The 69356-nt window shown below is 51.0% G+C and overlaps 5 protein-coding genes and 1 long non-coding RNA gene across 11 annotated transcripts in view; 4 read left to right on the forward strand and 2 right to left on the reverse strand.

The window, feature by feature from the left end:
• The first annotated feature begins 405 nt into the window (after positions 1–405).
• LOC103304557 (zinc finger protein OZF-like) lies at positions 406–24729 on the forward strand. Of its 4 annotated transcripts, none has more exons than XM_054710246.1 (4): positions 406–665; positions 3586–3709; positions 20808–20931; positions 22314–24729. In XM_054710246.1, exons 3-4 carry the CDS (start codon positions 20811–20813, stop codon positions 23696–23698), a joined length of 1506 nt encoding a protein of 501 aa, XP_054566221.1. In that variant the 5' UTR covers positions 406–665; positions 3586–3709; positions 20808–20810; the 3' UTR covers positions 23699–24729. The 4 variants fall into 4 exon arrangements, with proteins under 4 accessions (XP_054566221.1, XP_054566222.1, XP_054566223.1 ...); XM_054710247.1 differs by lacking the exons at positions 406–665; positions 3586–3709 and adding an exon at positions 17947–18210 and having other exon boundaries at positions 22314–23264; positions 24264–24729; XM_054710248.1 differs by lacking the exons at positions 406–665; positions 3586–3709 and adding an exon at positions 17947–18210 and having other exon boundaries at positions 22314–23012; positions 24264–24729.
• On the forward strand, positions 5499–8245 carry LOC129147598 (zinc finger protein 239-like). The gene has a single exon (XM_054710277.1). It carries the CDS (start codon positions 5629–5631, stop codon positions 6565–6567), a length of 939 nt encoding a protein of 312 aa, XP_054566252.1. The 5' UTR covers positions 5499–5628; the 3' UTR covers positions 6568–8245.
• A 424-nt stretch (positions 24730–25153) lies between the features above and the next one.
• Positions 25154–26833, reverse strand: LOC129147603 (uncharacterized). The gene is made up of 2 exons (XR_008554904.1): positions 26662–26833; positions 25154–25638 (listed from the first exon to the last, which is right to left on the reverse strand). It is a non-coding gene; the product is annotated as an uncharacterized LOC129147603 (long non-coding RNA).
• LOC103304556 (zinc finger protein 154-like) lies at positions 26111–44018 on the forward strand. Of its 2 annotated transcripts, XM_054710242.1 has the most exons (4): positions 26111–26344; positions 27088–27214; positions 30668–30757; positions 43928–44018. In XM_054710242.1, the coding sequence occupies exons 1-4, from the start codon at positions 26312–26314 to the stop codon at positions 43939–43941; spliced, it is 264 nt and encodes an 87-aa protein (XP_054566217.1). In that variant the 5' UTR covers positions 26111–26311; the 3' UTR covers positions 43942–44018. The 2 variants fall into 2 exon arrangements, with proteins under 2 accessions (XP_054566217.1, XP_054566216.1); XM_054710241.1 differs by lacking the exon at positions 43928–44018 and having other exon boundaries at positions 30668–33061.
• A 16554-nt stretch (positions 44019–60572) lies between these two features.
• Positions 60573–69356, forward strand: part of LOC103304050 (zinc finger protein 134) — a 9954-nt gene continuing 1170 nt past the window's right edge. Inside the window, exons 1-3 of one of the 2 annotated variants that reach the window (XM_008161002.3) lie at positions 60573–60633; positions 68243–68343; positions 69152–69356. The exon at positions 69152–69356 is cut by the window's right edge and continues 1170 nt beyond it. In XM_008161002.3, the coding sequence (XP_008159224.2) occupies positions 68304–68343; positions 69152–69356 (245 nt within the window). In that variant the 5' untranslated portion in view covers positions 60573–60633; positions 68243–68303. The remainder of the gene's footprint in view (positions 60634–68242; positions 68344–69151) is intronic. The other variant, XM_054710254.1, reaches the window with a different exon arrangement.
• Positions 66238–67158, reverse strand: LOC103304055 (talin rod domain-containing protein 1). Its single transcript, XM_054710114.1, is given in 8 exon segments — positions 66238–66326; positions 66329–66433; positions 66436–66509; positions 66511–66580; positions 66583–66736; positions 66739–66886; positions 66888–67042; positions 67123–67158. Coding segments are annotated over 8 exon segments (831 nt in total).

Genomic DNA, 69356 nt, shown 5'->3' on the forward strand with positions numbered 1-69356 from the left:
GGACCTCCTGGATTATAGGTTGGTGCTCAACCACTCAGTGACAAACTCTAGAGTATATTCCTTTGAAATATATATTTTTAATATGTATTTTTATTGTTGGTAATATTACTGATATCTCTCATTTCCCCCGTGTATATATTCTCAGGAGGATCTATTCCAGTCCTCCCCCCCTCCCCTGGGAGATCCGTCAGTCTGTCCCAGGGAACCAGGCCCCTGGGCCCATCCCCTCCTTCCCCAGCCCCACTAGCAGCTACAACACCTTGTTCCTCAAGTTCCTGGACTGGAAAGCTGGCCCTCTCCTGGGCGGTTGAGAAAACTACATTACCCAGAAAGCAATGCGCTTACGAAGAGCATTTGGAGCCAGTGCATCCGGTTAGGGCGGGACTTCCGGAATCCTCTTTGTGGCGGACATTTTGACTTCCACGAGCTGTTCACCGGCTCCCGAGCTTCAGCGGGCCGATCGCCAGAAGGAGGAGCCGTGGGAGGCCGCGTCCCGCCGGGCAGGGCTGTCAGAGGCGGGTTGACCCCCAACGGGCGGGACTGGGGTCCCCGTGCCCCCCGCCTCCTCTCCGCGGACAGAGCTCCCTCAGCGTCACCCCATCGGCCCTCCCGCCTCGGGGCCGGCGCCGCTCAGCCCCGCAGCCCAGGCCGCAGCGCCCAGAGCAGTGAGTGCCCGTGGGGGGCGCAGGGGGAGGGGAGGGCGACGGGCTGCGGTGCCGCCGGGGAGGCCGTGGGGGCTGAGCCGGGAGGGGGAGAGCCAGGCCTGTGTGTGTCTAAAGGCGACAGAGAGGAGGAGCGGCGGCTTCCGGGAGGAGGGTCCCTTCCTCCTCAGGGGACGGGCTGGGGGCTGTGAACACAGAGGGACGCGGCCTGAGATGCGGCTCTAACGTCCCCACAACTGCCCAGAGGAGGAGCCGACCACAGGGGAGAGGACAGCAGGGAGGGGGGAGGGACCCTGAGACCACAGCCACCCAGCAGGAGTGCGCCCTGAGGACCGCCCTGAGGGGTGATGGCCTCTCCTGGTCACGTGACCTCGGGCCTGCGCCCCTGGGTCTGGGCGGTGGGGCTGATGTCACGGCCTGAAACTGTCGTGGCCTCTGAGATAGTGGGGTCCTGGGACTGTCTAGCCCCTCTTCTCAGGGACCTTAGACCTGGGGATCTTGAAGAGACACCAAGACCAGAATGCTAAGTCCAGGTCAAGGGTCATATGAGTGGCACCTGATTTTGGCATCCAGTGGAATTGTGAGTGATAGGTCTTTCCATGCTTGGGCTCCAGAATGGTCAAAGGCTTGAAGTGAAGACTAAGCTGATTGAAGGACAATCAGGTGCCCTTTTTTTTTTTTTTTTTAATATATAAATTTTATTGTTTTTTTACAGAGAGGAAGGGAGAGGGTCAGAGAGTTAGAAACATTGATGAGAGAGAAACATCGATTAGCTGCCTCCTGAACAGCCCCCACTGGGGATGTGCCCGCAACCAAGGTACATGCCCTTGACTGAAATTGAACCTGGGACCTTTCAGTCCGAAGGCCAAAACTCTATCCACTGAGCAACACTGGTTTCGGCAGGTGTCCATTTTTTTAAAAAATAGGACCTGGAAACAGTGGGACAGGAGTCAAGTCCAGAGGAGCTTTGTGACAACTCGGGTTTCTGTTCTGCTGGTGGAGGGGTCATTGGGGTAATTGGAGCAGTAGAGCAGGTGATGTGTCCCAGGTCTCATTAGACTCCTGTGACTGCAGCATGATGCACAGTATGGGTGTGAGGACGGGGGTAGGAAGACTACAATGGAAGCTGCTGTGATGGCCTTAGTAAGTGTGATGGTAACGGGAGCACAGTGGTGGTTGTGGATGTGGAAGAAGCAGTTGCATTAGGGATCAGTGATTTAGGTGTGGCCACCTGGGTTTTCTAATTTTGAGACTTGGAGAGATGATGTAAAAGTTTGGATTTAGCACCTGAAAGTATGAAAGCATCATCAACTGACATGGAGAAATTCATAGTGGGAAAAGTAATGTCCATGAGGAATATAAAATCTTTTATTCTTTCCTACTAGGCTATGAGATACTTGAGAGACCAGTTCATGACCATCTTGAACTCTGTGGAGTAGGTAAAGATGAAGACTACTTAAGAAAATAGTAAAGACTATGGACCAGGGAGGAGTTGTAGATCACCTTTTTTTATTAATTGGAGATAGAAAAGTAATTCAAAAATGGTGAGACTGTAGCTGGTCTGTATTTGCTTCTTAAACACTCACCAGGATTTATTGTGACCGTTTGTGTGGCCTGGTGTGTTGCATCCAGTTTGGTTAATTTGCTTATGGGCCTGAGTGGGCATCTGGGAGACTCACTGGGCATGGGGGAGAGGGCCGTAAGCAGTGGGACTTGAGTAATGAGGGCTGTGAGTGGAGAAGGGACATCATGTGCAGCAGCAGGAGAGGTGGGCTCTGGGTAACTGAGCTGATGTGGTTCTCAATGGGCGAGTTTGAAGGAAAAAAAAAACAATTTGGGAGGGAGGCCTTCATAGCAGAACTGAAGGCTCTGTGTTGGGTGTGGGCAATCATGGTCAGGTTAGTATGTGATACTGTTTGAACTTGCCATGCATTCTCTGGAACACACATGCTGAGTAATGACTAAGACCAAGGAGATGTCCATGGGAGCTGGGGCTGCGGGAGTGCAGGTGTGAGGGAGGTGTGGGAGAAGGAGTGATGTGCTCTTGGAGAGGGAGTGTGAATTCATGGCCACAGATTTCTGATGTTGACATAGAGGAATGAAGGTTGAGTCCATTTCTGGTGATAACTGGATGATACAACATGGGGAATTTTAGGGTAATTCCTGAAAAGATGGGTGTTGTGGCGCTACATGCCGGGTCCAGAATTTAGGTGTCAGATAGGTGCACACCTGCCTGTTGTTGTTGGGCTAATGCAGTGATCAATAGGAATGGGATAGCATACATCAGTGTCAGCTGGGCATGAAAATCTGTACTGGCTTGTGGAGGGGAGAAGGGTAAGAGAGAAATACATTACAGAGGAGGTGAGTTAGAATGTTGAAAAGGAGATTAGAATACAACCCCTCCTCTTCATGGCATATATGTGTTGTCTTTGAGTTGTGACTCTGGGAATGAAGCTGTCTGAGAGAAGTGAGATGCAAAGAATCTTGTGGAACAGGAAAGGGACACGTTGGCCTCAGCACCCTAGGATTGGAATGAAAAGTGTGACGAGAGATGCTTGTTTTTGGGTCTTGGAAGGAGATTCTGTTGGAAAACAAGGATTTCACCCCACATGACCAGTGTCAAATCACTCACATCTCTCTTTATGGTCAACATTAATCTGTACCCTATGTTGGTGACACCCATTGAGTTGACCCTGAATGTGAGGCCCTACTGTATAATCAATCTGAGCATCTGCTCTATTGCTGTGGTAAGACACAGTATCGGTAGGAACATAAGCAGAGAGTGACTGTTGGATGCAAGGTCTGCTATTTTCTGTGATGTGGGGAGTGGAGAGAGCAGTTGGTTATGGACAGTGGGAAGTATGACAAAAGTAAAGCCTAGGAGAGAAGCTGATCATGGACTGAACTGTCCCCATTACAACAGGATATGAACTTTGAGGACGTGGCCATCGCCTTCTCTCAGGAGGAGTGGGGGCTCCTCGATGAGGCTCAGAGACTTCTGTACTGCGATGTGATGCTGGAAGTGTTTGCACTTGTCTCATCTGTAGGTAAGAGCTTCACATTGTCCCAGTGTCCTGAGGTGATGCCCTTTCTTCCTTAATTCTCAAAACAGCTTTTTCTCTCCCACAGCCAGACCATGGGGTCCTCTATTTTATCCCATTATCCTGTGAAATGTGCTGTGCCTGAGAGTGCTGAGTGTGTGGGGAGCCCAGAGCAAAGGACTGCATGAATATCCCTCACACCCATTGCCTCAGATAGGGCAGCAAGTGTCTGGGAGTCAGGATTCTTAAAAACCAACTCAAAAAAAAAACCCAACTCAATGGGCCCAGCTTGTACTTTCTCTCCCTGTGAGGATATCTATTTCCATATCCATGGCTTCCACTTCTGCACCATTCCTCCAGCTACAGGCTCTTTGTGACTGCCTGTGCCAGGTGATGGTCTTTACTTGCACGAACCATGGGCGGTTCTTGAAAGACCTCCTTCCATTGTTTGTAATATTCTATTCCCTGAATACTACTGCATGCTGTCTTCCTCTGAGCCAGTGTTGGCAACTCATCTCTGTTGTCCTTCACTAATATTCAGAATATTTGTGTACTATGTGCTTGTACAGTAGAAGGTGCAAGAAGAACCCTGTTTTTTCACAGGGTGAACATGCAAGATGATCTAAAGTGTTGACTGGCCCTCCTGAGTTGCAACTGGGGGGAGGTATGACATAAGGTTGGTGTTTAGATCATACCAGGAACCTGCTCATGTCCAACAGAGTTTAGGTTGAGATGCCACTGGCAACACCTGATTTCTACCATTTCATTCACATTCTTGACACTTCCCTGGCTTATCTTTTAGTCTGTGACTTCCTGGTTCCTGGCTACCTTCACATTTTTGTCCTTTCTCCATCACCTGTTCCTCTGAACTGCTCTATATGCAGTATTCTCAAATATTGACGTGCATATGTGTTTTGAGGTGCACAGACATGCTTCCCTAGACCTCGATACAAGCTTCTCATTACTTGAATTTTATGTGGATTAAGATGTAAGCAACATTCTGCTGAAACCGGTTTGGCTCGGTGGATAGAGCATCAGCCTGCGGACTGGAAGGTCCCGGGTTCGATTCCGGTCAAGGGCATGTACCTTGGTTGCGGGCACATCCCCAGTAGTGGCTGTGCAAGAGGCAGCTAATCAATGTTTCTCTCTCATCGATGTTTCTAACTCTCCCTTCCTCTCTGTAAAAAAAATCAATAAAATATATTTTAAATAAAAAAGATGTAAGCAACATTCTGTATACATTTCCATGTCACCAGCGGACAAGCCCTGTTGAACACTGTTAGCAGGAGAATGAGCAGATGATCCAGCTTCTGTTCCATGTGGTGCTTGCCATGATTGTTTCATATTTTGTTTGAGGTCTTCCTGGTATGGTGATCTTCAGTGTCCCAGATCTTCACAGCAGCATCTTTTCAATATTTCCTTCAGATATTTTACTGTCAGACAATATCATGGAACCAACATGTTATGTGGGACACACTTTTGTAATGAGACTTCTCCCTGTCACCACAGCCTACATTCATTTCATCAACATTTTTCTGTTCTCAGGTTGTTGGCATAAAATGGATGATGTGGAGGCCTGTTCTGAGCAGAGTGTATCTGTACAAGTGGAATCACAGCTTAGTGCCTCTAACAAAGCTCCAGCAACTCAGAGGACCCATCTATGCGGGAGGTGTTTCTCTGTGTTCAAAGGTATTCTGCACCTGACTGAGTCACAGGCAGCAGACTTTGAGCAGAATGCCTTCTTCAGTGACGCATGTGTGAGAGACTTCGGTTTCAGTGCAAACCCTCCTCATCAACAGAGGGAAGCCAGTGGAGAGAAGCCCTGGAAAGAAGCTGTGGACAGGGCCTCATTTGTGACCAGGTTCAGCTTCTCCTTATCAGGGCTGCCTTCAACCAGTAGGGAGGTTGGGGGAGACTTCCCAGCCATGTCAGAGCTTCTCCAGCACCAGGCCCCTCTCACCACTGAGGAGCTACACAGTGGCAGTGAGATTTCAGAGGAATTTCTCAATAGAAAAAGTGATCACCAATGGGAGGATTGTGAAAAAGCTGCCAGCCATAACCAGAACTTTGTTCAACATCAGGGTGTCTGCTCTGGAGAAGGGAAATATGAGTGTAATATATGTGGGAAAGTTTTTACATGTAACTTTAACCTCAATAGACATAGGACAGTTCACACTGGAGAAAAGTCCTATAAGTGTACTGATTGTGGGAAGCTGTTCAAACACAGGTCTTCCCTCACAAAACACTACAGAATTCACACTGGAATAAAATCGTATGAGTGTAGTGAATGTGGGAGGGCATTCAATCAAAAATGTCACCTCACTAAACACCACAGAATTCACACTGGAGAGAAACCTTACAAATGTAGTGAATGTGGAAAATCATTTTCGTGTAGTTATGAGCTCTTTATCCACAAGAGAGTTCACACTGGAGAAAAGCCTTACAAATGCAGTGAATGTGGAAAATCATTTAGCCGCAGTTCTGTCCTCTTTAACCACCAGAGAGTTCACACCGGAGAAAAGCCTTACAAATGCAGTGATTGTGGGCTGTCCTTCAGGCAGTACGCTAACCTCAGTAGACACCGCAAAATTCACACTGGAGAAAAACCTTATCAGTGCAGTGAATGTGGGAAGTCCTTCCATCGTAGGTCTTACCTCACTAAACACATTAAAGTTCACACACGACAAAAACCATATAAGTGTAGTGAATGTGGTAAATCTTTTAAGGAAAGTAGTCACCTCGTGATCCACAAGAGAGTGCACACCGGAGAAAAGCCACATCAATGTAGTGATTGTGGGAAGTGCTTCCGTCAAAGCTCTAACCTCATTCAACACCTCAGAGTACACTGCAGGAAAACCTTATGAGTGTACTGAATGTGGGAAATCTTTTCGGCACAACAGTTGCCCACTTACCCACAAGAGAGTTCACACTGAACAAAAGCCATATCAATGTAGTGATTGTGGGAAGTGCTTCAATCAAAAGGCTAACCTCGTTTGACACCACTGAGTTCACACTGGAAAAGGTCCTCATGAGTGTAGTGAATGTGGAAAATCTTTTCACCAGAAATCTGTCCTCATTCAACACTTGAGAGAACACACTGGAAAAAAGCTTTAATTGTGCAGAGAATGTTTTACTTTCGCACTCAGAAGAACAACACCAAAGGAGAATCTTTTTCCCCCATTTACCTGAATGCAAACCCCTTTATCAGAACATACACTCTGCTAGATGCCTCCTAAATTTCAGGTATAAGTGACATTTTCAAAAACTGGATACCACTTGCTAATCTACTCAATTCTACAACCGGATTTATGTCACTGGAAGAATTTGTTTGGAAGCTCTTTCATCCCCACCACCTGGCTCACTTGAAGAGTGTGCATTCGTCACAACCCTTGCATGTTCTGGGGTTGTGCATGAGAAGATTATGAATATTCTGAGCTCCTGGGTGAATCTTTATCCTTTATTTCTGACCAGAGATTGACCTGGCCCAGGTTTTGTCCAGAGCCCACTTCCTCCACCAAGAAGTGCTACCTCTCTCAGGGACATTGTGCGTGTCACATTATTCTGTGATGAAGTATTTCAGGTTCCAATTCATCAACCTGCAAACCTCTTGCTGTCCTTTGCTTGAGTTTATGATCTTTATGTAAAGGTATTTTTTCTTTTGTACTTTAATTTTGTTGGTTCTATTCTCTCCCTGGGATGATTGAAAGGAAAGTTGTGATGTATCAACATGGACAGGTGAACAGATATGGTGGGGTCCCAAACTTTCTGTGCTTTGGACGGCACAACTTGATGGAAATTATTCTTTGTTCAATATTGGCTGATTTTGTATTGCCGACCAAGGCTTTGAGGGAAAGTGTGCATGACTTTGTGGTTCTAATTTTCTGTCTGGTGCCTCTTTTATTGTATAGGTCAATGGTTGCCCTGAACAGACAGTGTTTATTGTGCTCCTGTGAACAATATGAATGATATTCCCCGTCATAATATGTATTACATATGTGTCAGCAATGTTTAGGGGAACTACTCTCCACACTCTCTAAAGAGGCCATGTGTCACAATGTATGAAGTTTCATAGGCTGGTGTCATTTGTTGTAAGACTCTGAGGTGGAATTAGTATTGAGACAGAAACACTGTTTTCATAGTCATAGCAGACACTGCAATTAAACTAGATGAAAAGTGCCTCTTCTGGACATAAGTCCAAATTATTCCAGGGCCTGTGGCTTGTATGATCTTTGAGACCGTTCTGAGGACCTCCATCACTATTTCCTATAACGAGTCACTGGCAGACAAAATAATCAAACCAGATGGAGGTGAGGGGAAGAGACAGACAAACATAGATCTGCAGCCTCCTACATGCCCCCTACTGGGAATGCATTTGGGATGTGCACTGACCTGAATCAAACCAGAAACTGTTCAGTGCATGGGATTACACCCAAGCAGCTGAGGGCACTGGCCATGGCAGAATTTATTCTTATATTATTATTTTCTCTTTTAAATTTTTTATTATTTTTTAATTTTTTAAATAAATCTTTATTGTTCAGATTATTACAGTTGCACCTCTTTTTTTACCCCCATAGCTCCACTCCACACAGTTCCAACCCCACCCTCTGCCCCTACCCCCGCCACTGTCCTCGTCCATAGGTGTACAGTTTTTGTCCAGTCTCTTCCCACACCCTGTACACCCCATTCCCCTCAAGAATTGTCAGTCCACTCCCTTTCTATGCCCCTGATTCTATTATATTCATCTGTTCTGTTCAGATTTTTTATTCACTTGATTTTTAGATTCACTTGTTGATAGATATCTTTCCCTTTTTCTACTCCTTCCTCTTCTTAAAGAATACCTTTCTGCATTTCATATAATACTGGTTTGACGGTGATGAACTCCTTTAGCTTTTTCTTATCTGTGAAGCTCTTTATTTGACCTTCAATTCTAAATGAAAGCTTTGCTGGGTAAAATAATCTTGGTTGTAGGTTCTTGCTTTTCTTTTTTATTTATTTTATTTTATTTTTTTTGTATTTTGAGAGGATTTTGTTTATTTTTTAATTTCTTTTTTTTAAAATTTTTTTATTGATTAAGGTGTCACATATTTGTCCTCATCCCTCCATTCCCATCCCACACCCCTCCCCACAGATACCCCAACCTCCTGTTGAACTTAACCATTGGTTAGGCTCATATGCATGCACACAAGTCCTTTGGTTGATCTCTCCCCTATATCCCCACCCTCCCCTATCCTCCCTCTGAGGCCCGATAGTCCGATCGATGCTTCCTTGTTTCTGGTTCTGTTCTTGTTCATCAGTCTATGTTGTTCATCATTTCCCCTAGATGAGCGAGATCATGTGTCACTAGAGATATACTTATAAGAACTGAATGTGAGACGAGCAATAATAGTTATGCTGACAGGCAAATGAATCAGTCTGTAGTGACTTTCTTTCTGTACCAACAGTTCTTTAGAGACCCAATTTCAATGTCCAGCAGTTCCTTATGTGTACATGTTGGCACTGACCCCTCAGCTCTGGATGGTGGACAAATGGTGGTAACGGAGATCCGACTCCCTCTGGTTTGGTCTCGGCCGGACCCAGGGGCACGGCTTCACCCGGACTCAGGGGCACGTGGCCTCACCCAGACGCAGGGGCGCATGGCATCTCCCAGACCCAGGGGCGCGAGACCTCACCCAGACCTAGGTGCGCGAGACCTAACCCGGATCCAGGGACACATGGCCTCACCCGGACCTGGGGGCACGTGGCCTCTCCCAGACCCAGGGGCGCGTGGCCTCACCAGGACCTAGGTGCGCGAGGCCTCACCCGGATCCAGGGACACATGGCCTCACCCGGACCCAGGGGCGCGTGGCCTCTCCCAGACCCAGGGGCGCGTGGCCTCACCCGGACCCGGGACCCAGCCTCACCTGGATCCAGGGACACATGGCCTCACCTGGACCCGGGGGCGCGTGGCCTCTCCCAGACCCAGGAGCGCGTGGCCTCACCCGGACCTACGTGCGCAAGGCCTCACCCGGAGCCAGGTTTTTAATTTCTTTATTGATTAAAGTGTCACATATTTGTCCTCATCCCCCCATTCCCATCTCCCACCCCTCCCCACAGATGCCCCCACCCCCCTGTTGTCCTTAACCATTGCTTAGGCTTGTATGCATGCACACAAGTCCTTTGGTTGATCTCTCCCCCCATCCCCACCCTCCCCTACCCTCCCTCTGAGGCCCGACAGTCCGATCGATGCTTCCTTGTTTCTGGGTCTGTTCTTGTTCATCAGTCTATGTTGTTCATCATTTCCCCTAGATGAGTGAGATCATATGTTACTAGAAATATACTTATAAGAACCGAATGTGAGACGAGCAATAATAGTTATGTTGACAGGCAAATGAATCAGTCTGTAGTAAGTTTCTTTCTGGACCAACAGTTCTTAAGAGACCCAATTTCAATGTCCACCAGTTCCTTATGTGTACATGTCGGCACTGACTTTTCAGCTCTGTATGGTGAATAAATGGTGGTAATGCAGGTCCGACTCCCTCTGGTTTGGTCTCGCCCGGGCGCGGCTTCATCTGGACTCAGGGGCGCGCGGTCTCACCCGGACCTGGGACCCAGCATCTCCCAGGCCCCGGGGCGCGTGGCCTCACCCGGACCCAGGTGTGCGTGGCCTCACCCGGTCACGGGATCCAGCCTCACCCAGACCCAGGGGCACGTGGCCTCCCCCGGACCCAGGGCGCGTGGCCTCTCCCGGACCCGGGACCCAGCCTCACCCAGATCCAGGGGCGCATGGCCTCACCCAGACCTGGGATCCAGCTACACCTGCACCCAGGGGCGTGTTGCCTCACCCGGACCCAGGGGCGGGTGGCCTCTCCCAGACCCAGGGACGCGGCCTCACCCAGACCCTGGACCCAGCCTCACCCGGATCCAGGGGCGCACGGCCTCATCCGGTCCCGGGATCCAGCTTCACCCGGACCCAGGGGGGTTCTTGCTTTTCATCACTTTGAGTATTTCTTGCCACTCCCGTCTGGCCTGCATAGTTTCTGTTGAGAAATCACCTGACAATCGTATGGGTGCTCCCTTGTAGGTAATTGTTTTTCTCTTGCTGCTTTTAAGATTCTCTCTTTGTCTTTTGCTCTTGGTATTTTAATTATGATGTCTGTTGGTGTGATCCTCTTTGGATTCCTTTTGTTTGGGGTTCTCTGTGCTTCCTGGACTTGTGAGGCTATTTCTTTCAACAGGTAGGGGAAGTTTTTTGTCATTATTTCTTCAAGTAGGTTTTCAGTATCTTGCTTTCTCTCTCCTTCTGGCACCCCCATAATTCGGATGTTGGTACACATAAAATTATCCCAGAGTCTCCTTACACTATCTTCATATTTTTTGGATGCTTTTTGCTTTTCCAGTTGGGTGTTTCTTGCTTCTTTGTATTTCAAATCTTTGACTAGATTCTTGCGATCCTATAGTCTGCTGTTGGATCTCTGTATATAATTTTTTATTTCAGTCAGTGTATGCTTAATTTCTAGTTGGTCCTTTTTAATATCCTTGAGGTTGGGCCGTTTCTAGAAAATTCTTGAAAAACTTTATAACCGTGGTTTTGAACTCTTTATCCAGTAGTTTGCTTTCCTCCATTTCTGTCATTTGTGACCTGTTTCTTTGTTTCGCCACAGCAATCCTGAGAAAGAAGAACAAAGTAATGCAGATTTCAAGCTGTATTACAAAGCCATTGTTCTCAAAACAGCCTGGTACTGGCACAAGAACAGACATAAAGATCAATGGAACAGAATAGAGAATCCAGATATCGACCCAAACCACTATGCTCAATTAATATTTGACAAAGGAGGCATGAACATACAATGGAGTCAAGACAGTCTCTTCAATAAATGGTGTTGGGAAAATTGGACACACACATGCAAAAAAATGAAACTAGATCACCAACTTACACCATACACAAAAATAAACTCAAAATGGATACAGGACTTGCCGAAACCGGTTTGGCTCAGTGGATAGAGCGTCGGCCTGCGGACTCAAGGGTCCCAGGTTCGATTCCGGTCAAGGGCATGTACCTTGGTTGCGGGCATATCCCCTGTAGGGGGTGTGCAAGAGGCAGCTGATCGATGCTTCTCTCTCATCGATGTTTCTAGCTCTCTATCCCTCTCTCTTCCTCTCTGTAAAAAATCAATAAAATATATTTTAAAAAAAAAAATGGATACAGGACTTAAACATAAGACGGGAAACTATAAAAATACTAGAGGAATCCACAGGCAACAAAATCTCAGACATATGCCAAAAGAACTTCTTCACTGACACTGCCCCTAGGGCAATGGAAGCTAAAGAGAGAATTAACAAATGGGACTACATCAAAATAAAAAGCTTTTTTACAGCAAAAGAAACCATCAACAAAAAAACAAGAAAGCCCACTGCATGGGAGAACATATTTGCAAATGCTATCACTGATAAAGGTTTAATCTCCAACATCTACAGGCAGCTTATGCAACTTAATAAAAGGAAGATAAATGATCCAATAAAAAATGGACAACGGAGGCCACGTGCCCCGGGGTCTGGGAAAGGCCACGCGCCCCCGGGTCAGGGTGAGGCCATGTGTCCCTGGATCCGGGTGAGGCCTCGCGCACCTAGGCCCGGGTGAGGCCACAGGCCCCTGGGTCTGGGAGAGGCCATGCACCCCTGGGTCCGGGTGAGGCCATGTGTCCCTGGATCCGGGTGAGGCCTCGCGCATCTACGTCCAAGTGAGGTCACGTGCCCCTGGGTCTGGGAGAGGCCACACGCCCCTGGGTCCGGGTGAGGCCATGTGTTCCTGGATCCAGGTTAGGCTGGGTCCCGGGTCCGGGTGGGGCCTGGCGCACCCAGGTCCGGGTGAGGCCACGCGCCCCTAGGTCTGGGAGAGGCCACGTGCCCCTGGGTCCGGGTGAGGCCATGTGTCCCTGGATCCAGGTGAGGCCTTGCACACCTAGGTCTGGGTGATTCCTTGCGCCCCTGGGTCTGGGAGAGGCCACGCGCCCCGGGTCCGGGTGAGGCCATGTGTCCCTGGATCCGTGTGAGGCTGGGTCCCAGGTCCGGGTGAAGCCACGTGCCCCTGGGTCTGGGAGAGGCCACGCGCCCCTGGGTCTGGGTGAGGCCATGTGTCCCTGGATCCGGGTGAGGCCTCGCGCACCTAGGTCCTGGTGAGGCCACGCGCCCCTGGGTCTGGGAGAGGCCACGCGCCCCTCAGTCCGGGTGAGACTACGCACCACTGGACCCGGATGAAGCTGGGTCCCTGGGCCCGGGTGAGGCCATGTGCCCCTGGGTCCGGGTGAGGCCTTGCGCCCCTGGGTATGGGTGAAGCCGGATCCTGGGTCCAGGTGAGGCCGTGTGCCCCTGGATCCATCCGAGTGAGGCTGGGTCCCGGTCCCGGGTGAGGCCACGCGCCCCTTGGTTCTGGGTGAGGCCACGTTCCCCTTAGTCCGGGTGAAGCCGTGCCCCTGGGTTCGGCCAAGACCAAACCAGAGGGAGTCGGACCTCCGTTACCACCATTTGTCCACCATCCAGAGCTGAGGGGTCAGTGCCAACATGTACACATAAGGAACTGCTGGACATTGAAATTGGGTCTCAAAAGAACTGTTGGTCCAGAAAGAAACTCACTACAGACTGATTCATTTGCCTGTCAGCATAACTATTATTGCTCGTCTCACATTCAGTTCTTATAAGTATATATCTAGTGACATATGATCTCACTCATCTAGGGGAAATGATGAACAACATAGACTGAGGAACAAGAACAGAACCAGAAACAAGGAAGCATCGATCGGACTATGGGCCTCAGAGGGAGGATAGGAGAGGTTGGGAGGAGGGGGGAGAGATCAACCAAAGGACTTGTGTGCATGCATATGAGCCTATCCAATGGTTAAGTTCAACAGGGGGTGGGGGCATCCGTGGGGAGGGGTGTGGGATGGGAATGGGGGGATGAGGACAAATATGTGACACCTTAATCAATAAAGAAATTTTAAAAAAACAAAAAACGCTTTCCTTAGGATGAATCCAACAGAGTAACATCATTTGAGCACCTGAATTCAACCATGTCTGAATTGTGTGCATCAATAAATTTTACCTTTTTTTTTAAGTTAAAAAAAAAAATAGACAACGGACCTAAACAGAATATTTTCAAAAGAAGACAGAAGGAAGGCCAAGAGACACATGAAAACATGCTCAAAGTCACTTATTATCCGAGAGATGCAAATCAAAACAACAATGAGGTACCATCTCACACCTGTCAGAATGGCTATCATCAACAAATCAACAAACAACAAGTGTTGGCGAGGATGCGGAGAAAAAGGAACCCTCGTGCACTGCTGGTGGGAATGCAGACTGGTGCAGCCACTGTGGAGAACAGTATGGAGTTTCCTCAAAAAACTGAAAATGGAACTCCCATTTGACCCAGTAATCCCAATCCTGGGAATATATCCGAAGAAACTAGAAACACCAGTCAGAAAGGATATATGCACCCCTATGTTCATAGGAGCACAATTTACAATAGTTAAGATTTGGAAACAGCCTAGGTGCCCGTCAGCAGATGACTGGATCAGAAAACTGTGGTACATCTACACAATGGAATACTATGCTGCCATAAAAAAGAAGGAATTCTTATCATTTGCAGCAACCTGGATGGAATTGGAGAACATTATGCTAAGTGAAATAAGCCAGTCAATGAAAGAAAAACACCACATGATCTCACTCATAATCAATCAGCCACTTCCTGCACACCCCCCACTGGGGATGTGCCCACAACCAAGTCACATGCCCTTGACTGGAATAGAACCTGGCACCCTCCAGTCCGCAGGCCGACGCTCTATCCACTGAGCCAAATCGGTTGGGCTGTATATACTTTTTAAAAATATTTTTAAATTTATTTCAGAGAGTAAGGGAGAGGGAGAGCGATAGAAACATCAATAATTGAGAGAGAATCACTGATTGGCTGCCTCCTGCATGCCTCGTACTGGAGGTCAAGCCTGCAACATAGGCATGTGCCATCAACCAGGATCAAACCCAGGACCCTTCAGTCTGCAGGTCGATGCTCTATCCACTGAGCCAAACCAGGCAGAACTTATAAGTATTATATGTATATACATATATATATATATATATATATATATATATATATATATATGTATATGTATATATGTATATGTATGTATGTGTGTGTGTATATGTGTGTGTATATATATACATATATATGTATATATATGTGTGTATGTGTGTGTGTGTGTGTGTGTGTGTGTGTGTGTGTGTATGTATATATACATACATACACACACACACACACATATATTAGAGGCCCGGTGCAGCATTAATTCGTGCACTAGTGTTCCCTTGGCCTGGCTGGCAATCAGGGCAGATCAGGGCCATCTCACCCAGTCCAGGCAGAAGGACCATGAGAGGTTGGATGTGGGAGCATCCTGATCACCAAGGGGAGCTCCTACATTTAGCATCTGACCCCTGGTCGTTAGTGTGCATCATAGCGATTGGTCTACCAGTCATTTGGTCAACAGGTTATAACTGTTGCTTAGGCTTTTAGATGGATATAGATAGATGAGATAGATGATAGATAGATAGATAGATAGATAGATAGATAGATAGATAGATAGATGATAGATAGATAGATAGATAGATGATAGACACTGAGTGGCCAGATTATGATGATCTCTGAATACATAATAATCTGGGCACTCAGTATATATCCTATATAATAAAAGGCTAATATGCAAATTGTTCCCTCCACCAGGAGTTCAACCAGCAGGCAGGACGGCCAACTGCCCATGTCCCCTCCCCCTAGCCAGGCTGACTGGACCCCCACCTATGCACAAATTGATGCACCGGGCCGTGTGTGTGTGTGTGTGTGTGTGTGTGTGTGTGTGTGTGTACTAGAGACCTGGTGCACAAAATTTGTGCACAGGGTGGTGGTGGTTGTCCTTCAGCCCAGCCTGCACCCTCTCCAATCTGGGATCCCTCTCACAATCCAGGACTTCTGGTTCCCAACTGCTCACCTGCCTGCTGCCTGATTGCCCCTAACCGCTTCTGCCTGCCAGCCTGATCACCCCCTAACTACTCCCTTGCCAGACTGATCAATGCCTAACTACTCCCCTGCCAGCCCTATTTCCCCTAACTGCCCTCACCTGCTGGCCTGGTAACCCCTAACTGTCCTCCCCTGCAGGCCTGAATGCCCCCAACTGCCCTTCCCTGCTGTCCCAATTCCTCCTAACTGCCCTCCCCTGCCAGCCTGGTCTACCCCAACTGCCCTCCCTTGCCAGCCTGGTTGTTCTTAACTGCCCTCCCCTGCCGGCCTCATCGCCCCCAACTGCCCTAACCTTGAAGGCCTGGTCCCTCCCAACTGCCCTCCCTTGCAGGCCTGGTCACCCCTAACTGCCCTCCCTTGTCAGCCTGGTTGCCCTTAACTGCCCTCCCCTGCCAGCCTGGTCATCACCAACTGTCCTCCCTGCAGGCCTGGTCCCCCACAACTGCCCTCCCCTGCAGGCCTGATTCCCCCCAAACTTCTCTCCCCTGCAGACGTGGTTGCCCCCAACTGCCCTTCCATGCAGGCCTTGTCACTCCCAACTGCCCTCCACTGCAGGCCTGGTCACTAACTGCCCTCCCCTGCTGGCCTGGGTCCCCCCAACTGCCCTCCCCTGAAGGTCTGGTCACCCCTAACTGCCATCCTCTGCTGACATGGTCACCCATAACTGCCCTCCCCTGCAGGCCTGGTCGCCCCCAACTGCCCTCCCCTACCAGCCTGGTCCCTCCCAACTGCCCTCCCTTGCAGTCCTGATCTCCCCTCTCCCCCTCAACTGCCTCCCCTGCAAGCCTGGTCCCCTCCAACTTCTCTCCCCTGCAGGCCTGGTCGCCCCCAACTGCCCTTCCTTGCAGCCCTGGTCACCCCCAACTGCACTCCCCTGCCAGCCTCATCACCCCTAACTGTCCTCCCCTGCAGGCCTGGACGCCATCAACTGCCCTCCCCTTCTGGCCCAATTGCCCCTAACTGCCCTCCTCTGCTGACCTGGTTGCCCCCAACTGCCCTCCCTTGCCAGCCTGGTTGCCCTTAACTGCCCTCCCCAGGTGGCCTAGTTGTCACCAACTGCCATCCTCTGCAGGCCTGGCCCGCCCTAACTGTCCTCTCCTGCAGGCCTGGTTGCCCCTCCAACTATCTCCCCTGCAGGCCTGGTTGCCTCTAACTGCCCTCCCTTGCAGGCCTGGTCCCTCTCAACTGCCCTCCCCTGCAGGCCTGGTCCCCCGCCACTACCCTCCCCTGTAGGTCTGGTCCCCCCAACTGCCCTTCTCTGCTGGCCTGTTCACCCCTAACTGCCCAGCCCTGCTGACCTGATCGCCCACAACTGCCTTCCCCTGCTGGCCACCTTCTGGCAGCCATCTTTGACCACATGGGGAAGGCCATCTTCTGTGTTGGAGTGATGGTAAATTTGCATATTACTCTTTATTATATAGAATATATATATATTGATCTTAGAGGAATGGAGAAAGAGAAACATCAATAATGAGAGAGAATCACTGATTAGCTGCCTCCTGAAAGTCCCCACCCATTCTGGGGATTGAACCTGCAACCCACATATGTACCCCGACCAGGCATACAACCGTGACCTCCTGGATCATAGGTTGATGTTCAACCACTCAGCCACACCAATTGGGCTATCTTCTTTTGAAATACTTTTAAATATGTATTTTTAAATTTTTATTATTTTTTAAAATTTCTTTATTGATTAAGCTATTTCATATGTGTCCTTATCTCCCCATTGCTGCCCCACCCCTCATATGTATTTTTTAAAATTTCTTTATTGATTAAGGTATCACATATTTGTCCTCATCCCCCCATTCGCACCCACATCCCTCCCCACACATGCCCCAACCCGCCTGTTGTCCTTAACCACTGGTTAGGCTCATATGCTTGCACACAACTCATGTATTTTTTATTGTTGATAATATTACAGATGTCTCCCATTTCCCCGTATATATGTTTTTTGGGTTCTCTTCCAGTCCTCCCGCCCCCCCTCCCCCGGGAGGTCTGTCCGTCTGTCCCAGGGAACCAGGCCCCTGGGCCCATCCCCTCCTTCCCCAGCGCCACTGGCAGCTACACCACCTTGTTCCTCAAGTTCCTGGGCTGGAAAGCTGGCCCTCTCCTGGGCGGTAGAGAAAACTACATTACCCAGGAGGCAATGCGGCTACGCAAGTGGCAATAAAGCCTCCGCATCTGGTTAGGGCGGGACTTCCGGAGTCTTCTTCCTGGCGGACATTTTGACTTCCTCAAGCTGTTCACCGGCTCCCGGGCTTCAGCGGGCCGATCGCCAGAAGGAGGAGCCGTGGGAGGCCGCGTCCCGCTGGGCGGGGGTGACTGAGGCCGGCTGAGCCGCAACTTTCGATATTGGGGCGTCCGAGCCTCCTCTCCGCGGACAGAGCTCCCTCAGCGTCACCCCATCGGCCCTCCCGCCGCGGGGCCGGCGCCGCTCAGCCCCGCAGCCCAGGCCGCAGCGCCCAGAGCAGTGAGTGCCCGTGGGGGGCGCAGGGGGAGGGGGGGCGACGGGCTGCGGTGCCGCCGGGGAGGCCGTGGGGGCTGCGCCGGGAGGGGAGAGCCAGGCCTGTGTGTGTCTAAAGGCGACAGAGAGGAGGAGCGGCGGCTTCCGGGAGGAGGGTCCCTTCCTCCTCAGGGGACGGGCTGGGGGCTGTGAACACAGAGGGACGCGGCCTGAGATGCGGCTCTAACGTCCCCACAGCTGCCCAGAGGAGGAGCCGACCACAGGGGAGAGGACAGCAGGGAGGGGGGAGGACCCTGTGACCACAGCCACCCAGCAGGAGTGCGCCCTGAGGACCCCCTGAGGGGTGCAGGCCTCTCCTGGTCACGTGACCTCGGGCCTGACCCCTGGGTCCTGGCGGTGGGTGCCGGGCCCTCCACAGACCTTCAGCTCCACAGGTTCCTGCAGGTGCAGAGCCGCTCAGGGGGCTGGTCTGTGGGGCTGATGTCAGGGCCTCACACTATGGTGGCCTCTGAGGTAGGGGGGTCCTGGGACTGTCCAGCCCCTCCTCCTGCCCGGGACCTGCAGACACTCAGCCCAGAGTCCTGAGGCCACGACTAGGGCTTTAGGAAGTGGACCCTGGTTTTGGGAATGAGTGGAGTGAGATGTGGGGGGTCCTCCCAGGAGAAGGGACCGGGATGTGCAAAGGCTGGGAGTGAAGACTGAGCTGGTTCAGGAACCATCAGGTGTGTGTGTGTGTGTGTGTGTGTGTGTGTGTGTGTGTGTGTGTGTTTCACTTTAAATATAGAAAGGAAGGGGGAGGGAGAGAGACAAACAGTGATGAGCAAGAAACCAGGGTCTGTTGCTGCCTGCACAAGCCATTCTATGGATCCAGCCCACAACCCAGGGCATGTGCCCTGACCAGGACTGGAACCTGCCACCTCTCTGCGCCTGGGTGGGTGCTCAACCAACTCAGCCACATGAGCCAGGGCTGGTTATCACTCTAATACAGGGAATCATGGTCAGGACGGTAATGGTCTTAGTAGCTCACAGGGACAGTTTGACCCCGAGGACTGGCTTTCCTGCTGGGGCCCCTGTTGTGGGAGGTGGGTGTCACAACACAGCAAAGGGACAGAGTGGTCGTGTACAGTGTTGGGGGGATAATGGTTCCCCAGCAGCCAAGGCTTTAAAAGATGAGTGGACATGAGATGAATGGGAGGCTGAAGAGTAGATCCAACAAGAGGAGACTAGGGCTGGTACATATTCTCTAAACACTCACCAGGGTTTTGCTGTGACCCTGGGTGTGGCCTGGGGTTGCAGTCAGTCTTGTGGGTGAGCTAGAGGCTTGAGTGGTCACCTGTGAGACTCACTGGGCTTGGTGCTCAGGGCCACCGGGGCTGGGACTTGAGTGACGGGTAAGTGGAGAGATGTTGGCTGTGACTGCTGAGGGGACATCAAGTGCAGCACCAGGGCAGGTGGGCTCTGTGTATCTGAGATCTGATTGTGGTTGTCAATAGGTGAGGTTGAGGGGAAAACCAGTCATAGAAGCCTTCATAGAAGGTCTCAAAGCTGCCTCTGTGAGTGTGGACTCAGAGTCTGGCAGTACTTGATCCCGTTTGAAGTTGGCAGGCATTCTCCTGACCACACCTGCTGAGTAATGAGGAAGAGGCCAAGGAGATGCCTGTGGGGGCTGGGCTGTGGGAGTGCAGGAGTGAGGGCGGTGTGGGAGAGAGTGATGTGCACGTGGAGAGGGAGTGAGAATTCAGGCCAGAGGGCCCTGACATTGACATAAGAGGGAGTGAAGGGTGAGTCCATTTCGGGTGGGATCTGGACCGTACAATAAGGGGAATTTTAGGCTCATTTCCTGAAAAGAGGGGTGTGTGGTGCTGCGTGCCAGTTCCAGAGCTTAGATGTCATGCCTGTTGCTGTGAGGGATGATACAGGAATGAGACAGCATACAACAGTGTAACCAGGGCTTGAATATCTCTACTGGCATGGGGAAAGGAGAAGATGAGAGAGAAATACATTACAGAGGTGATGAGTTAAAGTTTTGGAAAAGATGATGATTAGGAAATAAAACCATCCCTGTCACCCCATCTGGGTGTTATATTTGAAATTTTGCCTCAGGGAATGAAGCTGTGTAGGACACGTGTGGTTTAAATAATTATGTGCAGCAGGTAGTGCAAAGTGATGGCCTCGGCAAACTGGAATTCGGGTTGAAAGGCTGATGTGTGATGCCATGATTTTGCTGTCTTTGAGCTACAATCTGGGGGACTACAAGGGTATTGCCTGACAAGGCCATTGTCAAATCACTCACACTCTCTTTATGGCCAACATCCCTCCCTACCCTGTGTTGGTGACATCACTGTTATTGACAAGGGCCAGTGTGGCCTACATGGGAGTTCCAGAGCACAGGTGTCATCTCTATGCCCATCTGCCCTTATTGAGGGGGGAAGACACAGTGTCAGTAGGAATAAAAGGAGAGAGTGACTGATGGGACCAAGGCCTGGTATCTTCTCTGATGTGGGGAGTAGAGGGAGCAGATGGATGTGGTGGGTGGGAGTATGAAAAACATGGAATCTTAGAAGAGAAGCTGATCATGGACTGAACTCTCTCCATTGTGACAGGATATGGACTTTGAGGACGTGGCCATTGCCTTCTCCCAGGAGGAGTGGGGGCTCCTGGAAGAGCCCCAAAGACTTCTGTACTGCGAGGTGATGCTGGAAGTGTTCGCACTTGTGTCATCTGTAGGTAAGAGCTTCACATTGTCCCAGTGTCCTGAGTAGATGCCCACTTTTCTCTTTATTCTGCAGATGTAGCTTTCTCTCTCCCACAGTCAGACCAAAGCGGGGGCTCTGCTAATTCCCCCTCATTCTTGTTAAATGTGTGGTGGCTGCCAGTGGTGAGCTGTGTGGAGCGTCCGTCCAATGGACCCCACGAACATCCATAACACAAGTTGCCTCAAAAAGTGCAGGAAGTGCCTGGGAGTCAGGAGTCTTGCAGACAGCGTAATGGGTGCCACCTTGCACTACCTCTTCACGGTACAGTGATTGTGTCCACCCAGTGGCTTCCACCTCTGCCCCCTTCCTCTAGCTAAGAGCTCTTTGTGACTGCCTGTGCCAGGTTATGGTCTTTACTTGCATGAACCATGGGCTATTCTTGTAAGTCCCTCCCTCAATTGTTTGTAATATTCTGTTCTTTGAATACTATTGCAAGCTGTGTTGCTCAGGGCCAGTGCTGGCTGCTCACCTCTGTTGTCCGTCTCTAATACTCAGAGTATTTAGGTTTTGTGTACTTGTACAGTAGAAGGCGCAGGGAGAACCCTGTTTTGTTCACAGGGTGCACATGCAAGATGATCTCAGAGGAGGCCTGGCCTTGCTTAGTGGTACCTGGGGGAAGGTATGCCACATGGGCTGTGTTCAGATTATACCAGAAATACCCTGATGTCCAGTGTTTAGATGCAAGTGCCACCGGCCACATCTCATTTCTTCCTTTTCTTTCCCTTACTTGACACTTTGCTGACTTGTCATTGAATCTGTGACTTCCTGGCATTTGGCTAGTGCCACCGGCCACATCTCATTTCTTCCTTTTCTTTCCCTTACTTGACACTTTGCTGACTTGTCATTGAATCTGTGACTTCCTGGCATTTGGCTGCCTTCACCATTTGGGCTTTTTGTATCACCTGTTCCTCTGCACTGCTGCCTCTGCATGACTGGTATTCTGTAACAATGACCAACACATGTGTTATGAGGTGCACATTCATGCTTAGGTAGTCTTCGACACCAGGTATTGGTTTATTGAATTTTACTTGGAAGACGACATTGCCAACCTCAGGCCCAGCTTGCCCCTTTCACCAGCAGACAAGCCCTGCTGAGTGCTGTTAGCAGGAGGTCGGGCTTCTCTTCCACGTGGTCCTTGCCATCTTTGTGTCATATTTCTGGTGAGGTCTTTCCTGTATTGTAATCTTCAAAGGCCCAGACCTTCACAGCAGCCTCTTATTAACCCTTCCCGCACATCTCTTATTTTCAGACAATTGCATGGAACCCACGTATTATGTGCAAAACACTTTAGCAATGGGACTTCCCCTGTCACCACAGTCAACATCCAGTTCCTGCTCATTTCTCTCATTTCAGGTTGTTGGCATAAAACGGATGAGGAGGAGGTCCGTCCTGAGCACAGCATATCTATACAAGGGGAGTCACAGGTCAGGGCAACCCGGAGGACCCATCTATGCGGGAGGTGTTTCTCTGTGTTAAAAGATACTCTGCACCTGACTGAGTCACCAGCAGCAGACTTTGAGCCGAAACGCTTCTTTGGTGACGCATGTGTGAGAGTCTTCTGTTTCAATGCAAACCCTCATCAGGAGCAGAGGGAAGCCAGTGGAGAGAAGCCCTGGAAAGGAGCTGTGGACAGGGCCTCGTTTGTGACCAGGTGCAGCTTCTACTTATCAGAGTGGCCCTCAACCAGTTGGGATCTTGGGGAAGACTTCCCAGCCATCTCAGAGCTTCTCCAGCACCAGGCCTCTCTCAACACTGAGGAGCCACACAGTGGCAGTGAGATTTCGCTGGAATTTCTCAGTGGAGAAAGTTATCAGTATTGGGGTGAAGATGAAAAAGCTGCCAGCCACAACCAGAACCTTGTTCAACATCAGGCTGACTTTTCAGAAGAAAAAATTTATGAGTGTAACAAACGTGGGAAAGTTTTTAGCCGTATCTTGAACCTCAAGCAACATAGAAGCATTTACGCTGAAGAAAGTCCCTATGAGGATAGTGATTATGAGAAGGACTTCAGTCAAAGCTCTAACCGCCGTCAACGCAAGAGGATTTACACTGGTGAGAAACCTTTTGTATGTAGTGACTGTGGGAAGGCCTTCAGTCAAAAGTGTGCCCTCATTCAACACCACAGAATTCACACTGGTGAGAAACCTTTTGCATGTAGTGAATGTGGGATGGCCTTCAGACAAAAGTTTACCCTCATTCAGCACTACAGAATTCACACTGGAGAGAAGCCGTATAAGTGTACTGTTTGTGGAAAGTCCTTCAGTCAAAGCTCTTACCTCAGTCTACACAAGAGAACACACACTGGTGAGAAACCTTTTGTATGTAGTGGCTGTGGGAAGTCCTTTAGTCAAAAGTGTACCCTCATTCAACACTACAGAATTCACACTGGTGAGAAACCTTACGAGTGTCATGAATGTGGAAAATCTTTTAGGAGTAATAGTCACCTCTATTACCACAAGAGAGTTCACACAGGAGAAAAGCCATATGAGTGCAGTGAATGTGGGAAGTCCTTCATGCTAATCTCCACGCTGACAGAGCATCAGAGAATTCACTCTGGAGAAAAGCCATATCAGTGTGGTAATTGTAGGAAATCCTTCAGCCGAAGATCTAAGCTCATGGGCCACCTCAGAATTCACACCGGAGAAAAGCCTTATGAGTGCAGTGAATGTGGGGAATGTTTTAGATGGAAACCTAGCCTTGTTAGACATCTGAGAGTCCACACTGGAGAAAAGCCTTAACTGTGCAGGGGATGTTTTATCTTTCTCACACTACAACACTGACGGAGACTCAGACCCATTTACCTGAGTATAAACTCCTTTTATTGGGACATACACTCTTCTCAATGCCTCACAAATCTGAGGTACAAGGGAGGCTTGAAGGAGCTGCATTGCACTTGCTGATGTGCCGAGATCTCCTACCTGACTGGTGTCACTGCGAGTCTGTGTGGTTGAAGTGACCTCGACCACCTGACTCACCTGAACAGTGTGCATCAGTCACCACCCCTGGTGTTCAGGGAAAGGAATTCTGTGTTGTCACTTGTGCTTAAGTGAATTACGAAGACTCGGAGCTCATGGCAGGATCTTCATTCCTTTCTCTCTGACTAGGGAATGGACCCAACCCAGGGTTCATCCGGAGCCCCATCCTCAGCTAAGAAGAGCTGCCTCTCTCAGGGACGTTGTGGGTCTCACATTTTGTTGTCACCAATTGTTTCAGCTTCTTATTCACCAGCCTGCAAACTGCTTGCTGTGCACTGCTCTGGTTTACGATGTTTTTGTAACGGCGTTTTTGCTTTTGCACCTTTAGTTCTGGTGGTCCTAGTCGCCGCCTGGGATGATTTGCAAGCACAGGTGTGATCTGGCATGTGGAGTCACCAGATACTGTGGGGATCCCAAACTCTGTGCTTCAGAAGTATCAACAGAATGGCAGAAAACCACTCTTTGCCCAATATCGACTTCGTTTGCATTACTGCCCCAGGCCTGGAATAAAGACCGTGTGACTTTGTGGTTCTGTTTTGCAGGTTTGATCCTTGGCTCCCAGTTAAGGCTAGTTTAGGAGACAGACATCTAGTCATTGTGTCTGTCTGTCTGTCTGTCTCTCTCTCTCTCTCTCTCTCCCCCCCTCCCACCACCCCCTTACACTCTCTCTGAAAAATTAAAAGAGCTCTGGCTGGTTTGGCTCAGTGGATAGAGCCTGTGGACTGAAGGTTTCGATTCCGGTCAAGGGCACATGCTCAGGCTGTGGGCTCAGTCCCCAGTGGGGCAAGTGCAGAAGGCAGCTTGGACAGGGCTGGTGAGGGTGTTTCCTGTCAGCACATGAGTGGGAGGGCTGAGGGGAGGCTCTAGTGATGAGAACCTGAATCAGGCTGGATGGAGGGGCAGCAGCCACGGGCGGCACAGCTGAGACCTGTAAAGACCGAGGGTGTGGACGCTTGGGCTGGACTGTTCCAGACTCTGGAGGTACCGAGTTTCCTGCCTGTGGGAACTGGCGTTCTGGTGGAGGGCAGCCCCCAAAGACTGGGCCAGGGTAGCGAGGGCAGGTGACGGGGGCTCGGGGAAGGAGAAGCCTGGGGTGGTCAGTGAAGGGCTGATGTGCGGTGCCTTCCCCAAAATCAGTGACCAGAAAACAAGAAAAACATCAATGCTGAGGGACATTTACAGTACTGAATGCAAATAAAGAGTCCAGTGGTTTAAAACTCCGCTTATTTTTGAATTAAAAGGTATTTATAAGGTACTTTAGTAGACTCACCACAAGCATAGTTCTCCAGAGGAAAAGGACGAATACAGCAATTAAGGAGACGGAAATGATGGTAAACTTCCACAGGATTTCAAAACACCTGGCCGGAGGTCACCATAATGGGGCAGGCTATGCAATCGAGGAAATAATGTTTGAGATGATGAGGAGCAAATCTGGAATGTTTTCTCTGTTGTCCTGACCAAACTTACAAAGACTGAGAAACGGTCGTGATGATGGGGAGTGATGCATTTGCCTTGAAATAGACCATGTGGCTCTGGCCGGTTTGGCTCAGGGATAGAGCATCGGCTTTTGGACTGAAGGGTCCCAGGTTTGATTCTTGTCAAGAGCACATGCCCAGGTTGTGGGCTCGATCCCCCGTGGGGTCATGCAGGAAGCAGCTGATCAATGACTCATCATTGATGTTTCTCTCCATCTTCCTTCCTGTCTGAAATCAATAAAAGTATTTTAAAAAAAGAAAGAAAGAAATAGACCATGTGTATTAGCTTCGGCTACCAGTGGACATATTTGTGTCTGAATGACTCTATGCAGTATTTTTATTTGGGTCTGTAGCCTTTGTGAGAATGGGAAATACTCCTTTTACCCTCTGGGGGCATGCTCACCTTCAAAGCCTGAAATAACGTATCCACAAACCTTGGGTGATCAGCTGCAGACAGGACTTCCAGGAAAACGACGGCCATCCCTTTAAAAAGGAGGCAGAGCCCACTTTCCCGCAAACCTCGCTGCTGAGCCTGAGGCCTTTTGCACAATAAGCCCTTTTTCCCCTGCCTTTCCTGCAGCTGTGGGAAGGAACTACACTTCCCAGAATGCCCAGAGTGGAGCGGCAGCACCACTAACCAATGAGGACTTAGGAAAAAGTGTGACGCACTGCGAGAGGGCGGTACTTCCTGCGACTCCCCGGGCGGCCACGTTAGCTGCGGTGGGTTTTGTCTGTCAGATGTTTCGGACCGATCGGTCCGGGTCCAGGTTCCGGGTCCGAAGGTGGCGGGAGCCGTTCTCCCCGCCGCACAGACGCGGGTGTGAGGCTCGGCGACCCCGCGAGGGACCCGCTTCAGGGCGGGAGGGAGCCGTCGCCCCGCCCGCTCCGCCCGCAGGTTCCAATGGCGGCGGCCGCGCCCGGGCGCCCGGCTGAGGTGAGCGCGGCCCCGGCCTCCCCGCCTCCCCGACCCCGCAGCCCCGGCTCCGCGTCAGGCCCGCGAGGCGCTCGGGGGAACCCCGGTGTGACGGGCGGGGAGCGGCCCGGGAGGACGAGCCGCCCCGGCTGCGGGGGGTCAGCGGCGGCGCGGGGCCGGGCCTCGGGGCAGCCGGGTCCGGGAGGCGGAACCCGCGGAGCCCCGGGACCGCGTGTCTCCGGGGCCAGCCCCTCCCCGGGCCCCGCGGCTGCGGAGGAGCTTGTGGGACCCAGGGAAGGGAGGGGACCCCGTCCCTCCCTGGCCCCGGCGCCCCTCACCGTCCTGGGATGTCTTCTCTCGGACTTGGAGAGCTGGTCCCCGATCTGGGCACCGAGAGCCCGGGGACACCCGGGCACAGACCCCAATCCCTCCCGAGGGTCCCATGACGGTGCGGGTGTTCCTTCGGCCGTAAAACCCGCGTGGACGGTGATGCCGGAGCTGGTCGAACGCCGTGTGGGTGCTCCCGGCAGAACTGAGCTTCCGGCCTCTTCCTGGGGAACACAGGGCACAGGAAAGGGGGGACCCCGTCCTCCGTGAGCCCGTGAGGTCACAGTGGCACCGGGACGTGGACTGTCCTTTGAGTTGGGGCGAATGGGAGGAGGACAGCACAGCGCGGATTGGGAGTGAGGGGAGGGTTTGGGGGGAGGGTTGTGGGTTCTCGGTAGAGGAGCCTTTTCTGGTCTCAGCTGTCCCCATCTTGCCAGGGCAGGGTGACCTTTGAGGACGTGGCCCTGCACTTCTCCTCGGAGGAATGGGAGCTCCTGGATGAGGCTCAGAGACGCCTGTACCACGACGTGATGCTGGAGAACTTGACACTGATAACCTCCCTGGGTAAGGATTTCAACCCCCCCCCCCCCTCCCCGCCTATGCCGGGGGCAGTAGTGTCTGCCCTTCCCTTTCCCCCAGTAGCAGGTCTGTCCTCACACCAGGACCGTGGTACTGCTTTCGTACCCAGACCCCTGGATGGGTGCTGTGCTTAGACCCCTGGATGGGTGCTGTGCTTAGACCCTGGATGGGTGCTGTGCTTAGACCCCTGGATGGGTGCTGTGCTTAGACCCCTGGATGGGTGCTGTGCTTAGACCCTGGATGGGTGCTGTGCTTAGACCCTGGATGGGTGCTGTGCTTAGACCCTGGATGGGTGCTGTGCTTAGACCCTGGATACTGCTGTGCTTAGACCCTGGATGGGTGCTGTGCTTAGACCCTGGATGGGTGCTTAGACCCCCGGATGGGTGCTGTGCTTAGACCCCTGGATGGGTGCTGTGCTTAGACCCCTGGATGGGTGCTGTGCTTAGACCCCTGGATGGGTGCTGTGCTTAGACCCCTTGATGGGTGCTTAGACCCCTGGATGGGTGCTTAGACCCCTGGATGGGTGCTGTGCTTAGACCCCTGGATGGGTGCTTAGACCCCCGGATGGGTGCTGTGCTTAGACCCCTGGATGGGTGCTGTGCTTAGACCCCTGGATGGGTGCTTAGACCCCTGGATGGGTGCTGTGCTTAGACCCCTGGATAGGGGCTGTGCTTAGACCCTCGATGGGTGCTGTGCTTAGACCCTGGATGGGTGCTGTGCTTAGACCTCTGGATGGGTGCTTAGACCCCTGGATGGGTGCTGTGCTTAGACCCTGGATGGGTGCTGTGCTTAGACACCTGGATAGGGGCTGTGCTTAGTTGGGTTGAGGTCTGTGCATGACCCTGTCCTTCCTCGAAGAGCCCCGGACTTGCAGGGGAGGAATCAGGGTCGGAAGTCTTCCAGTGAATCCATTTGATACCCCTAACTTGCTTCTCCTTGACTTTTGACCGAATGACTTTGTTCTATTATATCGTAAATCAGCGAGCTGAATATCAGAGGCCTGTAGCAAATTAATTTGGAGTATTTTATTACGCTCGCAGGCTCAGAGGAATGTTGCTCCAAAGTCTGAGCCCCTCAATAAGGAGGAAGTGTTCCCTTTATTCTTTTCTAACGTCTTTGTCTCCTAAATGTGGGGCTTCCCGTCCCTTTTGCTGGTTTTCAAAAGAGCCCTGTATATGCTTAGGAGTATTTCCCAGCAAGCCTGTACAGTACCCTGTACAGTAGCCTTGAGTAAAGGTAACTAAAAGACACCTGGTATGAGAGCATGGGAGCCTGAGCCCCTGACGTTAGATGACTAGCTGGCACGGTCAGACAGCTAAGCTCATCTTCCCTGTTATTCAAGCAAGCGTGAAGCGTGTGTTCACAGAAGCTAAAAAGCAGAGTTAATTCGCAGAACAAGAGACCATCTAAAAATAGCGGAGAATTTCAAACAGCAGTTTGACAAAATAGAGATTATTGTGCTTCAGTACAGGTCCCAAGCCCTGTGTGCCTAGGTTCTGTGCCTCCTTCTAGCTGGCATTGCCTCAGGCCTGCCTGGGCCAGGAATCCCCATCACTGACATGGTTCCTCCTCCCATGGACTGTGGGCTGTTCTTGCAAGACCCTCCTTCCAAGTTCTCTGTGTAGTATTTGGTTTTCTTTTCTGTTGGCTGTGAGGTGCCGAGTTGTTCTGGGGCTAGTGCTGGTTACTCCTGTGTGCTATCCTTCCCTTAGCACCTGTACGAGGTGCCATCCATTTGCTTACTGAGGGAGCTGGGTTGGGTTACAAAGAGGTGGTTCATAGAATGTACATGAATCCAGGCTCAGCAAAATGTTAGGAGAGGCACCTGGAGGAGGGTGTGATGCCAGTGCTGTGTTCAAATCCTACCAGACAACTATTCTGTTGGATTACTGTTTTTTGTGTGTGTTTTTTGTTGTTTTTTTTGTTGTTGCTGTTTTAAAATATATTTTACTAGAGGTCCGGTGCATGAAATTCATGCACGGGTAGGGTCCCTAGGCCTGGCCGACATTCAGGGTCTGTATTTGGGGCAACCGGCGGGGTGATCGAGGGGCCCCCACTAGCACCTGCCTAGGCTGACCTGGTTCCGCCCACTCCCTGGCCCCACCCCCCACTGCCACCGCCAGTCGCTTCCCTCAGCAGGGCGATTGGTGGGGAGGGGGGGTGGCAGGTGCTGGCACTTGCCGTGGCTGGCTTGGGGCCTGCAGGCTAGGGGAAGCTCCTGTGTTGAGCTTCTGCTCCCTGGTTGTCAGTGCACATCATAGCAACCAGCCGTTTCGCTGGTCTTTCCGCCATTGGGTCAATTTGCATATTAGGCTTTTATTATATAGGATTGATATTTTATGGAGAGGAAGGAAGAGGGATAGAGAGTTAGAAACATCAATGAGAGAAACACTGATCAGCTGCCTCCTGCACCCCCTACAGGGGATGTGCCACAACCAAGGTACATGCCCTTGATCAGAATCGAACCTGGGACCCCTCAGTCTGCAGGCCGATGCTCTATCCACTGAGCCAAACCGGTTAGGGCTGGATTACTGTTTTGATGTCCATGCCTGGGGCCACACTTCATTTCTGTCTGTCTTTCCCCTTTCTGACTCTTTGCCAATTTCTCAGCTCTATGACTTGTTGCTTCTACCCTAACCTCCAGCCTGGGGTTAGCCTCACAATCTCTACACTGTGTGTCTGGCCTGTTTTTCTCACCACTCCATCTGTGGTGCTTTCCTCGTTGGCCCCTATGCATTGTGTCCTGAGGTGTGTGCATATTTCTAAAAGTCCTGAATACCAGGTGCCCTGTTATAGTTGTATTTTTTTTACAAGTGTCTCACCCGGAGCTGGATTTCAGTGCAGTCAGGAGGTTTTGTTTCCCTCCCGAACTAGAAAGCTAGCTGCGCGCTTGCTGCCCACCCTCTTCGCGTGCCACGAGTAAGCCAGCCGCGTATTCAGCCGCCCGCCCTTTCCGCGTGCACGGGTCTCCGCACCTTCACAGCTCCTCTGAGTCTCAGTGTCCTTTTCTCTTTCCTTCTAGTTGTAGAATTTCCATTCAGTCAACTTTCCGGTGGTTCTGGACGATGTCCGCTCTGTCTTCCAGTTGCAATTTTGAAATTGTTGTATGAGGCAGCAGTATAGGTGTTTACCTATGCCGCCATCTTGGTTTCTGACCAGTAGCAAAGTTCTTTTGGGAACTTGTTGAAGTGACCTGTGGATCCTGTGTCTACTCTCTGTGTACACTGCATGGTTGGGTCCTTCACCACATGAGGCCTCCCCCAGTCTGTGCTCTTCATGGCCCAGTACTGCGGAGCAGCCCCATCCTCAACGTGGACTAACTCCCTGGTCCTGCACACAACGCCATGGACTTGTTCCTGGGCTTGTCAGACACACGTGTGTGGACTGGCCCTTCCCACCAGAGACAACATGCACTTAACCAGCACTTTTTGTTTTCAGGTTGTTGGCATGGAGCCCAGAATGAGGAGGCCCCGTCTGAGCTCAGCAGTTCTTTACAAGGAGTGTCAGAGGTCAGGACTCCCAAGGCAGGTGTGTCTCCCCTGAAGGCCCATCCTTGTGAGCTGTGTGGTGTGGACGTGAGAGACATTTTGCACTTCACTGGGCACCCGGGAACACATCATGGGCAGAAACTGTACAAGATGGGGGCATGTGAGAAACAGTTGGATGTTAGCACGGAACTTGAGCATCAGACGCAGCACACAGGAGAGATGTGCTTCAGAGGCCACGTGGACAGAACGTCATTTGTAAAGGACTGCAAATTCTGTGTGTCAGGGAAGCCCGGTTCCTGTGAGGAGGTTGTGAGGGACTTCCTGGCCAGCTCAAGATATCTCCATCACCAGGCCACACACACCAGGGAGAAGTCAAACAGGGGAACTGAGTGTGGAACAGCCTCTCATAAGGGAAGAACTCTGTCTGACCCAGAGTACTCTAAAGATTTTAATTGCAAACGCAAGCTTGTTCAAGACCAGAGTGTTCTCGCTAAAGAAAGAGGATACATGTGCAGTGAATGTGGAAAATCTTACAGCAAAAGCTATAGTCTTAATGACCATTGGAGAGTTCACACTGGGGAAAAGCCTTATGAGTGTGGGGAGTGTGGGAAGTCCTTTAGGCAAAGCTCTAGCCTCATTCAACACCGGAGAGTTCACACTGGAGCACGGCCTCACAAGTGTGACTTATGTGGGAAATTATTTAGCAACAAGTCCAACCTCATTAAACATCGAAGAATCCACACTGGAGAAAGGCCTTATGAGTGTAGTGAATGTGGGAAGACCTTTAGCGAAAGCTCTGCACTCCTTCAACACCGGAGTGTTCACACAGGAGAGAGGCCTTATGAGTGCAGTGAATGTGGGAAGTTCTTTACCTACCACTCCAGTCTCATAAAACACCAGAGAGTTCACTCCGGGTCCAGGCCCTACGCCTGCAGCGAATGTGGAAAATCCTTTACTCAAAAGTCTAGTCTCATTGAACACCGCAGAGTTCATAGTGGAGAAAGGCCATATAAGTGCAGCGAATGTGGGAAATCGTTTAGCCAAAGCTCTGCACTTCTTCAGCATCGGAGAGTTCACACAGGGGAAAGGCCTTATGAGTGCAGTGAATGCGGGAAATTCTTTACTTACAGCTCCAGTCTCTTAAAACACCAGAGAGTACACACTGGTTCAAGGCCTTACGAGTGTAGTGACTGTGGAAAGTCCTTTACTCAAAATTCTAGTCTCATCAAACACAGGAGAATTCACACTGGAGAAAGACCTTATGAGTGTAACCAATGTGGAAAATCTTTTAGCCATAGCTCAAGCCTCATTAAGCACCGAAGAGTTCACACTGGATAAAGGCCTTGTGAGTATTAGAATGTGGGAAACTGTTATTTTTTTAAAATATATTTTTGATTACAGAGAGGAAGGGAGAGGGAGAGAGAGATTGAAATATCAGTGTTGACAGAGAATCATTGATTGGCTGCCTCCTGCATGCTCCCTACTGGGGATTGAGGCTGCAACCCGGGCATGTACCCTTGACCGGAATTGAACCCGAGACCCTTCAGTCTGCAGGCTGACGCTCTATCCACTGAGCCAAACCGGCTAGGGCAGAATAGGGGAATTATTTTCCCTTAACTCCTGGTCCTAAAACACCATGTCACGTTGGATGAAGGCCTTATCATTGTGGCAAATGTAGGAAATCATTACCAAAGTCTAGCCTCATTACATCCAGAGAATTCACAGTAGAGACAGACCTTATAAGGGCAGTGAATGTGAGAAGGCCTTCAGCTGAAGAACATACCTTATTGGATACCACAGATTTAAATGGGAGAACTGCCTTAATTGGGCAGCTATATGCTATTTGTTCAGTGCACCAACACTGGAGTATACCTTATAGGAAGGTGCCATTTGCCTGTGTTGAGCCACAGAGCCAAACCAGGTAAGGCTGCATTACACTTTTTAACCTGCCCAGGGTCTTGGCCAGATTTATGTCACTGGCAATTCTGGAGCAGAAACTATTTCAACTCTACCTCCTGGTGGAAGCCCACAGTGTGCAACGTTTATCCATTCTAGAACATTCAGGGATGTAAGCCCCCATTTGTGGGGCGACTCATGAGTTTCGTGTGCACTTTGTCTTTCCCATATTATTTCCTCTCTGTTAAGCTAGGTCATAGACCTTTCCAGTTTTGACCTAGAGGACTCTGCTGGGCATTTTAAAAGATGGTCTACATTTTTCAGGGCTAATGTTGATCTCACGTGACTCCTGTGATGGCATTTTCCAGCCTCCAGCTCACCAACCAGGGAACTGTGCCTATCGTTGCTCTTGTTTGTATGACAATAAAGGTCTTGTTATTCAAGCCACTGTTCATCTTGAGGTTCTAGTCACTGTTTTCGGTTCTTTGAAGGTGACGGGTTTGCTAGCATGAAGGGGTGAACAGCATTGGTTGGGATCCCAAAGTCTGTGTGCCTCCGGGTCCAGTGTGATGGCAGAGGATACGTCTTCAATTTTGGCCTAATTTGCATTGCTGCTCGTAGCCTGTAGGGAAGACTGTGCTTTGTGGTCCTGTATTGTAGCTTGGATGCCCTGACTTGGGGGTTCTGAGTTCAACCTGAGAAGGGGGTCCTTGTGACAACCTTCACTGCTTCTGAGAGCAACATGAGCTTGTTCTCGTTCCCAGGGCCTATTGTCTCGTGCCCAGCACTGGTGAGGGGACGTCTGTCCCTGCAGGTGCTGCCGTGGAGCTGTGGGCCCTGAGGCCCTGACTTCTGTAGGTGCCATCACTGGTTTTAAGGTTACAGGCGCCACGAGAAGGATCATTGTTGCAGAAACACTGGATTCAGAGAGAGTGCAGGAGACTGCCACAAACTGGTTAGCATGCTCTATTTTTATTTATTGCTCTACTAGAGGCCCGATGCACAAAGAGTCGTGCAAGAATGGGCCTTCCTTTCCCTGGCTGCTGGCACCGCCTTCGCTCTGGCAGGAGCCGCCTTTCTGCCTTCCCACGCTGCCCAGAGGCCCAGAGCGGCTGGGGGTAGTGCAGAACACCTGTGTTGTCGCCATGGTGACGAAGCAAGCATCCTGCCCCACCCCCAGCCACTCAGCATCTGCATATGCAAATTAACCTGCCATGTTTGTTGGGTTAATTTGCATACTTCTGATTGGCAGGTGGGCATAGCAAAGGTAAAATTAGCATGTTACTCTTTTATTAAGTAGATTTCATTTTATTTTTTAGAAGGCACATCTTCAGAAAGGTCCACAATGTTTAGCCCCTGTGGCTGTGAAGGATGAGATTTGTGGCCTTTGTGGCCCAGTCAATGTTCTTGTGATTCAAGTGGAAATAGCCTTCACTGTTCACCTTTTTTATTATTATTATTGATTTTAGAGAGAGGGAGAGAGAGACATTAATGTGAGTGAAACGTTGATTGGTTGCCTCCCACACATGCCCTAACTGCAGATTGAACCCCCAGCCTGGGTATATGCCCTGACTGGAAATCTAACCCACAGTCTTTCGGTGTGTGCGACAGTTCTCCAACCCACTGAGCCCCACCGGTCAGAGCACTGCTCACGTTTTTGCTGCCACTGAGGCATGTGACCCTATCATTAGGTGAGGGGATATAGAGTCAGTACAGTTGCCAAACCTTATTTTCTTAGAAATTCAGACTTAACTTGAACCTATTTTTATTTATTTTAAAAGTAGAGGCCTGGTGCACAACATTGGTGCACTAGCGGGGGATCCTTCAGCCCAGCACCCTCTCACAGTCCAGGACCCCTCAGAGAATGTCCAACTGCCACCGCCGCTGTCCTCGCCAGCTGTGAGCCCGGCTTCTGGCTGAGTGGTGCTCACCCTGTGGGAGCATACTGACCACAGGGGGCAGCTTTTGCGTTGAGCATCTGCCCCCTGGTGGTCAGTGCACATCATAGCAGCCAGTCATTCCGCAGTTTGGTGATTTGCATATTAGCCTTTTAGGATACATTTTTATTGATTTCAGAGAGGAAGGGAGAGGGAGAGTTAGAAATATCAATGATGAGATAGAATTATTGATCGGCTGCCTCCTCTATGCCCCCTACTGGGGATCAGGCCCACAACCCAAACCAGATTTTGTGCCCTTGACCAAAATCGAACTTGGGACCCTTCAGTTTGCACAGGCTGATGCTCTATCCACTGAGTCAAACCAGGTAGGGCTTGAACCTATATTTAAAGTTTTAATAAGGTATAAATGACATGCAATCATCTGAATATATTTAAGTTTTGACATTCATGCAAACCCATGAAACCATCTATATATATAAAAGCCTAAGCGACCAGACAACCGGCTGGTAGCTATGATGCCCAATGATCACCAGGGGGCAGACGCTCAACACAGGAGCTGCCTCCTGCTGGTCAGTGTGCTCCCCCAATAGGAGCACCACACTGCTCAGCTGCCCATTGGGCGCCGGAAGCCGGGCTGATGGCTGAGGAGCGTCGCTGTGGCGGCACTACTATCAGCCTGCGGGGATCAGGCCGAAACCAGCAGTACGACAGCTTCTGAGGGGTCCCGGATTGCGAGAGGGTGCAGGCCAGGCTGAGCTATCCCACCAATGCATGAATCCATGCACTGGTCCTCTAGTCAAATATAATAATAAACCTTTCCATCTCCCTCATATTTACCCTGTGTCTTTTAATCACTGTTTCCTCCAGGCAGCCATGGAGTTGCTTTTCATTATAATAGATTGGTTTGCATTTTCTAGCATTTCATATGATGGAAATCATAAAGTGTTTAGTCTTTCCCTTGGGTGCCCTCATGCATTTATTTTGAGATTCATCAGGGTTGCTTATCTGAGTAGTTTATTGTTTTTATATTGTTCAGAAGCATGCTACAGTGATGTACCACTATTCATTTGCTTGTGGATGTTTCAATTGTTTCCAATTTTGGCCATTGAGAAAATTGGACTTAGTTCATATTGATATGTTTCCTTTCTTGTGTTAATACTTGAAGTGCATTACCTGAGTCAAGAGTATAAGTGAATGTACAACTTAAGAAACACCAACCTGCCATCTGAAATGACTGTTCCTTCATTGCTCACCTCTTTATTTTAATTGATTTTAGAGAGGAAGGGAGAGAGAAACGTCAGTGTGAGAGTGAAACCTCAATTAGTTGCCTCCCACATGCGCCCCAATCAGGGCTCCAACTCGCAGCCTGGGTATGTATTACTCCTCTTGTATTCCCACCAGCAGTGTATGTGGGTTCCAGTTCTCTGGTATACTTACTAATAATGCATAGGGCTAGTCTTTTAAAATTTTGACCCTTTTAGTAAATGTGTTGCAGGCTCTTGCTCTTTTTTTGTGTGTGGTGTAAGTTGGTGGTCTAGTTTCATTTTTTTGCATGTATCTGTCCAGTCTTCCCAATACTATTTATTGAAGAGACTGTTTTGACTCCATTGTATGCTTTTGCCTCCTTTGTCAAATATTATTATTTTTTAATCCTCACGTGAAGATATTTTTCCCATTGATTTTTAGAAGTTTAAAAGGCTTAGTTAATCATTTAAATTAAACTTTCTCTATTCCAATAGCTATCAAAAAGATTCAGGAGTGGGGTTTTTTTACATGGTGATTCCAAGATGTCCAAAGGTGGAGGTGGCATATGGACAACTGGGTTCATCGGCTGGAATTCTGGGGAGAGAGGGGCCCCGAAGCCTGGACCAAGGCTCGTGCTCAGCTTGGGAGACCAGGGAATCATATAGGATTTACTCTAAGATGGATCCTGAAATGGGGGAGAGTGATGGGCCTGAGGGCAGAGCTTGAGGGAGAATTCCTCAACAGGGAAGGGTCCACAGGGGAGTCTGCCAGAAGGGAAAGCGGTAGGGAAGGCACCATGCCTGAACACACTGGGGAAGTGTTGTATGAGTGTAGGGATTGTGGCAAGTTCTTCAGCCAAAGCTCTAGCCTGGCCAGCTTTCATTCTGTAGAAAAGACACACACTTGTAGTGATTGTGGGAAGTCTTTCAGTCAGAGGTCTACCCTCATTCAACACTGCAGGGTTCACACTGGAAAAAACCCCTATGAGGTACAGATTGTGGCAAGTTCCTCAGTGAAAGCACTGCTTGCATTAAACACCACAGACTTCCCACGAGAAAAGCCATATGAGTTCAGTGTTTGTGGTAAATGCTTTAACTGCAAATTTATCCCCATGTGGCCTCGGATAGTTCATACCGGAGAAAAGCCATGTGAGTGTACTGATTGTGGAAAGTCCTTACTCACAACTCTGCCCTCATGGGACACAAAAGACTTCCCACTGGAGAAAAGTGGTGTGAATGTAGTGATTGTGGGAGATGCTTTAGTAAACATATAATCATTGAACATTGGAGAGGTCTCCCTGGAGAAAAGCATTAGGAGTGCATTAAAGTGTAAAAGGTGACATAACTGGCAACAGTCTGCACTGAGGACTGAGGCCCACACCCAAGCAGAATTTCAGAAGTTGCTCTCTGTCTGAGAAATAGGTCAGGTTCCTGAAGGAATTGAGTAGCTACACTAATAAAAGAGAAATATGCAAATTGGCCATACCTCCGCGATGACCATCAGCCAACTATGCGTGAGTATGCAGATTAACCTGCCATCTTTGTTGGGTTAATGTGCATACACAGGCGCAGAACAGCGGGGTAGGACGCCTGCTATGAGTGGGAGGGCTGGGGGCAGAGGGAGCTACAGGAGCCAAGACTTGCAGTCTCCCAGGTGGCCGGGAGCGAAGCCAGGGGAAGGAAGGCCTATCCATGCACAAATCTTCATGCAACGGGCCTCTAGTATCTCATAATATTGTATAGGAAATACTAAATGGATAAGAAATGTTCTATCGATCAGACACCCCCTGAGGACATGAGCAGCAGAAAAGTTCTTTGTGGACACCCGAGGCAGAGTCATCTCCTTGTCCTCACATAGGAGGGTGGCCTACATTCTAAATTATATCTTCAAGTTGTGGCCCAGACTGAAGATACAGAAAGTTACAGAATGTTTATGGCTCCCTTCATTTGCGTTGACAGAAATGGGGTACACATTCCAGCTACTAGTAAGAGTTGATGCATTTTGTGTCTTCATGAGAATGAGAGAACCCTATTTCACACAGTATCCCCCTTTTGTTCACAACCATCCGTGGCCCCTGCGTCCTGAGGTAGGGTTCTTGGCTCCGCCCACTCATATTTGTAGTCTTTAGGAATACTTAAAATAACATGCCTTGGAGAGCATTCTGAGCTTCTTAGAGTCTGTAATGATATCTCCAAAATGGAAGGCAGCAGCTGCACAACACTACCCACCAACCTGCAAACCTCCCCTGAAACCTACAGTTGTTGCAGCCATGACCAGGGACCCTTGGCATAAGGAGAAGACGCTCTAACGAACTGACTTTTTCTTTTTTTTAAATATATTTTTATTGATTTCAGAGAGGAAGGAAGAGGGAGAGAGAGATAGAAATATCCATGATGAGAGAGAATCATGGATTGGCTGCCTCCTGCAAGTCCCCCACTGGGGATCATGCCCACGACCCGGGCATGTGCCCTTGACCAGAATCGAACCTGGGACCTATCAGTTCTCAGGCTGATGCTCCGTCCACTGAGCCAAACTGGCTAGGGTCTGACTTATTTAAAAATATATATTTTTTATTGCCCTCACCAGTTTGGCTCAGTGGATAGAGCATCAGCCTGCGGATTGAGGGGTCCCAGGTTCAATTCCGGTCATGGGCATGTACCTTGGTTGCGGGCACATCCCCAGTAGGAGGTGTGTAGGAGGCAGCTGATCTATGTATCTCTCTCATCGATGTTTCTAACTATCCCTCTCCCTTCCTCTCTGTAAAAAAAAAAAAAAAAAATCAATAAAAAGTATATTTTAAAAATGTATCTTATTGATTTTTTACAGAGAGGAAGGGAGGGGGATAGAGAGAAACAGATCAGCTGCCTCCTGCACACTCTGTTCAGGGGATGTGCCTGCAACCAAGGTATATGCCCTTTAGCAGAATCGAACCCAGGACCTTTCAGTCCTCAGGCCGACGCTCTGTCCCCTGAGCCAAACCGGTTAGGGCCAAACTGACCTATTAAGGCAGAGTGCCGGCCACCCTTTCATCTCCCAGATCAGTGACTACTACAGTAGCTCTCACGTTCGGTTGGGGAAACTACATTACCCAGATGGCAATGCGTCCAACAATGGCGAGTTGAGCCAATGAGAACCCAGGAAGCCGAGCGTTTCAACATTGCGCCCGAAGTTAGGGCGGGACTTCCGGGGCCCTCCTGGGGCGCGCAGTTAGACCAGTTGGGCGGGTTTATTGAATCAGAGCGACAGGTCCTGTCGGAGGGTCGTCCTGCGGGTCCCAAGCTGTGGAACCGCTGCTGGCCCGGTCCGGGGGCCTCGGAGACCCCGCTCCGCCCGCAGAGTCCGACGGCGGCGGCCGAGGTGAGCGTGTCCCCCGGGCCGTCCCGCTTCCCCCCGCGACCCCGCAGCCCCGGGGCGGGCGCCCGTCCCTCCCGCGGCCCAGGCCCCGCGTCCGGACCGCGTGGCGCTCGGGGGTGACCCCGGAGTGACGGGGGTGGGAGAGGGTGAGGGGCGGCGGGTCCGCCGCGGGGACAGCGCAGGGGCGGCTGAGCCGGGAGGGTTCGGAAACCGGGCCCTGGTTTAACGGAGACGGTGAGGCGAGGCCGTGCGTGCGGAGCTTTCCTTTCCTTCCCGGGGGCCACGGCTGGGCCGTGGACGGCTGTGAACAGAGAGGGACCTTGGGTGGGGCAGGGTCTCAGGTTTTCCCAAAACTGCCCAGAGGAAGAGCAGACCGGAAGGGAGAGGACAGAGCTCAGTGGATAGAGCGCCGGCCTGCAGACTGCAGGGTCCTGGGTTCGATTCCAGCCAAGGGCACAGGCGGGGTTTCGGGATGGATCCCCAGGGTGGGCGTGCAGGATGTTTCTTTTCTTTTTCTTTTCTTTTTTTTTTTAATATATTTTTATTATTGATTTCAGAGAGGAAGGGGGAGAGGGAGAGAGAGATAGAAGCATCAATGATAAGAGACAATCATTGATGGGCTGCCTCCTGCACGCCCCCTACTGGGAATCGAGCCTGCAACCCCAGCATGTGCCCTGACCGGGAATCGAACCGGGAATCGAACCGTGACCTCCTGGTTCATAGGTTGATGCTCAACCACTGAGCCACGCCGGCCGGGCAAAGGATGTTTCTATCTCTCTCGCTCTCTCCCTTCCTCTCTGAAATCAAGAAAGAATGTGTATATATATTTATATATAATGTGTAAAATATATATATATATATATATATATATATATATATTATTGATTTTTTTTTACAGAGAGGAAGGGAGAGGGATAGAGAATCAGAAACATCGATCAGCTGCCTCCTGCACACACCCCACTGGGGATGTGCCCGCAACCAAGGTCCATGCCCTTGACCGGAATCGAACCTGGGACCCTTCAGTCCGCAGGCCGGCGCTCTATCCACTGAGCCACACCGGTCAGGGCAGAAATATATTTTTAAGAAAAATAGAAGGGAGAGGACAGAGTGAGGGGCGGGAAGGAGGACCCTGAAGGTGATGAGGTAACTGGACCGAGCCCCGAGGGATGCGGGCATCACCCGGCCCCGGGGCTGGGCCAGGGCCCTGAGCAGCCTGAGCCCCTGGGTCCTGGCGGTGGGTGCCGGGCCCTCCACAGACCTTCAGTTCCCACGGGTTCCTGCAGGTGCAGAGCCGCTCAGGGGGCTGGGCTGTGGGGCTGATGTCAGGGCCTCACACTACCGTGGCCTCTGAGGTAGGGGGGTCCTGGGACTGTCGTGCTACTCTTCCTGCCCCGGGACCTGGGGACTTTAAAGAGACAAGGAGTTTGGGGACTGAAATCCCAGTCTAGGGTTATATACTAAAGTGGTTCCTTTTTGTTTTGGCAACCAGTGGAACGCGATGAGACAGGTCCTCCCAGCCCGAGGTTCCGCTGTGCGCAGTCTTGGAGGTGGGGTGAGCTAGTTTGGGGACCCGCAGGTGTCCTTTCGTTGTCGTGGGAACTGAGAAGAGTGGAACCGGAGTGAGGACTAGACCAGCTTTGTGACGAGTTGGGTGTCTCTCTGCAGGTGATGGGCACCATGGGACATTGGCCGCGTGGAGGCAGTGGATCTGACCCAGGTCTCCTCAGACTCCCTGTGGCTGCAGCATGGAGAGCAGTGTGGTGGGAGGGAGGAGGAAGACCAGGGAGAGGCTGCTGCTGTACACTGAGCGGCCAGATTAGTATGATCTCTGAACACAATAATCTGGCCACTCTGTGTGTGTGTGTGTGTGTGTGTGTGTGTGTGTGTATTAGAAGCCCGGTGCATGAATTCGTGCATGGGTGGGGTCTGGCCAGCCTGGCCAGGGGGAGGGGACATGGGCGGTTGGCTGTCATGCCGGCCTGACGGCCTGCCTGCTGATGGAACTCCTAGTTGAGGGGACAATTTGCACATTATCCTTTTATTATATGGGATATACACTGAGTGGCCAAATTATTATGATCTCTGAACGCATAATAATTTGGCCACTCAGTGTAGTCTGGTGAGTGTGATGCTAACTGGACCAGGAGGGTGGCTTTGGAGGTAGGAGGAGCGTCTGGATTCTAGATCACTATTTTACATGTGGGCGTCTGGATTTTTTTTTTTATAGTGATTTTATTTTATTTTTTCCTTTTTTTATTAAGGAATTACATGTGTACATATCTTCCCATTACCCCCACCCCCACCCCACTCCCATACATGCCCTCACCCCCCAGAGTTTTGCGTCCATTGGTTATGCTTATATGCATGCATACAAGTCCTTCGGTTGATCTCCTATCTCCCCCAACTCTCCCTAACCTTCCTGCTGTAATTTGATAGTCTGTTTGATGCTTTACTGCCTCTGTATCTATCTTTTTGTTCATCAGTTTATAATGTTCTTTATTATCCATAAATGAGTGAGATCATGTGCTTTTTTCTTTCATTGACTGGCTTATTTTACTTAGCATAATGCTCTCCAGTTCCATCCAGATTGCTGCAAATGGTAAGAATTCCTTCTTATTATTTTTTTAAAAATATATTTTATTGATTTTTTTAGAGAGGAAGGGAGAAGGATAGAGAGATAGAAATATCGATGAGAGAGAAACATCAATCAGCTGCCTCCTGCACATCCCCCACTGGTGACATGCCTGCAACCAAGGTACATGCCCTTGACCAGAATCGAACCCGGGACCCCTCAATCCGCAGGCTGACGCTCTATCCACTGAGCCAAACCGGTTAGGGCAGAATTCCTTCTTTTTATTGGAGTTTTAAAAAATTATTTGATTTATTATTTTGAGGGAGAAAGGAAAGGGGGGGAGACATTGACTTATTGTTGTACTTATGCATTCACTGTTGATTCTCATACGTGCCTTGACATGGGATTGAACCTGCAACCTTGGCTTATTGTGACGATGCTCCAACCAACTAAGCAACCCGGCGAGGGCACAACCTGGAATTTCTAATTTGAAGGTTGAGAGAGAGAGAGAGGCGTCCGGTTAACATGACGGGATGGTTTGAGCAGCTGTGGGAATGGAGTACCATCAGCTGTGAGGAGATGAGTAGTAGGAAGAGTAGTCTTCTTTGGGAGAGATCAGAGTTTTATTTTTGGCCTGTTAAGGGCATGAGATGAGGAGGAGTTCAGGATGGTGTCTGGAAGGAACTCTATAGAAACCCCTGAGAATTCCCTGGCAAGAGGGGTTGTTGTGGTCTTGTGTGCCAAGTTCAGAGCTTACGTGCCATTTACCTGCCCACCTGCCCATTGCCGGGGAGGGCTGATGTGCTGACCCATAGACCTTGATGAGATAATGGGCATCAGGGCCACTGGGCCATGAAAGTGCACGGCATGGGGAAGGGAGGAGTGCCAGCCTGGGACAGATTAGGGAGATGATAACATTAGAATCCAGGGAAAGACACTCATCATCACATGTTTGTGTTATCTTTGAAGTTGTCCTGGGGACCTAGCTGTGTGAGGGAGGTGTGATCCAAAGAATTGGGTGCAGTCCTGGCTGGCATTACTCAATGATTAGACTGTAGGCCCACACACTGAAGGCTTGAGGGTTCGGTTCCCAGTCAAGAGCATAATGTACCTGGGTTGCAGGTGCGATCCCAGGCCCCACTTGGGACACATGCGGGAGGCAACCAATCGATGTGTCTCTCTCACATCAATGTTTCTCTCTCTCTTCCTCCTTCCCTTCCACTCTATCTAAAATCAGTGAAAAAGTATCCTCAAGTGAGGATTTTAAAAAACAAAACAATTATGTGCAGATGGTAGTGTTAAAGGGATGGTCTGAGGACACTGGGGTTAGGGTCATATGGGTGAAGATTAATGTCATGTTTTTGTTTCTTGGAGGGACAATCTGGGCGCCCACAATGGTATTGCCTAAGAATTCCAGTGTCAAATCATTCACAATTGTCCCAAAACAAACTTTTCTTTCCAATCTTTGCTAACAAGATGCAATGTGGCCCACATGCCAGACCCAGAGCTCCTGTAACATTTATCCATCCATCTGCCTGGTGTTGTTTTGGGAAGACAGTGTCATCTACACTAATAAAAGAGTAACATGCTAATTGACCGTACCTTCACGACACCCACCAGCCTATCAGGAGTGAGTATGCAAATTAACCTAACAATGGTGGTGGATTAATTTGCATACACAGGCAGCAAGCAGCTGAGGGCAAGGCAGGATGCATTCTGCACCACCCCAGCTGCTCCAGGCCTCTGGGCACCATGGGAAGGCGGAAAGGTGGCTCTGGGCCGGAACGAAAGCGGTGCTGGCAGCCAGGGGAAGGAAGGCCCATTCTTGCATGAATCTTCGTGCATCAGTCCTCTAGTTAAGAACATAAGAAGCCCTAACAGGTTTGGCTCAGTGGATAGAGCATCGGCCTGTGGACTGAAGGTTCCCAGGTTCGATTCCGGTCAAGGGCATGTACCTTGGTTGGGGGCACATCCCCAGTGGGGAGTGTGCAGGAGGCAACTGATTGATGTTTCTCTCTCATCCATGTTTCTAAGTCTCTATCCCTCTCCTTTCCTCTCTGTAAAAACTCAATAAAATATATTTTAAAAAAAGAACATAAGAAGAGACTCTCATGGCACCAAGGCCTGGGACATTTTCTGAGGTGGGGAATAGAGTGAGCAGATGGATCTGGAGGGTGAGGGGTATGAAAAACTTGGAATCATAGGGAGGAAATGATCATGGGCTGTACTATCCCTATTATGACAGGATATGAACTTTGAGGACGTGGCCATCGTCTTCTCCCAGGAGGAGTGGGGGCTCCTTGATGAGGCTCAGAGACTTCTGTACTGTGACGTGATGCTGGAAATCTTTGCACTTGTAGCATCTGTGGGTAAGATGTTTACATTTCTTTTTTTTTTTTTTTTTAAATATATTTTATTGGGAGCCTTTTTTTTTTTTTTTTAAATATCAGCCTTTTTTTTTTTTTTAATATATTTTATTGATTTTTTTATAGAGAGGAAGGGAGAGGGATAGAGAGCTAGAAACATCGATGAGAGAGATGATCAGCTGCCTCCTGCACACTTCCCACTGGGGATGTGCCTGCAACCAAGGTACATGCCCTTGACCGGAATCAAACCTGGGACCCTTGAGTCCACAGGCCGACGCTCTATCCACTGAGCCAAACTGCTTAGGGCAGATGTTTACATTTCTTTTGGTGTCCTGAGGTGATGTCTTTCCTCACCTATTTTCTCCAAAATAGCGATGTCTCTCCCACAGTCAGATCATGGGTTCTGCTTATTTCTCACTTTCCTTTCATATGTGCTGTGTCTGCTGGTGCTGGGCTGTGTGAAGTGCCCTGAACAAATGAATCCTTGAGCACCCCTTAGCACCTGTTGCCTCAAAAATTGCCCTAGTTCAGTGGTCGGCAAACTCATTAGTCAACAGAGCCAAATATCAACAGTACAATGATTGAAATTTCTTTTGAGAACCAAATTTTTTAAACAAACTTCTTCTAATGCCACTTCTTCAAAATAGACTCGCCCAGGCCATGGTATTTTGTGGAAGAGCCACATTCAAGGGGCCAAAGAGCCGCATGTGGCTTGCCGAACACGGTCCTAGTTGGTTTGCTCAGTGGGTAGAGCATCGGCCTGTGGACTGAAGGGTCCGGGTTCAATTCCAGTCAAGGGCACATGACCGGGTTGCGATCCCCAGTAGGCGGTGTGCAGGAGGCAACTGCTGCATCATTTAAGACTCGCATCATTTAAGTTCTGAATAGTTGTAGAAGGTGCAACTGCTCTGAGAATAGAAGCCGCAGGGAGAGAAACGTTGTTTTTTTCACATGGTGGGCATGGCAACATGGTCTCGGAAGAAGCCTGGCCATGATGATGGGTGACTATGGGAGGGCATGACCTAAGGGCTGTTTTCACCTCATCCCAGGAACCTGCACTGTGTCATGTAGTGTTTTGGTGCAAGTGCCCCTGACCACACCTCATTTCTACCTGTTCATTTTCACATTTGACACTTTGCTGACTTGTCATTTTATCTAGAACTTTTCGGTTTCTACCGGCCTTCCCTTTTGTGGCCTTTGTGCATCACCTGTTTTTCTGTACTGCTCCCTCAGCAGTAACTGCTCCCTCCAGCAACAACCTGCGCCTGTGCTATGATGTGTGCATGCACCCTGAGGTGGTATTTGAACACCAGCTACACACTTACTGAATTTTACTGGGAAAAGGCCATAACCAGCCTCTGCTCAGTTTACTCAGGTCAGCGGCAGAAAAGCCCTTCTGGAGGCTGTTAGCAGAACCGAGATCCTGCTTCATTTGGAGATCCTGCTTCAGTTCCATGTGGTTACATGCAACCTTTGTGTCGTTTTCTTGGTGAGGTCTCCCCTGCTTTGTGATCTTCAGAGGCCCAGGACTGCACCGTAGCACCTTACTCATCCAGCCTCCTTAAGTCTTGTATTTTCAGACAATCCCATGAGACCAATGCATTGAGTGTGACACATTTTTGTAATGGGACTTCCCCCTCCCAGTAAAGTCAACATTGATTTCCTTGTCATTGCTCTGTTTTCAGGTTGTTGCCATAAAACGGATGATGAGGAGGCCTCTTCTGAGCAGAGTGTGTCTGTAAATGGAGAGTCACAGGTCAGGGCGTCTGAGACAGCTCCAGCAACTGAGAAAACACATTCCTGTGAGCGTTGTTTCTTGGTCTTGAAAGATATTCTGCACCTGCCTGAGCTCCAAGCAGGAAACCCTGAGCAGAGAGCCTTCTTCAGTGACGCGTGTGTGAGAGACTTCTGTTTCCCTGCAAACCTTCACCAGCGGCAGCGGGATGCCGGGGGAGAGAAGGCCTGGAAAGGGCTCAGGGCCTCGTTTATGACCTGGTACACCTACATATCCATGGCACCGTTCACCTATAGGGAGGTTGGGGAGGACCTTCCAGCCATTTCAGGTGGTGGCCAGCATCAGGCTTCTCCTCAGGGTGCAGAGCCACACAGTGGCAGTGAGAGTGGGCAGGGCGCTCTCCGTGGGAAAAGTCGTCCGGAGTCGGGTGAATGTGAAGAAGCTGCCGGCCACAGCCAGAGACTTGTTCAGCGTCAGAGCGTCTGCTCTGGAGAAGGGCTTGGTGAGTGTAGCAAATGTGGGACAGATTTTAGACAAAAGTCAAGCCTCATTCACCATAGGAGAGTTCACACTCAAGAATGGCCTCGTGAGTGTAGTGATTGTGGGAAGTCCTTCAGCCAAACCTCTGGACTCAGTCAACACCACAGAATTCCCGCTGGAGAAAAGCCCTATGGGTGTAGTGATAGCGGGAAGTCCTTTAGCCGAAGGTCTTTACTTAAACACCAGAGAGTTCACCTTGGAGAAAAGCCATTTGAGTGTAGTGATTGTGGAAAGTCCTTCAGACATAGATCTAAACTCATTGACCACCACAGAGGTCACACGGGTGAAAAGCCTTATGAGTGTAGTAAGTGCGGGAAATCTTTTAGGCGCAAAGATCACCTCCTTAAGCATGAGAGATTTCACACTGGAGAAAAGCCTTACAAGTGCAGCGAATGTGGGAAAACCTTTAGACGAAACTATAACCTCCGTCAACATAGGAAAGTTCACACTGGAGAAAAGCTGTATGAGTGTCGTGACTGTGGGAAGTCTTTCATCCAAAACTCTAGCCTCACTGAACACCAGAGGTGTCACACTGGAGAAAAGCCATACGAGTGCAGTGTTTGTGGGAAACGCTTTGGACAACGCTGGAGTCTTATTCAACACCGTCAAGTTCATTCAGGAAAAAATCCTTTTGAGTGTAATGAATGTGGCAAATCTTTTAACCGCAAATCCCAACTTATCAGACATAAGACTGTTCACACTGGAGAAAAGCCATATGAATGTTGTGACCGTGGAGATTCTTTTAGCCTAAGCTCTGCCCTCATTCAACACCAGAAAGTTCACAGTGGAGAAAAGCCATATGAGTGTAGTGATTGTGGAAAGTCCTTCACTTGTAGCTCTAAACTCATTGAGCACCACAGAGGTCACACGGGTGAAAGGCCGTATGAGTGTAGGAAATGTGGGCAATCTTTTAGGCGCAAAGATTACCTCCTTAACCACGAGAGAGTTCACACTGGAGAAAAGCCTTATGAATGCAGCGAATGTGGGAAAACCTTTGGAAGAAAGTATAACCTCCTCCAACATAGGAAAGTTCACACTGGAGAAAAGCCATATGCCTGTAGTGACTGCGGGAAGTCATTCAGCCTAAAAGGTAGCCTCACTGAACACCAGCGGTGTCACACTGGAGAAAAGCCATATGACTGCAGTGTTTGTGGGAAATGCTTTAGACAGCGCAGCAGTCTTAGTCAACACCTTCGTGGTCATTCTGGAAGAAATCCTTTTGAGTGTAGTGAATGTGGGAAATCTTTTAACCTGAAATCTCAACTTACTAGACACAAGAGTGTTCACACTTTAGAACAATCGTAGGAGTGTAGTGAATGTGGAAAATCCTTAAGCCAAAATTCTGCCCTCGTTCAACAATAGAGTATACAATGGAGAAAAGCCATATGAGTGTAGTTATTGTGGGAAGTCCTTAAACCAAAGATCTGCACTCACTCGGCAGGTCACACTGGAGAAAAGCTGAATTAGTGTAGTGATTGTTGGAAGACTTTCAGTTAAAGCTCTAAGCTAATTGAACCCCACACTGGTTATACTTGAGAAAGGCCTTATGAATGTAGTGAATGCAAAGTGTTTTATTTTTATTATATATATTTTTTAATTTTATTGATTTTTTACAGAGAGGAAGGAAGAGGGACAGGGAGTCAGAAACATCGATGAGAGAGAAACATCCATCAGCCTCCTCCTGCACTCCCCCCACCGGGATGTGCCCGCAACCAAGGCACATACCCGTGATCTGAACTGAACCCGGGACCCTTGAGTCTGCAGGCTGACACTCTATCCACTGAGCCAAACCAGTCAGGGCAAATGCAAAGTTTTTTAGACAGAGTTCTAGTCTTTTCCAACACCACAGAGTTCACACTAGATAAAAGCCTTATGAGTGAAGTGAATGTGGGAACCATTTTGGACAATTTTGGGGGGTTAATCTTCACCCAAGGATATTTTTTCCATTGCTTTTCAGAGAGGGTAGAAGGGAGGGAGAGAGAGAGAGAAACATTGACTGGTTGCCTCCTGCACATGCTCCCACTGGATTGGGAACCATGGCTCTTTAGTGTGCAGATCGATGCTCTAATCACTGAGCAGCACTGTACGAGACTGGACAATTTTTTAAATTACGGTTTTACAAAGGAAGTAGAGAGATACATTGATTTATTATTCCACTTATTTATGCATTCATTATTTGACCACTTTATGTGCCCAGATTGAAGATCAAAATCACAACTTTGGTGTATCGAAATAACATTTTAATCAACTGAACTATGCAGCCAGGGCTGGACAAATCTTTTTTCTTTTCCTTTTAATCCTCACATAAGCATATTTTTCTATTAATTAAAATAATAATTAAGGAAAAAAAACATGTTATTGATTTCAGAAGAAGAGAGAGGGAAGAGGTGGGACCAGCCCGAGGTGACTCGGGACCGAGGGACTGGGATTTGCGGCTAAAATATTTCACTTGAAGCAGGCAGAGAAGGCCAGAGGTTTCCGGGGCTGGGCCAGGAGCACTGGAGCTCTGCATGTCAAGGCAGAGCAGCGGGTAGGTGGGCGGGACCGTGCGATTTTGCACTTCCAGTCGATAATGAGAGAATCATTGATTGGCTGCCTCCTGCATGCCCCATGGGATTGAGCTCATAACCCCGGGCATGTGCCCTGACTTGGAATCAGACCGTGACCTCCTGTTTCATGGGTCAACCATCAACCACTGAGCCATGCTAGCCAGGCTGCATTGATTTTTTTCAGAGAGTGTGGAAGGGAGGGGTAGAGATTGAGAGAAACATCCATGTGAGAGAGATACATCAATTGGTTGCCTCCCACATACGCCCTAACCAGGGCTGGGGATCTAGCCTGCAACTGAGATATGTGCCCGTGACTGGAAATGAACATGACACCCTTCAGCCCATGGGCTGGCCAGGGCTGGCCAAGTCTTTAACCTCATTTGATACAGGGAAGCTCGCCCTGGAGAAATGCCTCATCAGTACAGTGATTGTGGGAGATTCTTAGACAAAGTTCCAACTTTATTCCACAGCAGAGAGTTTGTTCTGGAGAAAGGCGTTATGTGGTGGATGTGGGAAATCCTGGAGCCATTTCTCTAGCCTCCAAGAGCAGAGCGCCCAAGCTGGACAAAGGCCTTATCAGTATAGTGAATGTGGGAAGTCTTAACCTCAGATCTAACTTCCTTAGACACGAGGGTACTCAAACTGGAGAAAACCATAAATGTCCCAGGAATGTTTTGTGTCCTCAGTGTAGCAACACTGAAGGAAACATTGAGAACCATTTATTTTCTTTCTTTTTTAATATATTTTATTGATTTTTTTCAGAGAGGAAGGGAGAGGGATAGAGAGTTAGAAATATCGATCAGCTGCCTCCTGCACACCCTCTACTGGGGATGTGCCCACAATCAAGGTACATGCCCTTGACCGGAATCGAACCTGGGACCCCTCAGTCTGAAGGCTGATGCTCTATCCATTGAGCAAAACCAGTTAGGGCATTGTGTTGTTTTTTTATTATTATTATTTTGCATACAAACATAAACCTACTTTGTCCCACCCTGTACTTACTTCCTGCCTTTTTATTATCTCCCTTCTCTGGCCCTCCATGCAGTCTTTGACTCAACTTCCTTTGTAATAGATGCACATTTTATATGCATCAAAAGGTATATATACTTTAAAAAATAACTTTTATTTTGTGGTGCAGTTATTTTGAGAGTCAATAGTAATACTTCCTTGAGTAATTAATTCTTCTTGCTAAGTAGTATTCTGGTTTTGGGATAACCACTCTGTTTATTGATCTATATATGATCTGAGTTATTTCCAGGTTTGGGATATTACAAATAAACCTGAATATTGACTTTAGTTTTTTCCTATATCAGTTTTATAAAACTGTTCCAGTGTCTTAAATGTTTTACATTTTAATAAATGAACTTTGATCTAAATGACCCTTCCTTTTACTTTACATCCACCCACAGTAATGAAAATTCCAGTTCTTCTGCAACCCTGCCAGCACATGCAATAGTTAACCTTTGTTTATTTGCTTTTAAATTATTTTTATTGATTTGAGAGAAAGGGGGAGAGAGAGAGAAACAGGGCTGAGAGAATCATTGATCAGCTGCCTCCCCCACAGTCAATACTGGGAATCCTGCAACCTGGCATGTGCCCTGACTGGGAATCAGACCTTGACCTCCTGGTTCATAGGTTGACCCACACTACCGGGCTATTTATTTTTAATTGATTTTTAGAGAGAGAAAAAGAAACAATGTGAGAGAGAAACATAGATTAGTTGTTTCCTAAACAGGCCCAGAACGGGGATGATCACATAACCTTTGGTGTACCAGACAGTGCTCCAAGCAACGCAGCCCCCAGGGGCAATGCTTAGTCTTTCTTTCTTTATTTATTTATTTATTTATTTAATATTTTGTATTGATTTCAGATAAGAAGGGGAAGGGAGAGAGAGATAGAAACATCAATGATGAGAAAGAATCATTGATCGGCTGCACCCTGCACACACACCCCCCCCCCCCCCCACACCCCCACACACACACACACTGGGGATTGAACCCACAACCTGGGCATGTGCTCTTGCCTGGAATCAAACCCGGGACCCTTCAATCCACAGGCCGTGACCTCCTAGTTCATAGGCCCAAGCTCAACCAGAGCCAAGCCAGCTGGGCTTTTGGTTTTTTAAATTATTGTTTTGAGAGAGCGAGAGAAACATCAATGTGTTGTTCCATTTATTTATGCGTTCATTGGTTGATTCTTGTATGTGCCCTGACGGAGGCTCGAACCCATAACCTTAGTATACCCGGAGGACATTGTCACCAGTGGCTGCTACAAGACCTTTCATCTCCAAGATTGTGACAGGGGCACTCCAGTCTCCCATTTGGCTCACAGAAAACTACATTACCCACAGGGCAATGCGCCCAAAGACGGCGAGTTTAGCCAATGAGAGCCTGGGGTCAGGGCGGGACTTCCGGTATAGTCTTTCTGGCGGTTATTTTGGCTTTTCCGCGTGGCTCGTGGAGGCTGAACTCCGAGTTGCTGAGCGCCACGTCGTGTGGAGGCGCCGTCGTCCCGGTCCGGGGCCTCCCAGACCCGCTCCCTCCCGCCCGCCCGGGCGCCCGGCTGAGGTGAGGGCGTCCCCGGCTCCCCGCCTCCCACCCAGCCCCGCAGCCCGGGGCGCCCGTCCCTCCTGCCGCCCAGGCCCCGGTCCGGACCGGGAGGCGCTGCAGGTGACCCCGGTGGGAGGGGGTGGGAGGCGGCGTGCCGCCCCATAAAGACCCGGAGGGGAAGGAGAAAAGAAAAAGTGGGAGAAAAAAAAGACCTGGTGGAGCGTCCACCTTAGACCCTGGAGGTCCCGGGTTCGAGCCCCGGTCAGGGCAGGTGCCCAGCGTGGGGCGGGCAGGGGGCAGCGGTCCATGGTTCTCGCTCATCATTGATGTTTCTCTCTCTCTCCCTCTCCCTCCCTGAAATCAATAACATTTAAAAAATGTTAAGGCGAGGAACCGGTATGTTAAGGCGAGGAACCAAGTCGTGCGTGAATTTTACTTAAAAAAAAAAAAATACAGCCCTGGCCGCTTTGGCTCAGTGGACAGAGCCTCGGCCTGCGGACTGAAGGGTTCCGGGTTCGATTCCGGTCAAGGGCATGTACTTTGGTTGTGGGAACATCCCCAGTAGGGAGTGTGCAGGAGGCAGCTGATCGATGTTTCTAACTCTCTATCCCTCTCCCTTTCTGTAAAAATCAATAAAATATTTTAAAAAATACCTGCTTAAAAAAAAAACAGTTTTTAAAAATAAAAATATATATATTTTACTGATCTTTTTTACAGAGAGGAAGGGAGAGGGATAGAGAGAAACATGGATGAGAGAGAAACATCGATCAGCTGCCTCCTGTACACCCCCCACTGGAGATGTGCCCTTGACCGGAATCGAACCCGGGACTGACGCTCTATCCACTGAGTCAAACCGGATAGGACGGAGCGGGAATTTGTTATTTGATCAAACCTCACCAGGGCGCTGGGCCATGGACGGTTGCGAAGGAAAGAGGGACCTTGGGTGAGGCAGGGCTCTCAGGTTTTCCCCGAACCGCCCAGAGGACGAGCAGACCGGAAGGGAGAGGCCAGCAGTGAGGGCGGGAAGGAGGACACTGTAGGTCAGTGGTCGGCAAACTCATTAGTCAGCAGAGCCAAATATCAACAGGACGACGATTGAAATTTCTTTTGAGAGCCACATTTTTTAAACTTAAACTATATAGGTAGGTACTTTGTTATTAACTTAATTAGAGTACTCCTAAGCTGGCCTTTGCTAAAAACTCAAGGGGCCAAAGAGCCGCATGTGGCTCGCGAGCCACGGTTTGCCGACCACTGGGGTAGGTGATGAGGTAACTGGCCTGGCTGGTGTGGCTCATTGTTGAGAGTGTTAACATAAAAAACATTCAAAACTGTAAATTTACAGTTTTGAATGTTGGGTCAGAGGAAGTCCAGAACCGATGCATGCAGCTGCAAAACAGATGGCGACTCAGATCCCGGTTCCTTCCTGGAACCCGTAACGGACCGGCACACCAGGCAGATGGGGACCGGCACACCAGGCAGATGGTGACGCAGATCCCGGTTCCTTCCTGGAACCCGTAACGGACCGGCACACCAGGCAGATGGGAACGCAGATCCCGGTTCCTTCCTGGAACCCGTAACGGACCGGCACACCAGGCAGATGGCGACGCAGATCCTGGTTCCTTCCTGGAACCCGTAACGACCTGCATACCAGGCAGATGGCGACGCAGATCCCGGTTCCTTCCTGGAACCCGTAACGGACCGGCACACCAGGCAGATGGCGACGCAGATCCCGGTTCCTTCCTGGAACCCGTAACGACCTGCATACCAGGCAGATGGCGACGCAGATCCCGGTTCCTTCCTGGAACCCGTAACGGACCGGCACACCAGGCAGATGGTGACGCAGATCCCGGTTCCTTCCTGGAACCCGTAACGGACCGGCACACCAGGCAGATGGTGACGCAGATCCCGGTTCCTTCCTGGAACCCGTAACGGACCGGCACACCAGGCAGATGGTGACGCAGATCCCGGTTCCTTCCTGGAACCCGTAACGGACCGGCACACCAGGCAGATGGTGACGCAGATCCCGGTTCCTTCCTGGAACCCGTAACGGACCGGCACACCAGGCAGATGGCGACGCAGATCCCAGTTCCTTCCTGGAACCCGTAACGGACCGGCACACCAGGCAGATGGCGACGCAGATCCCGGTTCCTTCCTGGAACCCGTAACGGACCGGCACACCAGGCAGATGGCGACGCAGATCCCGGTTCCTTCCTGGAACCCGTAACGGACCGGCACACCAGGCAGATGGCGACGCAGATCCCGGTTCCTTCCTGGAACCCGTAACGGACCGGCACACCAGGCAGATGGCGACGCAGATCCCGGTTCCTTCCTGGAACCCGTAACGGACCGGCACACCAGGCAGATGGCGACGCAGATCCCGGTTCCTTCCTGGAACCCGTAACGGACCGGCACACCAGGCAGATGGCGACGCAGATCCCGGTTCCTTCCTGGAACCCGTAACGGACCGGCACACCAGGCAGATGGCGACGCAGATCCCGGTTCCTTCCTGGAACCCGTAACGGACCGGCACACCAGGCAGATGGCGACGCAGATCCCGGTTCCTTCCTGGAACCCGTAACGGACCGGCACACCAGGCAGATGGCGACGCAGATCCCGGTTCCTTCCTGGAACCCGTAACGGACCGGCACACCAGGCAGATGGCGACGCAGATCCCGGTTCCTTCCTGGAACCCGTAACGGACCGGCACACCAGGCAGATGGTGACGCAGATCCCGGTTCCTTCCTGGAACCCGTAACGGACCGGCACACCAGGCAGATGGCGACGCAGATCCCGGTTCCTTCCTGGAAGCTCCCGAAGAAGAAGAGAAAAATAAACTCCTACAGCGGGGAGGCTCTCCGGTCCTGAGGGACGGGTCTTCGTAAATAACAAGATCACCTTCCTAAGACTCAGGCAGGGGCCATTGCCCAACAGGCCCACCGGTTGTTGCACGTTGGGCCGCTGGCGCTTTGGAGGTTCCTCGAACCCCTCTTCACCTCGCCCAGACTGCGAGAGGCAGTCACGGTGCCCGCTCCTCCTCCCTCACGTGTGCGGCTGTCTCATCCCAGGGAGGAATGTGCCCCAACTTTCCTACTTTCCTACCCATCAAATGAGGGGACACCTCCCAGGGCAGGACTGGCAGGTAGACTTCACCCATATGCCTCCCCACAAGAAGACCAAATATCTGCTTACCATGGTAGACACCCTGACAGGGTGGGTAGAGGCCTTCCCTACTCGCAAGGAAACTGCTGAGGTGGTGGCTGAGACCCTAATCACACACAGAATCCCCAGGTTCGGCCTCCCCACCTCCATACAATCAGACAACGGCCTGGCGTTTATATCAAGGGTCGTTCAGCAGGTTAGCACCTCACTTGGCATCTCCTGGAAACTGCACATACCCTACCGCCCACAATCATCGGGTAAGGTCGAGAGGGCCAACGGCCTCCTTGAAGGCCATCTAACTAAACTCTCTCCAGAAATTCGCAGCTCCTGGCCAGACCTCCTGCCCATGGCCCTGACCGGAATCCGGGCTACACCAAGGAGCCCCACCTTCTTAAGCCCTTTGAACTCCTATATGGGAGACCCTTCTTTTATATATATATATATTTATATTGATTTTACAGAGAGGAAGGGAGAGGGATAGAGAGTTAGAAACATCGATGAGAGAGAAACATCGATCAGCTGCCTCCTGCACACCCCCTAAAGGGGATGTGCCCGCAACCAAGGTACATGCCCTTGACCGGAATCGAACCCAGGACCCTTCAGTCCGCAGGCCAACGTTCTATCCACTGAGCCAAATCGGTTTCGGCTGGGAGACCCTTCTTGCTCAACCATCGTCTCCCTCCTGACCCTCCTCTCCTGGCTACTTATCTTCCATTCCTGTCTCAACTCAGGCAGCTGCTCCGGGACATGCTGACAGGTTTCTGCCCAGGCCAGAACTGACCGACCAGGGCTCCCGAGGACCAGCCCTCCAGCCCAGGGACTCAGTCCTCCTTAAGAATCTACATCCCAACGCCTTGGAGCCCAGGTGGACGGGACCTCACACAGTAATCCTCACAACCCCCACTGCGGCCAAACTACTGGGAGATCCATCATGGCACCACCTCTCCAGACTCAAGAGGACCCCGGAGCAGCATGACTTCTATGAATGTGAGGTGTTGGGCCCCACTAAGGTCCGCCTTAGCCGCCCTCCCCCTCCTCCTTCTCCTCCCAGCCCTGGGCAACCTACACCCTCCTACACCTGCTTATGTGTGGAGGTTCAAGGTCCGTGAAACCTACGACCAGGACAGCACACAAGTCACCCGGCAGGTGGGATCTCAGGACTGCCCTCTGGTCAGATGCCAGGCGGAGATCCTGATTGCTGTCGACCTCCGGTCAGTGTCCAATGGTGGCCGACCATATGCCTGCTTTGCTTACGACCAGCGGAACCCAGACAGGTGTAATTGAGATGTCAACACCTATGGGGGTTGCCGCTGGTCAGGCTGTGTCACCCATGATGCCTACAATGAGGTCAGGTCTGGTCCCTTTTTCTGGAAGGACGGGACCTTCAACATCAGGGTCCGGGACCCCTGGGACCAGCGATGGGTTGCGGGCTTTATGGGAAAACTATACTGGAGTGGTTGGAGCTCGACCCCTTCAGGGACCATCTACATCTCCCGGGAATATGTCATGGCCCAGGAGGCCCAAGTCCAGGTCTCCAACAGCATCCTACAGGCCGAACATTCCCTTAAGGGGAAGCTGCCTGAGTCCCCCCGGGTAGAAGTCCTGTCTTCTTGGCTCCAACTTATCCAGCACACTCTACTATTCCTCAACGAGACCCGCACCCTGCCCAATGTCTCGCACTGCTTTCTATGCGCCTCTCTCAAAAGACCTTTGCTGGCTGCCGTCCCACTCGTGACTCCTCCAGGAACCCAAGGGCACGGTGAATGTCAGGCTCCCCTGGCTGGCATTCCCCTCTGGGAACCCGAAACTCCAGAGCCCACCTTGCCCCCGCGGATATGCTACCAGACCAGCAACCCGGTAACTGTGGGACGGGTCACTTGGAACTGTACCCAAAACCACACTGCAGCCAGTCCCACCAAGGCCAGCCCGGGTACCTTCTTTTGGTGCAACGGCACCTTAAGCAACTGCGTAAACTCCTCTGACCCCGGGCCTTGCTTCGGGGTCACAGTAGTTCCCCAGCTAACCCTGTATGGAGAGTCGGAGCTCGCCTGGTTGCTCCCTTCATCCCACCCCCGGGCCCGCAGGGCCGCCTTCCTCCCTGTCATGTTGGGGGGAAGTGTCTCTGGGGGGCCCCTCGGGAACAGCCTAGTCTCTGCCCAGGATTTCAGTGACAAACTCCAGATAGCCCTGGAGTCTACTCCTGCCTCCTTAGCCTCCCTGCAGCGGCAAGTAGCCCTGCAGAACCGACGGGCCCTGGACCTTCTCACTGCAGAAAAAGGAGGAACCTGCATGTTGCTTCGAGAAGAATGCTGCTACTACATCAACGAGTCGGGAGTGGTGGAACAGAATGTGCGGACCCTGACTAAGCTGAGTGAAGAACTACGTGCAAGACACTCCCGGGACAACTCTCTTTTCAGCTGGCTCCAAAGCTCCTTAGCTACCTGGATCCTACCCCTGGTAGGGCCCCTAATTCTCATCTGTGTCTTCTTTTCCCTAGCTCCCTTCCTCCTCGAATTCATCCGCTCCCGGATCGCGGAGATGTCTCCGGTGACTGTAAACCAGCTCCTGCTCCATCCCTACACTCCCTCCGACCCGCCTCTGCCTGACCCTGGCCTTTCAACGCCCCCCTCCCTCTTCGCCCCTGGTCAGCAGGAAGTAGCCAGGACGATCTCGGCGCCCCCTCTCACCAAAAGGCCAGGGTGTTAGGTCAGAGGAAGTCTAGAGCCCATGCATGCAGACATGGTGGCGACACAGATACCGGTTCCTTCCTGGAAACCCTAACAGACCAGTGCACCAGGCAGTTGGTGACACAGATACCGGTTCCTTCCTGGAAACTCCCACAGCTCATGCTCCCCCGCCCTCACTGAACAGCTGTATAAAAAAGTGCCTCCACTCCCATTGGCGCCACTTCACTGGCCCCCCCCTCGGACCCGTGAACCTCGCCTAGGAGTGCAGATTAAAGCTCCTCCTTTTCACTTGCCTGGCTCTCTGACTTTGTCTCCTGCGCCTTGAACCTTACAAGCCCTGACCGGTGTGGCTCAGTGGATAGAGCATCGGCCTGCGGACTGAAAGGTCTCAGGTTCGATTCCTGTCAAGGGCATGTACCGCCGAAACCGGTTTGGCTCAGTGGATAGAGCGTCGGCCTGCAGACTCAAGGGTCCCGGGTTCGATTCCTTGGTTGCGGGCACATCCCCAGTTGGGCATGTACCTTGGTTGCGGGCACATGCAGGAGGCAGCTGATGGATGTTTCTTTCTCATCAATGTTTCTCTCTATCCCTCTCCCTTCCTCTCTGTAAAAATCAATAAAATACATATTAAAAAAAAGTGGTCCTTTAAAAAAAAAAAAAAGAATTGTTGTGAGTTTATTTGAGCCACAATTGCCAGAAAACAGAATCTCCACGGATGGGGATAACGCTCTGGAGAATGATGGCTTTTCACCGTGTTTTTTTTCTTTTTTCTTTATTGATTAAGGTATTGCATGCATCCTTATCACCCCATAAGCCCCCCCACTCCCCCACTCATGCCAAAGGACATGTATGCATGCATGTTAGGCTTATATGCATGCATACAAGTCCTTTGGTTGATCTCTCCCCCTTACCCCCACCTCCCCTACCTTTCCTTTGAGGTTTGAAGGTCTGATCGATGCTTCTCTTTCTCTGGATCTGTTTTTTGTTCATCAGTTTATGTTCATTATATTCCATAAGTGAGTGAGATCATGTGATATTTATCTTTCTATGACTGGCTTATTTTGCTTAGCATAATGCTCTCCAGGTCCATCCATGCTGTTGCAAATGGTAAGAATTCCTTTTTTTTTTTTTTTTTTTTTTGCCACAGTGTAGTATTCCATTGTGTAGATGTACCACAGTTTTTTAACCCATTCATCTGCTGATGGGCACTTAGGCTGTTTCCAAACTTAGCTATGGTGAATTGTGCCGCTATGAACACAGGGGTGCATATATCCTTTCAGACTGGGGTTTCTAGTGTCTTGGGATATATTCCTAGAAGTGAGATCACTGGGTCAAATGCTGCAGCCACTGTGGAGAACAGTATGGAGTTTCCTCAGAAACTAAATGGAGCTCCTGTTTGACCCAGTGATCCCACTTCACCCTGTTTCATACATTGCATTCCAAGGAGGAGGTGGAAGTGGGTTACAGGGAATCCATTGGTGATAGATGAGGGAGGCGGGAGGAAGCAAAGCGGGAAACCTCTGGGATTGGATGAAAAGTAAAGGGACAGCCCTAACTGCTTTGGCTCAGTGGATAGAGCATCGGCCTGCGGACTGAAGGGTCCCAGGTTCGATTCCGCTCAAGGGCATGTACCTTGGTTGTGGGCACATCCTCAATAGGAGGTGTGCAGGAGGCAGCTGATCGATGTTTCTCTCTCATTGATGTTTCTTACTCTATCCCTCTCCCTTCCTCTCTGTAAAAAAATCAATAAAATATATTAAAAATAAAAAGGGATAGACACATGCTTCTCTTACTGAGGTGGTGCAGGGTAGTTCACAGTCAACAATGAACTCGGTAACAATGAGGGGTCCCGTGCCCTGACGGGTCAGGAAAAAAGGAAAATGACTCACATTCCGATACGTTATCCTAGATGCAAAGAGGCCATTGGCTCAGTTGAGGTAAGGATGGACCTTTGTCAGGGAAGATACGGGCCCAGAAGTGACCACCCACCATAACTGCCTTTACTTATTGTCATTTCAGACCATCCTTTGTGGTTAGTTTAGGTCCTTAAGTCTGCAAGCCGGCCATGCCGGTCTTCCCGGAGCTGGTCAGGTCAGCACGGGGCCCTCCCCGTCTGGTCCACAGGAGCTTCATCCTGCTAAGGGAAAGAGACAAACCCGTGAAGAATTTTTGTGTGTTTTTTATTATTATTATTAAATATTTATTGTTGAAAGTGTTAGATATGTCCCCTTAGTTCCCCCACTGACCTCTTCTACCCGCCCCCACCCCCCAACCCAGGCCTTTGCCACCCTCTTGTCTGTGCCCATGGGTTATGTGTGTATGCACACAGGTTCTTTGGTGGATCTCTTCTCACCCACCCACCCTCCTGGCCTTTGTTCCTAAGATTGGATGGCTCAGTGGGTAAAGCGTCGGCCTGCGGGCTGAAGAGTCCCGGGTTTGATTCCAGGCAAGGGCATATGCCTGGGTTGTGGGCTTGATCCCCAGTAAGGGGCATGTAGGAGGCAGCTGATCCATGATTCTCTCTCATCATTGATGTTTCTATCTCTCCCTTTCCCTTCCTCTCTGAAATCAATAAAAATATATATTTTTAAAAAATGATTGCTGCAGCTCTTCAGGGTCTTTTTGGATCCAATCATTTTTTGGAGTATTTGTTCTAGATCTAGGAAATATTCTCTTGGTGTTTTTTAAAAATTTATTGATTTTTTTTTTACAGAGAGGAAGGGAGAGGGATATTGAGCTAGAAACATGGATGAGACAGAAACATCGATCAGCTGCCTCCTGCACACTCCCACTGGGGATGTGCCTGCAACCAAGGTACATGCCCTTGACCGGAATCGAACCTGGGACCCTTCAGCCCGCAGGCTGACCTCTATCCACTGAGCCACACCGGTTAGGGCCACGTGGCTCTGTTTTGTTTGGTGGCTTTGGGGAATATCTGAGAGAACATATCTCTAAATATTTCTTCCATCCCTGGAGATCACCCCTGAAAGACCCGCCGCCTCTGGGCCTCCAGGATCCATTTCCCAGAGGCCCTGTGGTACCAGGGCGTCTGCTCCAAGCTAGAGCCCTGGGCGGACTACATTACCCAGAGGCCTCCGTGCCGCGCGGTGGTGGCGCGGAAGGTGCCTGGGCGGGACTTCCGGCGTCTTCCTCGCGGCGGACATCTTTTTGCCTTTTGGCAGGGCCGAGTGTGCAGAGGTTGGCGAGCCCTGGTTGGGCTCCGAGGTGGCGGGAGGGGACCCCGGCTTCACTGGGAAGAGCCTGGGGGCGGAGGCGCCCGCGGAGACCTGGGTCCGGGCCGGGCCCCTCACGGCTCCGCGCAGTCCAGACCGTGACGGCGGGGCCGCAGCGATGAGCCCGGGCGAGGTAGGTGCTGCGTCCCCCGCTCCCTGAGGCGGCCGGGCCCTCCCCTCCCTTCCCTCTTCATCCCACGGCCGGGTGCGCGGCGGCTCCCGCAGTCCCCGCAGCCCAGGCCGCGGGGCGTCTGTGGGCGGGGCCGCCATTTGCCACAGCCTGTGAGGTGGGGCGTGGGCGGAGCGACTGGGCCGCCAGCGTCTGGGAACCTGGGGTCCCGGGACCGCGGGGAGCAGCGGGGGCACTAGGCCTGCCGGGACCGACCGGGGGCGGCGGGGCCTTGTTACAGGCTTTGCTCACGGACGCCAGGGAGGTGATCCCGGGGAACAGCCCCCCGACCCCAGCCAGTGGGAGAGGCCTGTCCCCAACCCGGTCCTGGTCTTGTCATATATGTGAGTTTATACGAGAGACCTTGGCTGCGTTGTGAAAAGACAACTTATCAAAGCAAGTAAAGTATACATCTTCTTTAAAAAGTATATGTTATTGGTTTTTCACAGAGAGGAAGGGAGAGGGATAGCGAGCTAGAAACATCAGCTGCCTCCTGCACACCCCCTACTGGGGATGTGCCCGCATCCAAAGTACATGCCCTTGACTGGAATTGAACCCGGGACCCTTCAGTCCACAGGCCAACGCTCTATCCACTGAGCCACACCGGTTAGGCTAAAGTATGCATCTTTTATATATATATATATATTTTTTTTTTATTGATCTCAGAGAGGAAGGGAGAAAAAGAGATAGAAACATCAATGATGAGAGAGAATCATAGATCGGCTGCCTCCTTCACGCCCCACGTTGGGAATCAAACCCGAGACCTGGGCATGTGCCCTTGACTGGGAATCGAACTGTGACCTCCTGGTTCATAGGTTGATGCTCAACCACTGAGCCACGCCAGCCGGGCTAAAGTATGCAATTTTTCAAAATATATATTTTATTGATTTTTTACAGAGAGGAAGGGAGAGGGATAGAGAGAAACATTCAGCTGCCTCTTGCACACCACCTCCTGGGGATGTGCCTGCAACCAAGGTACATGCCCTTGACCAGAATCGAACCTGGGACCCTTCAGTCCGCAGGCCGGTGCTCTATTCACTGAGCCACACCAGTCAGGGCTGTGTGCATTTTTATTGAAAACTAAAACAAACCTATACATCTGACTTAGGAAGTGCAGACGGGCTCTCGGCTAATCCGAAGAGCAAGCTGGGTGTGGGCTCTGAGGCGGTATGTGCCCTCCCGTAGGTCTGTGGATCTCAGAATTCCTCTGTTGACTATTCCGGTGCAGGTTAATTCTTAAGGCCCCTTTTACTTTCATGAGAATTCATGAGAAGCACCTGGCAACTTTATCTTGCCACGCCTTCAGACTGCTGGCTTCTCTGCTTAGGGAATAACATGTCTTTTTTCCTTTCCTCTTCCTCCCTCCCTTTCTGCATTCTCTCATTGGGGAGGGTTTGTGTGTGTGTGTGTTTTTTAACCATTTTGCTCCGTGTCCTTGGCTGGGGAAGATAATGGCTTGTTAGTTACTAGCTGGCTGCACATTGCTCATGCTCTTGGGCCTTGTTTTAACTTTCCTGTCTCAGTTTCCCTGTTCCTCCCGCCCTGGAATCCTGTAACACCTTCACTGTGAGGAGGCAGGTGTCCCTGCGTTCACTCCGGGGGGAAAATGGACTCGGGTAGGATGGGGATGATGAGGATGGAGGCAGGGAGGCTGGTGAGGAGTCAGCAGACTCCAGGAGTGTGGTGGTGGTGGCCGCACCGGAGCAGGGGCAGGAGGGGCTGAGGGTGGAGAGGTGTCCAGGATAGAAGCCACAGGATTTGCTGCTGGGTCAGCTATGTCTGTGAGCGAAGGTAGGGAATGGAAGGGCTCTCCAAGTTTGGTTTTGTTTTTAAGAAATTTTGCAATTTGTATTTTTATTTTAGAGAGAGAAACACCGATTTGTTTCTCCATTTATTTATGTGTTCATTGGTTGATTCTTGTATGCGCCCTGACCAGGGACTGAACCCGTGACCTTGGCATATCGGGAGGATGCTGTAACCAACTGAACTACCCGACCAGGGCATCAAGTTCTGTTGTTTTTCCCCTGAACCTCTGAAAGAACGGAAGTTGGAACAGGGACCACCGTTGAGGGCCGTCAGGAGTTGGGTTTTGGACATAGTGAATCTAAGATTTTACAGGGGAGGTATCACATGGGCATCTGGAGATGAGGCCTCAGGTCAAACCCTGGGGATCAGATTTAGGGGAAGAATATTAAGGATGTTATTTTATGTGGCCCCTGAAGTGAGAGATTGGAGGGCAGGGGCGGAAGGGTGAACATCCCTGGGATTTCCTCCAGAAAGGGGGGGTGCTGATATATGAAAGGGGTGTGGCTGCTGCTAGGAGCCCCACCTGGATGGAGGAGAGAAGGGGTGAGGTGCTGTAGAGCTGCCATGGTGTGGACTGAGCATGCACAGAGGCACTGCCTGTGGAGCACAGAAGCGGCAGCCAGGCCAGTGGAACAGCTGGACCAGTCCGGGGCCTCGGTACATCAGCTCCCCGGCTCCTCAGGTGAGAAGAGGCGATAAACACTTTTCTGGTTGTTAATCCTCACCTGAGGATACTTTTTCCATTGCTTTTCAGAGAGAGAGTAGAAAGGAGGGAGAGAGAGAGAAACATTGATGTGAGAGAGACACTTCAATTGGCTGCCTCCTGCACACACCCCGACTAAAGGCAGGGAGTGAACCTGCAACCCAGGTACCTGCTCTTGACTGGGAATTGAACCCGTGACCCCCAGTGCATGGACTGACACACTAACCCAGTGATGGGCACCCTTTTGAGCTTGGTGTGTCAAACTTCGCCAAAAAACTGAGCATAACTCGGGTAGAGTGTCACTTTGAGGAAAAAACATTATTTCACAAATGTTTCATCCTCGGCATGCGGCCGCCTCAGCGTGTCATCAGAAATGGCTACGCGTGTCAGTGCTGACACGTGTGTCATAGGTTCGCCATCACTGCTCTAACCACTGAGTGAGACCGACCAGGGCTGATAAACACTTCTAATGAAGGGCCACTCGCAGGCTTGCCTTTAGAGGAGTATGTACGAGATAGGCTGGTTTGGTGAAAGGACTAGTGTACACTTGGCACATATATATAAGCAGTCAGTTAAAAATTAGACTGTAGATAGGATAAATCCGATTTATACCCATGCTTAGTAATTGATTAAAGTTCTTGCTTCTTTCATTATAATAGAAAGTCTCAAATATCACATTTTCTTAAGAGATTAAAAAACAAACCCAGAATTTAAAAAATCTGTCACCTCATTTGTACCAAACCATTTGCGAAGTGTTCAGCTTGTGGGCAGTACGGTAACTCGAGGTGTCTGCGCTGCACTCACACGTCTGCTCTAAGCAGCTCCGGAAGGAGGGCGCCACCGGTACCTCGGCTTTACAGGTGAAGACAGTGAGTGAGGCTCAGATCTGCGCTCCAGTCCACACGGATGGGCGGAGGCAGCGCTCCGGTGTGAGGGTCTGAGCCCAGCCAACCTGAAACCCTCCTCACCAGAGGGCGGGGCGGCACTTCGGGGCTTTCCGTCCGTCAGGTGCCGCTGTAGTAACCTGCTAACCTGCCGCTCCCAGCTCCCTCCTCCTCGGGGTTGCTGTGGTGGAGGAGCTCTTATGGTCCCCGCAGAGGGGACTGCAGAACGGGCAGGTCCACGCTCAACCCATCCTCACCCCGTAAATGTGGCATCCCAGTGTGGTGAACGGTGTCTGAGGACTCTTAATCTTCCTTCTATCTGCCGCTGAGTTTGGGGATCCCTCTTTCTCCAAAGGTCTTGAGCCCTGACTTCTGTTCTCGAATTCTCTGAAAGGGTTTCCATTCCCAGCAAGCAGTGAGTTCAGTCTGATCAGTGTCCCAAACGCAGGGACCAGCATGTGCAAGTGCATCGCTTGAGGCTGCACTGGGAGCGTTCAGAAAACCGCGGGTCCCGTTATGTCTGGTGTGGTCAGAGTGCAAGGAACGGGGTTCAGCTTGGGAGGGACAGTCTGTGGGGCTGGATTTCTATTCTGAGCGTGGTTGGAGCCATGGAAGGTTTGGAGCAGAGGGGGCGTGATTTTCTGATGTGGAGGATGAGAGGAAGAAGGGAGGGGTTAGAGATGACCCCACTGTTTTTGGCCTGAGAAGGTGTAAGTATAGCAAAATCCTCAGTTGAGATGGTGAAGTTAGTGGAAATAATATCACGAGTTAGGTTTTGACCGTATTGAATCCGTGATGTTCCAGACATCTGAGTAGAGTTGTCAGATGGACAGCAGGACACACAGGTTTTGAGTTCAGAGGAGGGATCCAAGTTGGAGACATCATACAGTGGCAGCCTCAGAGGAGGGTGGAGTTGTAGATCGGATTTAGAGAGAACCTTTATGTTGTGGGGGCAGTGACATATGAGCCTAGAAAAGGGGTGGACACAGTGGACTGGGAGTAGAAGTCACCTGAGAAACAAGAAAAGGGGGGTTCGTGTTAATGGGGGAAGGGAGGCGAGAAGAAGAGGACCTGACAGGCGGCAACGACTTCCAGAGAAAGCGCGCCATGCGGTGACTGCTGGGTGTGGCAGTAACGGAGGTGACAGGGAAGGGAGGCGGAGCTGATGCTCATTTCCCTCTGCTTCCCAGCTCCTGTGGTGACATTTGGTGGGACATGGGGCGGGGAGGAGGGGGTAAATCAAGTTAGCTCGGGATCATGGATCAGTTGGCATAGTCACCACACTTGGGGAGGAGGCCCGTGGGTGTGGCCTGGAATGAGAGTCTGGTGTTAAGCCTGTGACGGAGGAGGATCTGGCATCCTCAGTGTTCAGCCGCCACGTGGAGCAGGGCCGGGCCTGCCTGTGACCCGTACGTGGTTGGGTTTGCTGAAGTTCAGTCGGGGAGGGAGGATTGAAAAGCTGGGTTCACAGGTCCCGAGGGCATGGGACCACTGACTGGGGCTGCATGAACCGAGCATTCTCTGGGTGCTGTGTCACAGACAGGGAGATGTGATCCAAAGAGTGGTGTGCACAGGGGCATGGAGTCTTACCTCTGACCAGCGGGCTTTGGGGAGCGTGCGAGGCTCACGTTGGCGGGTGAGAGGCAGCACCTCTGGCTCCAGGGAAGGGCTGTGCACTGCATCCCAGGCCCAACCTCTCTGTCTGCCTCCCTGTCCACCTGCCTGTTCTCCACCGGACAGAATGGTTCATGGGAAATGGGCAGCTGGGAGGAAAGGTAGCTACATCCATGTCTAAGGAGTGAAACTGAGGTAACCTTTTAATTAGGAAAAAAAAAAGTACCAAAAAGAAATGAACCCATGACCTCCTTCCTGCCCAATTAATGAATAAGGTTTGGGTGAGGGACCCCCGAAGAGGAGCTGGGGGTGCGGAGGGGTAACCCCTCCACAGCAGTTAGCATCCCCCATCTCCAGGTCCCTACAAGGTGGGATGCTGGGCTCCGGGGGCCCGCGTGGGTGTGAAAATCAGATGCATGGCCCTGCCTTCTGGAGGATTCCTCTCGAGCATCTAACATGGGGGGCAGGGTGTATGGGAGCCTCACCGATTGCTTTGGTATAAATGGAGGGACAGACGAGAAGCATCTTCCTTTATTCGGGGGGGGGGCAGGGGGGGCGGTGCTAATTCACAGAATTGGAATTCACTGGCAGTGAAGTCCCGGGCGAAGACCTCTCCCTTAAAGCCTGAGATAGCAGGGTGCGGCCTTCAGCACGGCGCAGGCCCAGTTCCTCAGCTCTCCCTGTGGTCCGGCCTCTTGGCGCCCATCGGGGTGCTGCGCCAGGTCCCTGAGGCACCGGGGCCGGAGCACGCAGGCCACACCACGCCCCTGGCGCCGCCCAGGGTGGCCGCGTGACCCAGGAACTGCGGCTCCGTGGCGAAGCCCACCAGTGCCCACCGCCTGCACCACCGCCCGCTGAACGGCGCAGCGGCTGGGCGCCGCCTTGACCTCCCGCACGCAGCCGGCAGCAGACACTGGACACACGAGGTGGGCTCGGGCCCCAGCGCATCTCCGGCTCGTGCGAAGTCCCGGGACTTGTCGCTGGCCAGGGCGCATGCGTCCGTCAGGAACTTGAGGTTGCACGACAGGCCCTGCGACACCTCCTGCAGCAGCTGGGGGGTGGGGGGTGTCGGACAGCGGGGGTTGCGGGGGAGAGGGGCGCAGCGTGGCGTAGCCCGTAGCCCTGCTCCACCTCGTGGCGGCAGCGAGTCACCCGGTAGCGGTTCTCCGCGGACTGGGCGCCCGGCGTGGCCTCCAATGCCAGGTAGGCCGTGGGCGGAGCATTCTGTTGGCGACACCGCCAGCAGGCGGGCCCCGCCTCCAAAGCGGCCCATGTTCAGCTGGCTCTGCACGTCCTGGGTCAGGATGGAGAGCCCCTGGGTGGCAGGGCTCGAAGGACTCAGCGCGGGCACCCGCGGGGCCAGGCCCTCGAAGAGCCGGAGAAGTCGCCTCGCGGGGGGGCTTGCCGCTAGCCATCACGCCCAAGGCGCGCCGGGGAGCCCGCTACCTCCGCTGCTGGCACTGCCACCGCCTGTGCAGCCATCGCGACTCAGTGGGCCAGGTCCGCGGTGCCTTCCCAGCACCATCATGCCATCCACCGCCAGGGCGGAGGGCGCAGGGCGCCGGTGGCGCGGAAGGAGCTGCGGAGTTGGGCCTCCGGCCTCCGGGAGGACTTGCAGGAACCAGGAACCGGGCACAGCAAACTCAGAGTGCGCGCTCTTGTCCAGGAAAGCCCCTTCGGCGGGAGGGCGGAGGGGAAGCTGGGGGTTGTCTTCCTTCCTTGGAAATCAAAATCCCTTCCTCGCGGGCCCTGCTGTCAGCCTCCTCAGCTCCGCGGTGCACGTGGGCTTCAGGAGCTGGGACCCCTCCCAGGGGCACTTCCCCGCGATGGTGGCCCGGACATCTGTCCCCAGCAGCAGCGGCGGGGCCGAGGGTGTGGCCAGTACTGGCTGGGCTGGGCCTCACACTGCGGCCCTCAGCTGGCCGTGGGCGTGAGTCCATGCCCGGCACCTCCTCACTGCAGGCCCTGCGCATGGGCCTCCTTGTGCGCATGTCCCTGGCTGCTGGGCCAACTCAGAAGGTACCCGCAGTGCTGCGGCCACCTGCCTGCGCCCTGGCTTCTGCCATTTTTGTCAACCTCCAACTTCCAAGTGAGCCTGAGAAACTGAAAGGAAGGGCAGGGGCCAAAAGGCAGAGGGAGACAACGCCTCCCCGTTCTGCACCGCTGAGCGCGGCGGTGGAGACTCCTCTGCATTGATGGTTAGAGAGTGGAAGGGAAAGGGAGAGGCAGATAAACATTGATGTGAAAGACACATCAATTGGTTGCCTCCAGCATGTGTCCTGATGGGATGTGGATTGAGCCTGCAAACAAGGCACATCCCCTTGACTGGAATTGAACCCAGGACCCCTCAGTCTGTGGGCCAAACTCTGTCCAGTGAGCCAAACTGGCTAGGACCTGCCCCCTTCTTTAATTGATATTTCCTTGGGCCTACTTATGTTATGAATTACGGTCATGGACATGGCTTGTGGGACCCATTGGATGTTTCTGCAAGACATGACTCTGTTATGGGTGGGGCAGTGCTTTCCTACTCACTGGCCCTCTTTCTTCCGTGACTTATATTTTCCAGATCCTTCATGGTTGCTGAATTATAACAGGAGAAAGCCCTCTAAGTACCTGACTGAGAGGTAATGACTCTAGCCACAGCAGGAGGGGCTCGGACCGGCCCGGGTAAGTTAGAGCTTTGGGAGTGTGTGACTTCAGGGTTCGGCTCAAGTAACACCAGAAACCTGTCCTGTGCCCACTACTGTTTGGTGCCCAGGCTATAGGCCATACTTTGTTTCTGTTTTTCCTCCCCATTCTGGACACTTTACATCAGGCGTCCTCAAACTACGGCCCGCGGGCCACATGCAGGTGTTTTTGCCGTTTTGTTTTTTTACTTCAAAATGAGACATGTGCAGTGTGCATAGGAATTTGTTCATAGTTTTTTTTAAACTATAGTCCGGCCCTCCAGTGGTCTGAGGGACAGTGAACTGGCCCCCTGTTTAAAACGTTTGAGGACCCCTGCTTTACACATTTGTCATTTCTATTCTGACCTCTGACCCAGGGCTGTCCACCCCAATTACCAGTGCTCTCTCCTGCTCCCTCTGCAGTGATCTCCCGTATTGGATGATGCTCAAATATTGGAGACATACACATATCCTTAAGTAGTTCTTCAATACCAGTTACTGATTCTAAGTCAGCGTTTCCTGGGCCTGGGCATACATTCCTATGTAGCACCCACCTTTTACCAACAGCCAAGGCCTTTTTAAAAGTCATTTGCAAGGAGAAAGCTGGCAATCCTGCCTCCTTCTCCCCAAGCTACACCTTTGTCCTTCCCCAGGCCTTCCCCTTCCTGCGACCCTTAGAGCCTAGTCACGCACATCAGCTCTTTCTTCAACATGGACTCAGCCGTGCGTGTACTAGACACGCTGTTGTGATGGGTTGTCCCCTCTCACCAGAGTTACTGTGTACTTCAGCAGCATTTTTCTGGCTTCAGGTTGTTGCCTTGGGGTGAAGGATGAAGAGGCATCTTCTGAGCAGAGCATTTCTGTGGAAGTGTCACCTGTGCGTCCTGCCAAGGGAGGTTCATCGACCCAGATGGCTCACCCTTGTGACATATGTGGCCCCATCTTGAAAGATATTTTGCATCCGGATGACCACCAGGAAATACATTATGGACTAAAACCACACACATGTGAGGC

The sequence above is a fragment of the Eptesicus fuscus genome, chromosome 21 (genome assembly GCF_027574615.1).
Source record: "Eptesicus fuscus isolate TK198812 chromosome 21, DD_ASM_mEF_20220401, whole genome shotgun sequence".
In the NCBI taxonomy this organism is placed as follows: domain Eukaryota; kingdom Metazoa; phylum Chordata; class Mammalia; order Chiroptera; family Vespertilionidae; genus Eptesicus; species Eptesicus fuscus.

Excerpts from the sequence above, each read along its gene's own strand:
- LOC129147598 (XM_054710277.1), top strand. The coding sequence starts at position 5,629 with ATGTCAGAGCTTCTCCAGCACCAGGCCCCTCTCACCACTGAGGAGCTA.
- LOC103304557 (XM_054710246.1), top strand. The coding sequence starts at position 20,811 with ATGGACTTTGAGGACGTGGCCATTGCCTTCTCCCAGGAGGAGTGGGGG. Across the intron at positions 20,932-22,313 it reads CGCACTTGTGTCATCTGTAG|GTTGTTGGCATAAAACGGAT; the intron begins GTAAGAGCTTCA and ends CTCTCATTTCAG.
- LOC103304556 (XM_054710241.1), top strand. The coding sequence starts at position 26,312 with ATGGCGGCGGCCGCGCCCGGGCGCCCGGCTGAG. Across the intron at positions 26,345-27,087 it reads CGCCCGGGCGCCCGGCTGAG|GGCAGGGTGACCTTTGAGGA; the intron begins GTGAGCGCGGCC and ends CCATCTTGCCAG. Across the intron at positions 27,215-30,667 it reads GACACTGATAACCTCCCTGG|GTTGTTGGCATGGAGCCCAG; the intron begins GTAAGGATTTCA and ends TTTTGTTTTCAG.